The sequence below is a fragment of the Dromiciops gliroides genome, chromosome 2 (assembly GCF_019393635.1).
Source record: "Dromiciops gliroides isolate mDroGli1 chromosome 2, mDroGli1.pri, whole genome shotgun sequence".
Classification (NCBI taxonomy): domain Eukaryota; kingdom Metazoa; phylum Chordata; class Mammalia; order Microbiotheria; family Microbiotheriidae; genus Dromiciops; species Dromiciops gliroides.
Window position 1 is genome coordinate 280,471,824 of NC_057862.1, and position 72,089 is coordinate 280,543,912.

The window sequence follows — 72,089 nt, forward strand, 5'->3', positions numbered from 1 at the left end:
AGGTATGCCAAGGTAAAATAAATATGCCAACCATTCTTCAAACTGCACATCTTTATCACAGAATATGTTTCTCTTTGTAATCATCAATTTCATTCCACTATTTTTCTAGAATCCACACCCGCATCAGTAGAGTGAGGTTGGCATCAATGGCATTTTATATGATGTCCTTACTTTTTTTGCTAACACTGATTCTTCTTCAGAGAAAGAGTGGGTGCCTGAAATCCCCTTTCCAAGTGGAAGCAGCAAATGGGAACAAGATGTTGGGTTTTCTGGGCTTCCTGAACACTCTCCATTGAATGACCAAAGAGGAGTCTTTCCTTTTCCCCCTTTCTCTCTTGAAAGCACCTAGCCCTCACCTACAAATATTCAAGTGTCTGCAAACACAGAAGGGTTACTGGAGGGTGAAATTAAGCAACTTCAAATGTTCCTAATCAAAACACTCTACTTTCACATGACATGAAAACCCTTCAATCACTGGAAAAACCTCACAAGAAGAATGAATTGCAATGTCTCTGATGTGTGCATACAGTGCTCTGAGAGGTGTCCTGGACTGTTAAGAACCTGACCTTCACACTGTTGACCCTTTGTTCTACATGCTGGCTACTGAGAAGTGCCAGTTGAGTAAGTTACCCAAAGGAATGAGAATGAGTAGGAATCTACATTTTGGGTCATTTTATTCAAAAATGTTTACATTGAGTTTCCTCATCAAACATAAGCAGTTTCCTCCTTGTATATATTTGCCCATCATTTGTGCAATATGTTCCACATCAAAATCTGAATTATGAGCATCTTGCCTGAAATGTTAGTTTTCTGCTAAGATAAATAATGGGCTGATAGTTGCTCTGTTCTTCTAAAGTCGTTAACATTGGCATAATTTTGTGACTTGAAAAACATCAGTCACCATTTACTTGGAGAAATAACAAAAGAATAACTGAAAAATCCTTCTTTGTTTGGGGGAGGGAAGAATTAAAACGTCCCCTTAAAATGTATTCTTTGCCATTTTGATGGCTTTCTCTACAAACATTTGATTTCAACTAACATTTCTGAGTCTCCGCTTCTCCAAACTGACCACTTCGAGCCCAAAGATAATGTAACGAGAAGGGGGTGGGGGGGAGACAAAGCTTTATTTTCCGCTCATTTTTAATGACTCTAAATTCAGTTGTTCATGATTTCACAAAGAATAATATGGCCCCTGGAAATTGATCCTCTCTGGGTAAGTATTCATCAGAGCAGTAAATATGGTGGGCTACTTCTCAGGACACTGTGACAGATCTTGTAGCTAGAAAAAACAGAAATGAGACCAATGAGTAAAAGTAGGAAGCTAGTCTCCCTTCTGTTCTCTACTTCCTTCTAACCCCATGAAGCAACCTCCCTAGCACTGGCCTTGAATTGGTGTCTTGGAATCTTTGTCTTCCCCCACCTCTTTTCCTTAATCCAGACACAGTTTATGGTAATTGCCCCAGGCAAAAAAAAAAAAATCCTGGTAATGTCACTAGTATTTCTAATAGCTATTGATATGAAGTAATGGGAAATCAGTACCCAGGAAACAGTCAGAGTAGTCTGTTGTGTCCAATCGATGTTCAATCACCCATGCTAATGGTGAGACCAGTGGGACACAGACAATTCCAAAGGGCAGGCAGATAAACTACTCTTTTTTTTGTGTGTGTGGGGCAATGGGGGTTAAGTGACTTGTCCAGGGTCACACAGCTAGTAAGTGTCAAGTGTCTGAGGCCGGATTTGAACTCAGGTACTCCTGAATCCAGGGCCAGTGCTTTATCCACTGTGCCACCTAGCCGCCCATAAACTACTCTTGGGTCAACAGGGGATTGCCATTCACAATCTGCACTCTTAATGGTGGAGAATCTAGAGCAGGAGAATTGGCCACAAGAGCACCAGTATCTGGGACATTAAGTACATTTCCTTGGGGGATGGGGACAGAGAGAGCAAGAGCTCAGAAATGCCCAGATGAAGATCAAAGGGATCCAGTTCTCCTACTTTCAGCTGCCTCAGCCACTCAAAGCCCTCACGGTAGCCCTGCCTCAGAAGCTGCACTTTATCAATCTTAGAAGGCAAAGGAGGATCAATCTGAGACGGAAGAGATTTTAAACAGGTGGTTTGGGGTAAGCCATTCAAAAAGAAAGGCTCTTGAGAAAACATTTGACTCTCCTTGAAGGTGCCGTATGCTTGGCAGATAGCAGGCCTGCCCTCCACACAAAAATGGCCCTACAAAGCACTTGAACAAATAAAGTGCTGCAAGTAAGGTAGTAAATAGCCAGGCTCAGTTCAGAGAGTCATTGGACCAAAGCTGGAAAGATTTTAAAGATCCTCTAGTCCAATACCATCCCTTTACCAATGAGGAAGGTGAGATTCAGAGGAGGAACTTGTTGGTGGTGGTGGTGGGGGGGCGGTGATGGTCTTTCATTTTTTAAGAGGACCAATGACATCAGGGATGATATCTTGACTTGTGTGTGTGTTTCTTGTATTGCTTGTGCAGCCACACAGCAAATTAACGACACATCCAATACTATAGTCAAAGCCTCTCAGATCCCAGGATTCAGGACTTTTTCCACTGTGTCACTAGCAACAACACAGTATTTCTTTAAACTTCAGGCTCTTCCATACATGGAAATGATGGCTCAATTTAATATATACACATGTATGTGTATACATATATGTATATACACATGTACATACATATGTGTATGTATACATGCATATCTATCGATACATAGATACATAGATAGAGCTAGAGCTATATATGTGTGTGTGTGTGTGTGTGTGTGTGTGTGTGTGTGTACTTCTTTTAGGTAGAAATCCATTGTATAGAATGAGTGAAAATGCAGTTAGGTGCCAGATATTGTGCTAAATTGCTGGGTATACCAAGAAAAAGCAAAAAACAGTTTTTGCATTCAAAAAGCTCAAATTCCAATAAGACAAACTACATGGATCTAAAATAATCAGATATGAGATTCATCCATTCATTCGTTCGTTCATACATAGTGATGGGAGGTAACCCTGAAATGAGTAACCCCACTGGCAGGTGAGGGCCAAGAAAGGCTTCCTGCAGAAAGCTGGATTTGAGCTGAGTTTTGAAGGAAGGTGGGGATTGTAAGGAGTAACAGTGGGAGAAAAAAGGATTCTGGCATGACAGACAGTCAGGGAAAATTCAAGAAGACAGAAAATGGGGTATGCAGCTGGACTGAAAAAGTAAATGGTGGGACTAAAATGTAAAGAAGACTGGAAAAATAGTAAAGGCCATTCCATAAAGAGGTGTAAATGCCATCAGAGGTTATATTTGATTCTAGAGGTAACAGGGAACCACTAAAGTTTAGTGTGTGTGTGGGGGGGGGGGGGGAGGTTTAAGCCAGGAGGTAGAGAATCAGACTTGGTCACACCTATGCTCCAGGAAAATCATTTCAGATATTTGAATTAGAGTGGGGATAGACCAGCAGGAAGACAAATTAGGTTATTTGCAATAGTCTAACTGGTGATAAGGGCAAGGCTATGTGAGTGGAGAAAGGTGATTTATAGAAGAAAATGTGTAAGAAATGTGTGGTAAGGGAGAATGAGAAATTATGAATAACAATGAAGTTTTGAAACCTAGATGACAAGAAGGAGTGGGTTTAGGAAGAAATGTTCTGTTTGGGACATGACTTTGAGATGCCTGCAGAATATTGAGTTCAAAATATCCAAAAGGTAAGGTAAAGCAGAGAGGTGTCATAAGGGCTAGAGCACTGGGTTGGAATTAGGAAGAACTTAATTTGAATCCTTCCCCAAGAGAGGATTTAAACGAATTTATGGCCTTGGGCAAGTCACTTAACTTCTGTGAGCTTAGGTTTCCTAGTTGTCAAGAGGCTCAAATGAGATAATAATTGTAAAGTACTTAGCAAGGTGCCTAGAACAAAGCAATCACTGAGTAAAGGTTAGGTATTATTATTATTATTAGCCCAAGATAGTAGTAAATAGCCAGGCTCAGTTCAGAGAGTCATTGGACCAAAGCTGGAAAGATTTTAAAGATCCTCTAGTCCAATACCATCCCTTTACTAATGAGGAAGGTGAGATTCAGAGGAGGAACTTGTTGTTGGGGGGGGGGGGCGGTGATGGTCTTTCAGATACTAAGTAGAAGAGGCAAGATTTGCACCCAGGACCTCAGACTACAAAATTAGGCTGGAGGCCTGATGTATTTTCAGAGTGCACCTAACTAGATGGAATCCTTTTTAGCCCAAGAACTAGAATTAACAAGTCAATGGCTTCACTAAACCTATCCTTTTTTGTTGTTTGTTTTGTTAATGCCCTTTGTTTTTTACACCTAAGTGATTTCCCAAAGGAACCCTCCCTTATAACAAAGAAAAATAGGTAAACAATTGGCTGTCAGTCTGATGGTATGTGCAATATTTTATGCTGGTAGTCTAAAACCTCTCCCCAGAAAGGAAGGAAAACATGCTTTATTGTAATTCTTCTGGAACCAAAACTGTACACTTCATTCATTGCAATCATAAAGAATGCTCTCTACCTGGGGGCAGATAGGTGACTCAGTGGATAAAGCACTGGCCCTGGATTCAGGAGGACCTGAGTTCAAATTTGGCCTCAGACACTTGACACTTACTGGCTGTGTGACCCTGGGCAAGTCACTTAACTGCCATTGCCCCACAAAAAAAAAAAAAAAAGAATGCCCTCTACTGATTCAACATCTCAGCCTAATTCTGATATTCTGAGTCAAACAATACAACAAAAAATAAGTCATATAAATGTGGGCATGGACAGTCATAATGACAGTCCTCAAATTCAGCAATCCATAGCATTACACACATCTTATTTGACTTTTCTGAGGAGATAAATCTTTGGCTTTCCTCAAACCCTATCTCCAATGATTTTCCAGGCCTCCTTTCCTTGCTATTTCCTGTTTTCCTCCTTCTTCACTTTGTAGTATTCATTGCTCTCATGATATCCTTCAGCTAACTAGATCCCTAGCCCTTTTCCCTCCTTCCACTCCCTTATTGTCCATCTCCATGGGAAACCCACCCATCTTATGCTCCCAATTACCCAAGCCTGAAATTTCATAGTCAAGCCACAGAAATTTGCTCAAATTCTGCCTGCACCAGGAAGTCTTCATGATCTTCCTGGTCTGTGACAAGTTTACCCTTTAGACTTCATATAACCCTTTGTTTGAACGTGTCTAATGTACATATTGTGTGGCATTGAACATTAGTTATTTGTCTTTATCCCCTTACTACACTAGAATATCCATAAGGGCAGGGACTGTCTTACCTAAAACTGTATAGCTTTCCCATTCCTGGCACAGGGTTCTGTATATAATTGGCCCCTAATAAATGTTTATTGTATGAATGAATGAATGAATGAATGAATGAATGAATGAATGAATGAATGAACTTAATTCCACAGCCCCAGAATGACTCCCATTTCTATAAGATTTACGAAATGCTTTTCTTGCAACAATCCTATGAGGCTGCTAGTATGAGTATTATTAAACCCATTTTATAGGTGAAGGAAGCCCAAAAGATATTGAGTGTCATATTCATGGCCACACAATTAGTTTGTAAATGTTGTAGATAGGATTCATAGGCTCATAGGTCTTAGACGATGGATAATGAATGAGGATTCTGCATTATATTTCCAGTTCTATCATCAGTCTGCTTTTGGCAAGTCCTTTCTCTCTATGCCTTGGTTTCCAGACTAGTCAAATGACCGTGGTGAACGAGATGATCTTTACAGCCCCTGTCATCTCTACCAAAACAAATAAACAGAAGCCTGAAAGTATACACCAAACACCAATGGAAAAGGCAAGAAAGCATTCTCAGCCAGCCTTGGAGAGAAGCAAGATGAAGACAGCAGCCTGTGCTCAGAATTGAATGGATTTTGCTCCCCTTCTTTCCCAAGAAGATGCAGGGCATTTGCATTTGAATGAGTATGCATTATGTTATGATAATGTGCACTATATTGTTATTCTTACTAAATGCATGACAAGAATAACAGCAATTGGATTGTATCCTTATGCATTGATTTATATAGATATTTTTAAAGCCAGTTTATATTTCAAATTGGAAGACAACAATCTAGCCAAGAAACCAGATGAGCTTCGTAACTTTAGACTATTTCCTCTTGTCCTTTTAGGGGACTGAAAAAAGCTTTCCAAAATTGAGACTAGAAGATAAATTCGCCTTGTTTACGAGGATCCCAGGCTTCTGTTCATGGTAATCGGCTCTGTTTAAATCCAGCTAATTAAATTAAGCCAAAGCCACCTCACTCTTCACCCACAGGAGGGAACCCATAAATGATGCTGCCTCAGATCCCCACAAATTGCCTTTCCCCAAAGAGGACTTCGAAGGGTGAGAAAGAGCCCCAGTAATTGGCCCTCCCTCAGTGTTTCCTCTCGGGCTCAAACGCTGGAGAAATAATGAGTGCCCAAAGCTTGTGCAGGCAGGGGGAAAGAGGAGAGAACAATGGGCCTGCTCTGCTGTCAGGGCCCTATTACCTATTATCTAAAGAGCAGCATGGTCAAGTAATTGCTCTGTCTATTCTGAACTGGGCCTGGGTCCTGGCTGCAAGGGAGGAGGAGGAGAGGGCAAAAAGAGAGGAAGGTAGTCAGGCAGGTATGGAAGTCAGAGGTCTTGTTAAGAAGCTACCCCCTTCTCGGCCTGATGCCATGCGCTCCAAAAGAAGTTAAATGTCATTGTAAACAAAGGACAGAAATAAGAAAAGGGAAAGCCTTTTTTCTCCTCAAAAAAATACTTTGGAGGGTTTTTTTGTTTTTGTTTTGTTTTGTTTTGTTTTGTTTTGTTTTGTTTTTTCCCAGACCACACCATGGTGGTAGGCATGGAACGAATGCTGCTTTGAGCCCCACAGAATTGGGGCTAGATCATTCTGAATCAAGTCTAAATCAAAAGCCAACCCAATTTGGTGCCTAAAAAGGAAACCTCCCTATGGTCAACAAGCAACAGTTTATATTTTTTTTCTGGATTAAGACAAATCAAACGGGAATTTGTGAAAGAGCACAAAGAAGAATTAGGATAAGAATGTGGTTATCAATAATTTCTCATTTTTATTAATACTTTGAATTTCCTTTTTGTGGGAGAAAAAAATATTATGGATACTTTTGTTTTCATATCACAGTCATATCTAGATATACTGTGTCCCCTCCTCCTTTTACATTCTCCCTTATAGCTCTCTCCCCCAAAACACAATTAAGAAAAAATAGCTAAAGGGGAGGCTAGGTGGCACAGTGGATAGAGCACTGGCCCTGGAGTCAGGAGTACCTGAGTTCAAATCCAGCCTCAGACACTTAACACTTACTAGCTGTGTGACCTTGGGCAAGTCACGTAACCCCAATTGCCTCACTAAAAAAAAAAAAAGAAAAGAAAAAATAGCTAATATAATGACCTAAAGGAAGAAAAGAAATATGAATTATTATCATTTTCCCAGTAGAGCAGTGTTGGCTGACAATAATGTATACATCTTGTGCCCATAGCACCTTCTCCACTGAGATGAAGGAGATATTTCAGTATCTATTTTCTAGGACCAAGACTGGTAACTATCAGAGGTATGCTGGTAAATGTTTAACAAACCGAACCCCAAAAATGTACACATGATAAACTTTTAATCTGAATTATTAATATTTTCTCTATAACATTGTTGTCAGGATAATCAACAAATCAAGTCCTGATTTGGAGCATTTGCTGATTTTTTGGTTTTTTTGGCTGAGCAATTGGGGTTAAGTGACTTGCCCAGGGTCACACAGCTAATAAGTATCAAGTGTCTGAGGCCAGATTTGAACTCAGGTCCTCCTGATTCCAAGGCCGGTGCTTTATCTACTTCGCCACCTAGCTGCCCCCACATTTGCTGATTTTTAAAGTGTAAACACACTGAAAACTTAACAATGGAGAACCCTATTATACCCCTGGTACAATTTAAGCCCAGAGTTATACTTACCCCAAACTCCATTTTTGCAGATGAATTCCAGGGCAAGGCTAAATCTCTCCTTCAGAACTCTAGGGGTATCTCCTGGGGAGTTAGGGGAATGTTTAATGAAGAGGTTCTTAATTTTTTTGTGCAATGAACCCCTTTGGCCTCCCTCTTGCCCAAATTTGGTACACGCTTTCCCACAAGTACAAGCAAAGTTCAAGAGAAAGTGGGTGCAGGCTGAGAAAGTACATGTGACAAAGGAATAACTCAAAGGTCCTGGTTACCAGAAGTTTATTTACTTCTCCCTTTTGTGGGAGATTCAAGAAGTTCCCCTCAAGGATAATGTAGTTTCTTTCCTGGGCTCGTTGTTCGTGCAGTCTGTCCTGGTGCTCTGGTGCAGACAATGCCAGCCATCAGCTGGTCCAGGGATGATGCTAGAACATTGATGGGAAATCCAACATCCTCTGGACCATTTGAAGCTCCCAAGGTATCCTTTGACAAAAAGTGAATTGGGCTGGGGAGGAGACCTAGACCCAGGCCTCTCCTTCCTTTCACTCCACCCAGTTATTTCCTACTCAAGGGTTTATATCTCTTAGGGAGGGTGTAGCTTTGTTTCCTTAGCCTATCCAAATACAATTCTTGTGTAATAGTTCCAAAGACTTTTTAGGGACCTGATCTAAAGTCTATGATTGAGATTGATTATTGATTGATCAAGCATCTTTTCACTAACTCTAAGTGATATAGGGTGAATTGATTGATTTAGATAATCAACACATGCTTATATTCTGTCCCCAGTTTGATATGTGTTGCCCCCAGAAAAGCTACTGGAGTGTGTTTAAAAACATAAAACCTATAGTCCCAAATCATGGATAGTGACCTAAAAAGGTTGTTCTGCCTTATCCATTTCTTATGCCTTCCCCAGTGCTTTGTACCAAAAGTCTCAGGGGGAAAAAAAATATATGCATCACAGTTTGTAATCAAATCTGGTCATCCATATTCTCCCACACTTCCAAACATACACAATTTAGCAAACCAATAACATTTTACAAAGTTTTGATAGTTTCCACCTGTCTTGTTGCTTAAAAAAAAAGCCTTCTCCAATCCAAAAAAATAAAGAAGGAAAAAGAAAAAGAAAATCAAGTCTCCTTTCTTAGAGGAAAAGACTAGTCTCAAAATTCCCTTAGCTGTCCTGTGAATCTCTCCACAACAATTGGGGACCTCGAGTTGAGGGGAAATCAGCACCTCACTCTTCAGTTAAGAAACTAATTTGGCTACATTTTACTTTTCTTTTTTTTTTTCTTTTTTGCAGGGCAATGGGGGTTAAGTGACTTGCCCAGGGTCACACAGCCAGTAAGTATCAAGTGTCTGAGGCCGGATTTGAACTCAGGAACTCCTGAATTCAGGGCCGGTGCTTTATCCACTGCGCCACCCAGCCGCCCCCTTGGCTACATTTTAGTGATAACTTGAATTTCAAGAGCACCTTAAAGAATTCTCATGGAAAAACCCCTATGAGGAAGAAATATATTTCCAGAAAATGATGACTCTTCAACCAAATCAGCCAGTGGTAATATACAATTAAAATGCCAAAGACAGTATATGCAAACTGCAAAGTAAATCATTTTTAGCAAATACAGGTAGTTCTCCCTGTGTAGGGGAAATGCTACCCCCAAATAAAAGAGGGAGAGTGTATATAGCAAAGAAAAACTGTGATATGGAAAAAATCAAAATGTCATCAAACCTCTGTAAACAGCAAGATTAGAGCAACATTCCCCCTTCCACCTCTATCTTCATACATTCTATGTCTGGCATGTTCTCCCTCCTCATCTCCCCTTCTTCAAAATCCTAGCTCCCTTCAAGGGTCAGCTGAAGCTTTACTTCCTACCAGAGTTTTTTTTCTCATTCCTCTATTGTTATTTCTTCCCCCACCTGTAAAATCATTTTTATTTGTATTAACATTTATGCACATTTTGTTTCCTTGAACTCTTTGGGAGTAGGCACTGTCTTGTTATTGTCTTTGCATTTCCAGTACCTGACACAATGTACATCATCAATATTTAAAAACAGCAACAACAAACTCGGTGAAATGAATTGAAAAGCTTTAAGACCTTTAATCTTTTAACCTATAAAGGGACTGATGGTAATAAAGGAAATGACTTGGAAAAGGTATCAGCTGAATTACACATGCCATCATTGCAAACCTTCCTATTTTTTAAACTTTTCTTATTTCTGGCTTTCTTATCCCAATAATGACTGCGCCTATACCCTAGTGGTATTTCTGGGGTAGAGAAAATCAACTCTGCATGCAGGGTAGTTTGCACAACTGTTCAGTTTAAAAGACTTAAAAAAAATCTCAGCACAAACTGACAAGCAAGAATGCGGGGCCGAATGGATGTGTTCAGGTTAAAACTCTGTTTCCCTATCCAAGTCCAAGCCACAGCTGGCTGCAGGGGGAGGGGGCCGAGGAAGGGAGTTCTGGGAGGGGGGGAGGTTGACGCCACTCTCCTGGGGGATGAAGAATGAAAAACAGGGTAATTGGGCTCAGAAGTGATCAAGGACACTGGGTCATACAGACAAGCAAAAGGAAAAGAAGTCCTTTTCCTCCCCTGCAGAAGGAAACTACACACTTCACAAACAAATCTCCCAGCACAACTGGCTTTTTTTCTTCTTTGTGACTTAGGCTCCCTAGAAGCAGCTAATTCCTAAAATGAGCTGGGTTGGAAAAGTATGCTTGCAAATAAATAGAAGAAACACATTCCCTCACAGTGTACCTTCTTTAAGGAGAATTTGCTCGGCTATTCTATTTAGAAGTTGTAGTTAATGACTTTAATGAGACCTTAGCTAGCACAGGCCCTGAATGAGCTACTTTCTGGGCAATGTATTATACTTCAGCCCCACTTCTGGTAAAGTACATGTATTCAGCAACTCCAAACGTCAGCAGGTGAGCCTCCTACTCTCCTTACCCAAGTACAGGAGAAAAAAGAAGGGAGAGCTTGACTTCGGGTAGGAGAGAAGTAGTCACAAGGGATTGGTCTTTGTCTCCCCAGTGCCTAGTCTGGCATGTCAATGTAACAATAAAAGATTGATGTGTTGAATTGGGTGAATTTAGGAGTTAGATGTAAAAATTCCTTTTCTCTACTATTTTAAAAGTGTGGTGGAGGGGTAGCTAGGTGGCACAGTGGATAGAGCACTGTCCCTGGATTCAGGAGGACCTGAATTCAAATCTAGCCTCAGACACTTAACACTTACTAGGTGTGTGACCCTGGGCAAGTCACTTAACCCCAATTGCCTCACCCCCAATAAACAAACAAACAAACAAACAAATAAATAAATAAATAAATAGTGCATTGGAAAGAAAATTAAACTTGGAGTCAAGTGTCCTGGAGTCAGCCCACCTCTCTGACACTCTCTGTACAGTTTTTTATCTTTCTGAACCTCAGTTTCTTCATCTGTAGCTTTATCTACCTCATAGGTTTGTGATGGAAGTATTTAACCCTAAAAGGCAATAGAATTATGAGTCATTATTATGGTTTGCCCATGGAAGGATTAAATATATAATAGGTTCTTGATAAAGGCTAGTTCATTGATTGATTGACCTGAAAATCCAGTTTGGGTGAGAGGACAAAGATGAAAGAAAAACTGACTGGGGTGGAATAGTGACTACATGCTGGAGAGCTGAGGGATGACCTTAGCCATTGGTACAGGAAGCCACCTAACCAAAATTCCCACAAGTCCTCAAGGAAGAGGAAAACAGAGGATAACACCAATCTGTGGGTGTTTGTCTTGGTTATTTCAGTAGATGTTCCTTGAAGGCAAAAGCTTTTTCATTTTATCTTCAGTTACTAGTCTTATGTATGGCAAAAATTTAGTACAAGTTTGTTGAGTTGAATTATTAATACTAATAATTGGTATTTATATAATGCTTTAAACTTTATAAAGTGCTTTAAATAATTTATCTCGTTTGAGCCTCACAACAAACCTAAGAAGTATGTACAACTGGTAGGAATTACCTTGTTTTACTGACTAAGAAAGCAAAGCTCAGGGAGATCATGACTTGCCCATGTGGAATTTGAACCCAGGACTGACTGACTTCAGGTCTTGCAGAGGGAGCAATGTATAGTGGAAAGAATGCTAGATTTGGAGTCAAAGCTTTAAAGCAATGCTTTAGCACATATTAGGTGATAGAGGTGGCTAGGTGGTACAATGAATAGAGTGCTGGACCTGAGGTCAAGAAGTCCAGAATTCAAATCCAGCCTCAGAAACTTACTAGCTCTGTGGCCCTGGGCAACCACTGTTCTGCCTCAGTTCTTTCATCTATAAAACATGAATAATAATAATACCTCCCAGGGTAGTTATAAGTCATAAATATTATAGATAATATTTGTAAAATGCTTTGCAAATCGTAAAGCACTATAATAATGCTAGCTGCTGTTATTTATTTATTCATTCATTTATCTATTTTAATTTATTTTTGCTATTGCTATTATTATCACTATTATTATCATTATTGCTATTGTTATTGCTATTATTATTATTAATTATTATAATGCTTTCTGTATGGCTTTTGGCCAGTTACTTTAACTCCCTGGACCATACTTTCCACACCTGTAAATGAGGGGTTTCTACCTGATGTCCATTCTATCTCCAAATCTATGTTCCTGAGGTGTCCTATGTTATTGATGGAACTTCCCCAGCCTAGTATCACTTCCTTATTTGGCTTTCCTTGATTAATCCTGGGGTGGGGGTGGGGATGGGGGGAGGAATTGGCCTTGGCTCTGAGAGCTAAACCTCTAAAATGGAAGTCCTGTACTGAAAGCGATCAGATTTGACTCATTTTTCCAGGCACCACCCAGGGAACGAAGCACAGGGCGTGGCCAAAGTTATCCACACCAGCCACATCTGCTTGCATTTCATCATTAACATGGGAAAGTTTGACTTTGAACTGACCTTGAAATTCATAAACCCCAGAGAGGAAAAAAAAAGGGGGGGAGATGGGGAGCGGGGAGGAGAATAAGATCTGAGTGAAAGCCGATAAAAGGAAGCAGAAACCAAATCAAGCAGAGGCTCTTGGTACCCCTAGAATTAAAACCAAATGAACTTCCCAAAGGGTACACTTTACCCAAGGCTCCGGGTTCTAACACTACCCTCCTTTAATCACTTCACAGAGAGTAAAGGCCTCTGGTGGCTGTCATCCCCTACCTATCTTCACCTGCTCAACAGGATTTCAAATCTGGGAATTATTGAGGTGGTGTGTTTTTGGTTTGTCATTGGTTGGGTTTTTTTAATAAGAGAAAAACTCACAAATTTGCTTTTCTTTGGGAAAACTCCAGGTCTCCAAAGAATCTGAGTCAGGGGCCACCAGATGCCACAATGACCACGCATCTCACAGCCTCCTGCTGGATCATGAGTCTGGGCTTCCCCACCCCTATTCTCACCCCTGGCCTGGTGTGGAATCATGAGGAAGAAGAAAGATTAGTCTTTCATTACGGATTTCAGGAGTTGCCTCCAAAGAAGGCATCATCAAAGGCAAATGCCCTACTGCTCACCTGCCCAGTGCTTCTGCAAGCTGGGGGCAGCTAGGTGGCATACTGGGTAGAACACAGGGCCTGAAGTTGGGAGGACCTGAGTTCAAATCTCACCTCAGACATTTACTAGCTGTGTGATCCTGGGCAAGTCACAACCCCAATTGCCTTAAACATCTGGGGGCATCTCCAGTCATCCTGATGTATATCTTGCCATTGGACAGATGACTCTGTAGGAGAGAGGGAGGTTGGTGACCTTGCAGAGTCATCTCTCACTTAAATCCAATTCACTGCAAATCATGACATCACCCTGATGTCAAGGTCCTCTTTGAGAATGAAGGACAAACAACAACAAGTTTCTGCAAGAGCTGAAGAAAAGGGAACCAGGACAGAGTTGACACAAAGTTTGTAAAGAGATGAATTTCAGGAAGTTTCATGCCCCCCCCCCAGTTTTGGGATTGGAAAAAATATCAACACTCATTTGTAATATGATCTGAATCCTTAGAGAATTTCCATTAGCCAAGGTGCACATGAGGAAAGAGTAAAAGATTGTTGACTAGGAATCAGAATACTTGATTTCTGGTCTCCAACTCTGCCACTGAGCAGCTAAGTGGCACATTGGATAGAGTGCCAAGCCTGGAGTCAGGAAGACTCATCTTCCTGAGTTCAAATCCAGCTTCAGATACTTTCTAGTTATATGACCCTAGACAAGTCACCTAACCCTGTTTGCCTCAGTTTCCTCATCTGTAAAATGAGCTAGAGAAGGAAATGGCAAAACGCTCCAATTTCTTTGCCAAGAAAACTCCAAATGAGGTCACAAAGAATCAGATACAACTGAAATGACTGAACAGCAATAACTCTGCCAATGACTTACTGTGTGACTATACAAGATCCCTACCCTCTCTGGGCCGTGTTCCCTTCTGTAAAATGAGGGAGTTGGTCTCTAATCTTTCTTGACAGCTCTAACATTGTAGGATTCTATTCACATACTCCAGAAAACTCTGCTAGTAAAGGGTTCTTTCCCCACCAAAAGATGGGAATCTCTCCTACAAAATAAAGGCCCCCTCTTTTAAGAGAGAGTCAGGAAGAGCCTGGACAAAATAAAGAAGAGCTTTTAGGTCTATAAATGACACATGAGCTGGCATCCCTGCTGCCTTCCCTGTTGGCCTGCCTGATTACAGCCCCTTCCACCAAAACGGGAAATCAGCTTGCTACATTTCAACCATCAGAGGCTGAAACGGGAAATCAGCTCAGTTCAGAGAAAGCAGAAGCAGAAGGGGAGTGTTAGCTGACATTCAATTCAATTCAATCCAACAACCATTTATTAAGTGGTTACTATCCATGAACCAGGCAGGGTACTGGGCACCCAGGCACTCTGTTTTGAGTCTCTCTGTGCCAGCCCATAGTCCACCCAAACCTGGCTTCTAAGCTAACAATAACTATTTCCTTTTGCATCATATTTTACAGTTTACAGAGCATGTTCACAACCCTGAGAGAAAGACAGAACATGAATCATCCCCATTTTCCAAATTTGGAAACTGAGTCCAGAGAGGGAATAAGACTCACCCAAGATCACTTGGCAAGTCAATGGCTGAGCTGAGACTAGAACCCTCATTTTTGACTCCTGGGTCAAAAAAAAGGTCCATTTGTGCCATATAGCCCACTATGATATTCTAGTTTCTAGTTTGAAGGTCTCTTCCAACTCTGACATTCCAAGTCCTGTGTTCTGAGGGCCCTTCTAGCCCTGACATTCATGGTTCATGGTCAAAAGCTCATTCCTACTTTAGAGTATAAATCTGTCTAGCGGAATTCTTTTAATTTAAGTTGCTATGAAATAAATTCTAGCAGTAGCACTACACACATGTTTATAAATTTTATAATGTTACATTAAATAGTTTAATTTTCTAAGTGTATTTCATAATATAATTAAATTATATTTAATTTCTAATTACAATATAATTTCTAATATATTTTATATTTTTATTTTATAAATTTATTTAAAATATATAAATATTTTAGCGTGTGTGCTCCATGCATCTAGAGATGGGAATTTTCTCCATGTTTTTATCAGTTTACCTTTTCAACAACTGCCCCTCCTGTTTTTGTGCTGGACCTTCACATATTCCACAGAACTGATCTTTCATCCATGAGAATCCACCCCAGTCTATGATCCACAGAGCATTTGCCAGGGGCCAATACAAGTTATATCAAGGGAAACAGGACTAGTGATGTTATGACTAAAGGGTAATGTGTGCGCGTTCTGTTGACAGCCATTTAAGAAGCCTCAATAGATAGCAGGTCAATACATTGACCCAACACCATTAAGGTCATTGAAGTCACCAAAAAATACAATCACTTGCCTCTGGGCCCTTCTGCTTACACAGGGAGTCTGCATCTGGATGGGCATCATTCTACATCTCAGTTGCTCCAAACAGAGGTAATCTGACATGAGGGCAACACTCTGAATTTCCCATCTGGCCATTGTTCTCTCTCTGCTACTCACTGAAGATGCAGATGCTGCCACTGAGCTGACATTCAGCATGAGCTGGGCCTGCATGTGAGCTAATAAAAAGAGAATTTTTGTCTCTACTCACATCCTTCTTGCACACTCCAACTCTAACCATTTTGCAGAGACCATCAGCATCTGCTCCCTTAACTACCTGCTGCCTGAAGTGGTCTCATCCATCCACTAGGAGCACAGGACTTCATAAAAGCCATTTGGTACAGAAAAAAAGAGGCCTGGATTTGGAGTCAAAAGACAAACCTGGGTTCAAATCCTACCTCTGCCATTTACTTAAGTCATTTAAATTCTGTGGGGCTCAGATTCTTCATCTGTGAAATGAAGGCATTAGACTAGATGATCTATAAGGTTCCTTCCTGCTATAAAATCTGTGACACTTTGATGAGGCAAAGTGGCGTAGGAGATGAAGAGCTGACCTCAGCAAAAGGCTGACAAATACTGACTGTGTGACTAGGGACAAGTCATTTACCCTCTCCATACTCTACTAAGGCTATAATTGCAGAACAGGGTATTTAGCAAGCAGAATAGCTAAGCAAAAATCATATGGTCAGGTTTTTTTTTTTCCTCTGCAGTACGCAAGAACTCCAAGTGGATGAGGAATTTCTGGTTCATCCTAGAAGTCTGGTTCCCCACATATTTTATTAAAGGGCCAATTACCATAATCACTTTGGTCTCTATAACGGAAATGACAGTATGTGCCTCATGAACCAAAGGTTGGGAAAGAACTCAGAGAGCCCCCTCCCCACCACTAACCATGGCCCCTAATTTCAGTAATTACATTGCTATAACTGCCCTCCTCCTAGCCCCGGGTTCCACAGCCCCCAGTGTCTGAAATGGATTCCAGGGTTCCTGCAAACCCAGGCTCATAGCAGATCCAGCCCGCTGCAGGGGCTCTCTTCCCTTCAGCCCGGCCCTGTGGTTGGAAGGAATGTTCAAAGCAATAAAGTGAGGCAGTGGACATGGGGAGATGATTTTGAAAGGGGGCTTTGCCAGCTTCTCATTTCTGAGAGCTCTCAAAAATTATCCCTCTTTGGTCCATCCCTGCCTCATACTGATTTTCAATTTCATATGGTTTTTCTTTTCACATGTTTTCTCGAAAGTGATATAACCAGGAACAGCTCCTCAGCCGAAGACTAAAGGGAGCTGCCCATTCTCCCAGAGGATGATCACCAGCCAGCGGATCCCTGGGGTGTTGTGAGCCAGACTCTTCCTTAGCCCTGGTATTCTCTCCCAGCCTTGCTCTACTTTCACATTACTCAAGAGCTGTGCTTCAATAGAGATGTGTACTCCCTCACCATCTCCTCCTCACCTCAATTGGTAGCTTCACAAGTAATAAAATGGGCCCAAAATCATTACCTGCCTCTGGGATAACAGTAATGATATTAACATTTATACAACACTTTAAGGCCTGCACACATTTGATCCTCATAAAAATCCTGTGAAGGAGGTATTGTTATTATAGATGAGGAAACTGAAGGAGGGAGGGAGGAAGGGAAGGAGTAAAAGAAGGAAGGAAGGAAGGAAGGAAGGAAGGAAGGAAGGAAGGAAGGAAGGAAGGAAGGAAGGAAGGGAGGAAGGGAGGGAGGAAGGGAAGGAGGAAGGGAAGGAAGGAAGGAAGGAAGGAAGGAAGGAAGGAAGGAAGGAAGGAAGGAAGGAAGGAAGGAAGGAAGGGAGGGAGAGAGGGAGGGAGGGAGGGAGGGAGGGAGGAAGGGAAGGAGTAAAGGAAGGAAGGAAGGGAGGGAGGGAGGGAAGAAAGAAGGAAGGAAGGGAGGGAGGAAAGAAATCAAGCATTTATTAATGTGCCAGGCATTGTGCTGGATACTTTACAAATAATATCTCATCTGGTCATCACAACAACTCTGGAAGATAAATTCTATTATATTATTCATATTTTACAGGTGAAGAAACTGAGGCAAACAGAGATTAAGTGATTTGGAATGTGGAGTGAGGGAAAATGAGGAGGCAAAAGTAACACTAAGTCTGGGTACCTGGAGGATGGTGATATGTACCCTCAACAGTGATTAGAAAGTTTGAAAAGTGATGGGATTGGGGTGTGGGGAAAAGATAATGAGCTGTGTTTTGCATACGTTGAGTAGCTTATAGGATATCCAGTTCAAGATGTCCAAAAGGCAGTTGATGATAAGGGACTGGACCTCAGAGAGAGTAGGGATAAATGTATAGAATTGTAAATCACTTGCAGAGAAAGGATCATCAAACCCATGGGAGCTAAAGAGATCACTAAGTGAGATAATAAAGAATTAAATGAAGGGACAGCTAGGTGGCACAGTGGATAAAGCACTAGCCCTGGATTCAGGAGGACCTGAGTTCAAATCTGGCCTCAGACACTTGACACTTACTAGTTGTGTGACCCTGGGCAAGTCACTTAACCGTCATTACCCTGCCAAAAAAAAAAGAAAGAAAGAAGAATTAAATGAGAAGAGGGCCCAGGAAGGAACCCTAAGGACACCCACAGTTAGTGGATATGGCATGAAGTTTCTGAAAATGAAAATGAGTAGAATGAAATGAAAAGAGGCCCCAGGAGAAAGGAAACTGAGGAAGATTGGTCAAAAAAAAAGGAAAACCAAGAGAGAACAGCGTCACAAAAACCTAAAAAAGAGAGAGTATCCAGGAGGAGATGGTAATCAACAGTGTTGAAGATTACATAAAGGATAGAAGAAAGATTGAGAAAAAGGCACTAGATAACTTTGAAGAGATCCAAATTACAAAGGGTTTAGAAAAGATTGAGAGAAAAGAAACGTCATTGGAATTGATGGAAGTTGATAGAATTGTGAATTGGTCCAGAAATTCTGGAAAGCAATTTAGAATCATGCCCCAAAAGTCAATAAACATGGACATATAGGACCCACTAGCAGGCCTCCAGAAAGATTTAAAAAAGCAAAAGACTCATATATAGAAAACTATTTATAGCACTTCCCTTTGTAATACCAAAGAACTAGAAATGAAGTGAGTGTCCATTGATCAGAGAATGGCTGAACAAATTATAATCCACAAATACTATGGTGCTCTAAGAAATGACAAAAGGGATGGATTTAGAGAAACTTTGGGAGACTTGTATGAACTGATACAAAGTGAAATAAGCAGAACCAGGAGAATAATTTATATGATAACAACACTGTAAAACAGAACAAACTTGAAAGACTTAGGAATTTTGGGGAGGTGGGGGCAGGGATTTTTTGAGGTCACAACATTTTTTATTTTTTTATTTTTGGGAGGGGTGGGTCAATGAGGGTTAAGTGCCTTGCCCAAGGTCACACAGGTAGTAAGTGTCTGAGGCTGGATTTGAACTCAGGTCCTCCTGAATCCAGGGCTGGTGCTTTATCCACTGTGCCACCTAGCTGCCCCCAACTTAGGAATTCTTATCAGTGAAATGACCAACCATGATTCCAGAGGACTAATGGTGAAACATGCTATTCATCTCCTGACAAAGAGATAATGAATTCAACATACAGAATGAAAAATTTTTGGACATGTGGGAATTTGCATATTTGTTACCAAATTTTGTGTTTCTTTTTTCAATTCAGGGTGGGAAAGAAAATAAATGCTTGCTAATTGGTAAAAGAAGTAAATTAATATAAAAGTGGCATTTTTAAAAGAAAAGGAGAAGCTTTCTCAATTTAGGAACTTAGTAATGAAGGAGAGGAGATATATAGGATGATGACTAGTGAGGGTAATCAAATCAGGGGAAGTTGTTTTAATAACTGGGGAGACATATGCATGTTTGAAGACACCAGGGAAGTAGAGTATGTATGATAGTGAGGACAATCTGTTGAAGAACTCAGAAGGGGATAGGATCAAGGATGCACAGAAAGGAATTTCTATTGGCAAGGAGAAGGCTCACCTCTTCATCTGAGACTGAAGGAAAGGAAGTGATAGAGGGGAGTGATGTCTGAATGATGTAATATGAAGAGAAGGGGAGAAGAGTGAAGGTGAATGACTGACTTCTGTAAGCCTCAGTTCCTCATCTGTAAAGTGATGGGGTTGGACTAGATGGACTCTAAGATCCCTTCCATCTCTATCTATGATCCTATAAACAAACAAAAAAGCCCCACGAAATACAAGAACAAATTAGCAAATTTTAAAAGCACAAGATGCTGGAGTTAACTCCTCCCTCCCCCAGTCAACCACTGAGAAGGACCAAACAGTGGTGATATTGTGGGTAAGTTAGAACCATGAGAAGATCTATGTGATTTTGCAATAAGAATCTAATCTTTTTGGGGGGAGGCAGGAGGCAATTGGGGTTAAATGACTTGCCTGGGATCACACAGCTAGTAAGTGTCAAGTGTCTGAGACTGGATTTGAACTCAGGTCCTCCTGACTCCAGGGCCAGTGCTCTATCCACTGTACCACCTAGCTGCCCCAAGAATCTAATCTTTAAAAAAAAACATGTGAATCATAGAACATCAGAGCAGGAAGAGCCCTTAGAAATCACAGAATTGGGGCAGCTAGATGGCGCAGTGGATAGACCACTGCCTCTGGAGTCAGGAGTACCTGAGTTCAAATCCGGCCTCAGACACTTAACACTTACTAGCTGTGTGACCCTGGGCAAGTCACTTAACCCCAATTGCCTCGCTAAAAAAGAAAAAAAATTAAATTAAAAAAAATTTTAAAACCCTAAAAACTAAACTAGAAATCACAGAATTTCAGAGTTTTATTTTAAAAAGCTTTAGAAACAATAGAATCTAAGTCTTACATCAGCAAGAAAATATTCTTGAATTTTTCTAGGAATCAAAGTTATCCTTATTAGCTTCTATTTTACAGGCTCTATTCTCTTTCTTTTTTGGATAGTTCTAATTGTTTTTAGTCTGCTCTTCCCAAACTCTACAGTACCTCTCCCTTGTCTATCTAAATCTTCTTTACTTTATAGATGAACAACAGAGCCTGGAGAGAAGGAGTAACTTGGTTGAGGTCAGATAGCTATGCAGTGATAGAGTTAAGACTAGAAAGACCCTTGCCCCTCACCACCCTTCTGGGAGGCCCCTTTAAGGTGTCAGGTGGCACATGCTGCCTTCTGTCCCCTGTGTTAGGGAGGAAGTCATGGCGAGGTCAAAAGACCAATAGATTTAGAATTAGGGGACATGGATTCCAATCCTCACTCTGCCTCTCAGCAAAGTCACTTGAACTTTCTGGGCCTCAGTTTCCTCATCTGTAAAATGAGGAAGGTAGACTAAATAACTTAAATATCCTCCTATCTCTAAAACTATGAGCCCCTCATTTGAAAGTGAGGAAATTAAGAAGTTAAGTACCTTGTCCAATGTAACACAAGTTGTTAGTCTTCTCACTCCCAATCTAGCAATCTTTTCATTGCCCACTACAATCGGGAAACTACAACTCTAATACGATCGAGTCATCCATTCTAAGGTTACTGGATTAATGCGGTATCTTGCCCAGGACAATAGGGAGCTAATATTTTTCTAAGGTCAGCTTTATGAAAGTGATTCTTAGCCCAAAAGAGATCCAACCTACATGTAGCTTTCAGGCACCTATGAGAGGTCAATGGAAGGAATGAATCAATTGACCATCTACTGCTGGTTATACAAAAGACCAAACATGAATGTCAAAGCCACCTTATTGTTGTTAACCACAACTAGCTCCTTGGTTTTCTAAACCAGAAGTGTCAAACACACAGACCAGGAATGTGTGACCCACAACATTCCCCAGAACAACCCAAATTGGATAAAATGTAATTGGGAACTTTTAAACAAACTAAATAAAAAATACAACAAATGTAGATAAGATTATATTTTAAAACCAAGTCAATACACATCCCTCCAGGATCCTTATGTATGGCTTAGTGGCCTCTGTTTCTATTTGACACCAATTCTCTAAACAACCTGAGGTATAGAAGGCATAAGGCTATTACTCTTTGCCCTTCTCTCCCTTCAAAATGCACCGTCAAAAATCCTTGATACATTGGATGGGATGCACTCCAGTGGACTGCAAATTAGGATGGGCAATCAGGAGACCCAGGAAAACATCAGAATTTCAACAACAAAAAAATCTCCCCAATGAAATCAGCAGTCAGTCGGCACAAATCAAACCTTCTCCTAAGTCTTCTTGTGTGTGTGTGTGTGTGTGTGTGTGTGTGTGTGTGTGTGTGTGTGTGTGTTCTGTTAGCCCCTAACTTTTCCTCCCAACTCTTCAGCTAGAAGGAAAATTTCTGACAGTTATTGGCAGGGCCTAAAGCACAGAATTCAAGGGAGAGATAGCAAAGAATGGAAAGCCAATTTTTTTTCTTTCCCAAGAAAGAAAAAAATTGCCTTTGACAGCTGTCCGTAAAACAGGGAACGTTGTGGTGTAATATAAACTCGAGTGCACCAGGCTCCCAGCGAAAACCCAGAAATGAGCTTGTTAGAAGAGTCTGTATCCCGGCTGTTTCCCTTGACAGCTTTCTGTACCCTAATACGCTCAACAAATTGGCAACCTGTCCTTCTGTATTTGCATCAGGATTCCCTTAAGGGAAATATCTCTATTATTCTGTTTGGGATAAAGGAGGCAGTTTGATATGACAGGTAGGGCAAGTGTTTCTTTAATAACGCATGTGAGTAGGAAGAAAGAAACAGGCTATTGTGAGTGGCTTGACAAATAGGTAGATTTGCTCCCCTTGAGTATAACCAGGGCAAGCTACTAGATAAATCACCCTTGTTATTTTGATTTAACTGCTTCGTGCCTGAGAAGGTCTTTCCCACCCTCTTCCCTTCACTACTGAGCTGGTCACAGAGAGACGGATTTACAAACTGCTTCCCTGGCTTGGGACACAGGCAACTTGATTACACTGTAGGTTTATTACCAGCTGTGGTTTTTCAAGCATCAACATCGATATGTGGAGATTGTGATCAATGCCACAGCATCCTGCCCAGCTGACCCTTTCGCACACATGCTGACCCTCCGCAGGCGTACCCAAATTCCCGGCCCTACTGAGCCCTTCTGCGTCTCTGGATTTTAAGAAAAATAAACATGTATTCAATACAAATCACATCCATCTACTACATTTCTCCAAATCACTTATCTGTTTACTCCCAGGTCTCCTTTCACAAATTCATCAGCATGAACTTGGATATTTATACTGGTCTTCATAGTAGGAGCGGTTTTCATATTCAATTTTCTTTCCAAATTCCAGGCCTCTCTTCAGGTCTCCATCTGTCTCTCCCCTCACCCATTTCCCTAGCCCAAAGACTTGTCTGACTTCTATACCGATTCCTCACTCCTACACACACACACACACACACACACACACACACACACACACACACACACACTCCTCTGGGTTACAGGTACAGAGGATCCCACCGGCTAGGGAAATTGCCTTGGTTCTGCCTTCTTTTCTCCTATTTCTGCCATGTTGAGCCCCACCAAACCCTGTTACCCAGCTCCTTACAAGCATCCTCCAAAGTTCAACCACTCCTCCCTAAATAAAGCCTCTTCCTTGTCCCCCCAACCTTAAATGTCCCCAAAACACTAGATGATAATAATGAACCTTTACACAGGTGCAGGGTTCAACTTGATTGGCACAGGACAGGGAATGAAAGAAAGAAAGGAAGACAGATTTCAAATCATGAAAGTCCTTGGATGACAGAAGAATCCCACACAATGGAATTAAACAGATACAAGCAATATTTAATAAGAGTAATAACTTATAATTATCATAATTCAGATTTAGAAAACATTTTAAGAGTAAAAGGAAGGGAGAAGGGAATAAGCATGTATACAGTGCCTACTATGCACCAGACACTATGCAAAGCTCTTTATAAGTGTAATTATAGTGCTTTCTTCCCATCTGTGCTGAGAGATAAGCAGTATATATCCTTCCTATTTTATGTGTGAGGAAACTGCAGTTCAGAGAATTAATTCAAGGTCACACAGCTACAAAATAGCAGAGCCAAGACACAAGCCTATATCTTTTCGTTTGTAACTAATTTTTTTCTATTAAAAAGTATTTCTTTTCCCTGTTAGCCATCTCCCCCAACACACATATTGAAGAATAACAAAAAGAAAAACAAAACCTTTACAACAAATAGGGTTAGTCAAACAAAAACAAAAAAATTCTGTTTGCCACATCCAAAAACGTCTGTTACCTCTCTGTCAGGAGCTCAGTGCATGTTTCTTCCTTATTCTTTTGGACTCATTGCACTAATCAGAGTTCTAAAGTCTTTCCAAATTGTTTTTCTCCATAAAGTTATTGTAATTGCATAAATTGTTCTCTCAGTTCTGCTTCCTTTGCTATGTGTCAGTTCATGAAGGGCTTCCCAGTTTCCTCTGAAATGGTCCATTTCATCATTTCTTATGGCACAATAATATTCCATTTTATTCATTTAACACAATTAGCTCAGTCATTCTCCAACAGGACCCTCACTTAGTTTCCAGTTTTAGCCACCACAAAAAGAGCTGCTATAAACATTTTTGTACATAGATATACTTGTTTTTCCTTTTCTTTGGGAGTATATAGCCCTAGTAGTGATGCAGTAGATCAAAGTACTAGGCACAGTTTGGTAAATTTCTGGGCATAATTCCAAATTGCTTTCCAGGGTGGCTGAACCAATCCATAGGTCCACCAATAGTGCACTGGTGTACACCACTTCCAAGAGTCTCTCCCATATTTGTCATTTTCCCTCTTCCAATTTGATAGATGTGAGATAGGAACCTGAAAGTTGTTTTAATGTGCAGTTCTTCTGTATATTGTACATATGGACACTAGGGAATGCAGTGCTGTACCTGGAGTCATAAAGATCTGATTTCAAATTCCTCCTCTAAAACTTACTAGCTGTGTGACCCTGGGCAAGTCAGTCTGCCTCCGTTTCCTTGTCTGTAAAGTGGATATAAATAATAGCACCTACCTCTCAGAGTTATTGTGAGGATAAAAGGAGAATATAGTTATAACATGCTCTATAAACCTTAAAGTGCTAAATAAATGATAGATATTATTTTTCTAATTATTAGGGATATGGAACATTTTTTTTCATATTATTGTTTATTTTTTTCCCTTGAAAACTTGAACTTTTTCCTTTGAAAACTGACTATTCATTTCCCTTGACCATTTTTCTTTTGAGGAATGTGGTCTTATAAATTTTAAACAGTTATATATATATCTTGTATATGAGAGTTTTTTCAGTAAAAATTGTTGCAAAGATTTTCCCCATGTACTTGTTTCCTTTCTAATTTTAACATTAGATTTGTTTGTGCGAAAAAACTTAATTTATATATAACCATTTTAGAACTGTCCATTTTATCTTGTTTAATCCTCTTCATCACTTGTTTCATCATGAACTCTTCCCTTATCTATCTGTAAATCAAAAAGGTAATTTCTTCCTTGCCCCTCTAATTTGTTTATGATGTTATCTATTATATCTACATCATGTGTCCATTTGGAGCTCATCTTGTTATATGTTGTTAGGTACTGCTCTAAATGTAATTTCTGCCAGACTGTTGTCCAGTTTTCCTAGCAGTTTTTGTCAAATGGTAAGTCTTTCCTCCGGGAAATGGGTTGAGTTTATCAAATGTTTTGCCACTGTGTTTGTTGTGTATCTAATCTGCTCCACTGATCAACATCTCTTTTTTTGACCAATATCAACTTGCTTTCATAATTACTGTTTTGAAGTGCAGTTTTAAATCAGGTACTGCTATGCCCCCTTCCTTCCCACTTTTAAAAAAATTATTATCCTTTGAGGTTCTTAACATTTTGTTGCCCCATGTGAATATTGTTATTTTTCTAGTTTTCTAAATCATTATTTTGAAAGTTTGAATGATATGATACCGAATAAGTAAATTAATTTAAATATTGTCAACATTATTATATTGGCTCAACCTACTCATAAAGCAATTAATACTGCTCCAATTGTTTTGGTCTTGTTTTATTTCTATAGAGAATAGTTTATACTTATATTCATATATTTCTTGGATGAGTCTTAGAAGATATGGTCCAGTGATGTTATAGCTCCTGTAGTTATTTTGTATAGAATTTCTCTTTCTACCTCTTCTTTTTGTTTGTTTGTTTTTGTTTTGTTTTTTGGTGAAGCAATTGGGGTTAAGTGACTTGCCCAAGGTCACACAGCTAGTGTTAAGTGTCTGAAGCTGGATTTGAATTCAGGTACTCCTGACTCCAGGGCCAGTGCTCTATTCATTGTGCCACCTAGCTGCCCCTATCTACCTCTTCTTGATGAGTTTTGATGGCCATATGTAGATCTCATACAAGTGGTCATCTAGACTCAACTTGAAGATTTCTAGTGAGGGTGAACCCAGGACCTAGTGAGGTAACCCATTCCACTCTTGGAATGCTGATTTATGCTGATTATCTTCCAACTTTACTGGCATTAATACAATTTTATTTTACTCTTTAAGGTTTTCTATGTACACTATCATATCATCTTGTTTTCTCTTTGCTTGTGCTTATTATTATTGGTGCTTTAGAACATTTTAATATGGCTACCAAAAACATATTTCTTCCTTTGAAAACTACATGTTTATGTCCTTCAACTTTTATCAGTTGGGAAATGGCTCTTATTCTTATAAATTTGAATCAGATTCTTACTATTCTTGAAGAAGACCTCTAGCTCAGATTTTTTGCTTTCAGATTCAGTGCTTTTTCTACCATATGACAGACTCAAAATTAAAGCTTCAAATTCTCCCAAATAAAGGGGGTCAGCCTCTTCAAGGATAAAGGCACTTTCACCAGTCCTTTCTTTCCCCAGATTCTCCAGAGTCCTCTATTACTCACAGCTATACAAGAACATGGCAGTCCATGAATAATAAATCAGTAAATATGATGCCTGACTATGGAGTATATTGTTATATCCTTGTTATATTATTATTAAGTTTATAGGAATTAACCCATATTGCCCTGCAAAAAAAAAAGGCGCATAGGAAGATATTAAGCAAAAGTAATAGGAAAAAAGACAGTAACAGAAAAAGAAAATATTTCAGGGGGGATTTTGTTTCCTGGCCACAATAATGCAGTCACTACAACCTTTCTGTGCTTCTCCATGCAGCAACAAAGGAACAGATGAGTCTCTAATTCCAACATTCCAACACTATCTTTTTTGAGTTATCTCTGAATTATAGGATCAAAGGATTTATATTTGAAAAAGACCTCAGAAGTCATCTGGTCACAAAATAACAGAATCTTGGACTTGGAAGGACCTCTGATGCCATCTAATACCTAGAAAAGAAACCCTCTGTAAAATCACCAAGTAGCCATCCAGACTCAGATTGAAGACTTCCGGGGAAGGTGAACCCATGACCTACTGAGGAAATCCATTCCACTCTCAGAGGGCTGTAATTATTAAGAATTGTTTCCCTTACATTAAATCCAAATCTGCGTTTCTGCAACTTATACCCATTTCTCCTAAGCAGAACAAAGCTAATTTTTCTCACACACAATACCTCTTTTAATTATTTTTTTGTTTGTTTTTTGGCAGGGCAATGAGGGTTAAGTGACTTGCTCAAAGTCACACAGCTAGAAAGTGTCAAGTGTCTGAGGCCAGATTTGAACTCAGGTCCTCCTAAATCCAGGGCTGGTGCCTTATCCACTGTGCCACCTAGCTGCCCCCTCCTCTTTTGATTCTTGAAGACGGTTAACATGTCTCCCTCTAACCAAAGTTTTCTCTTAACCAGAATATCCCCCATCCTTGAACTAATCCTTTTATAGTGTGATCTCAAAATCCTCGACTTCTTGGTTACCATCTTTTTGTCTTCACTGAAAATGTAGTTTCCACAGTTTTGCTCACTAGGGATCAGATGGAGCAATGTCTTTCAGCAAGAAGCTTTGTGTAGGTGTACATCCATAAAGGGAGAAAAGTGCCTTTCCAATGGAGTTCTACAGTCTGTGGCTTCATCCAATTAGAAGGATTGCTGAATTGACCAGGTACTTCCCTATATAAGAAACATGATTAATGTATTGAATGAGTCAATACTACCAAAATGCTTATCCCTGACCTGGCATATGTTATCTTCTCCTATTAGAATATAAGCCTCCAAAGAGCAGGAACTGTCTGATTACTTGCATCTATATCCCCACCACTCCATATAGTACCTGAAGCCTAATAGGCACTTAGTAAATGCTTTTCAATTCCATTTTATTTCATACACTTTGACCTAGTGATTTCAACACTGGGCCTATGCCCCAAGAACATAAAAGATAGAAATGAGTTCATTATATACTAAAATGTTCATAGCAATACTTTTTTATGTTAGCAATAAATTGGAAACAAAGTAGATGTCCATCTATTGGGGAATGATCAAAAATAGTCTCCAAAACCTGTAGTTTTCATTCAGTAAGAAAAGAAGACCTACCCCTTCCAGGTCTTATATAATCTTATGAAATGAAGAATTCATATGAATTAATTTGTATAAACTGATATAGAATGAAATAAGCTGGCCCAAGAGCAATACACATAATGGTCCTAACATTTTATTGTATTTTATTGGGGGGAGGGCAGGGCAATGAGGGTTAAGTGACTTGCCCAGAGTCACACAGCTAGTAAGTGTCAAGTGTCTGAGGTCAGATTTGAACTCAGGTCCTCCTGACCCCAGGGCCAGTGCTTTATCCACTGCACCACCTAGCTGTCCCCTGGTCCTAACATTTTAAATGAAAACATCTAAACTAAAAGAAAGCTGAATTCTGAGCAACTGAAAAATAAATATCAGTCCTGAAAAACAGGTAATGAACCATACCTTCTTCTTGTCAACAGAGAAGTAATGTACTACTTGTGCAGAAAGTTGTATATCTTGTCATACCCAGGCATTTTATGGGGTGTCTTGTTTAACTCTTACTTTGTTACAGGGAAGATTCAACTTCAAGTGGAAGGAGCTAGGTGGACCCATTTACTGAGATGATTGTAATATAAAACTAAAGGCATCAATAAAATCTATTTTAAAATGTAATTTTTAATGTAGTTCCCCCAAGTTTCTTGCAGTAAGTTTCTCTGTTGAAGATCTGATATTCAAGATTCATAAAGAGCTGATTCAAATTTATAATACTGTCATTACCCAGTAAATAAATAGTCAAAGTATATCAACAGGCAGCTTTCAAACAAAGGAATCCAAGATATGAACAACCACATGAAAAAATGCTCTAAACCAATAATAGAGAACTGTACATTAAAGCAACTCTGAGGTTCTGAGTCCCACCCATCAGATTGGCAAAGATAATAAAAAGGAATATGGCAAATATTGGAGGGGTTGTGGGAAAACAGGCACATTAATGTATTGTTAGTGTAGCTGTGAATTAATCCAGTTATTCAGGAAAGCAACCGGCAACTATGCCCAAAAGTTCCTAAACTATGCATACCCTTTCATCCAACTATGCTACTAGTCTGATACCCCAAAGATCAAAGAAAGAAGGAAAGCACCTATGTACAAAAATATTAATAGAAGCTTTTTATGGTAGCCCCAAACTGGAAACCAGGGTATATCCTCTTCTAGAGGAATGAATTAACAAATTGTAGTATATGAAATATGGTAATGAAATATTATTATGCCTTGAGAAGTAATAAAATGGACAGTTTCAGAAGAAACTGAAAGGATTTCTATGAATTGATGCAGGGCAAAGTGAGGAAAATTAGGGAAACAATTGATACACTGACAACATTACAGTGAGAAATAACTTTGGAAAACTTCAGAACTTTGATCCCGGCAATGATAAACCACACATTTAGAAGATAGAAGATTAATCATAGCACCCACCAGAAAAGACTTAAAATGTGGAATGAGACATACCTTCTTTTGGGGCATCACCATTGTGGGAATTTGCTTTTTTGAACTCTACTTATTATGAAGATTTTGTTTTTTCTGTTGTTTTTACTGTTGTTGGTGGGGGGAGGGTAGTTGTAAATGCTTATAAATATGAATGAATGAATGAATGAAGTCACAAACAATGTATCTTCCCCAAAAAACCCCAATGTATCTACCAGAACATAATATTCCATATGTGGCAGAGCCAGGCACAGCACAGAGAACCTATCACCTCCCTAGTCCCAGACATTATGCCTATCAACACAATCTAAGATAACATTGTGGGAGTTGGCTATCACATTATACTGTTGACTCATAGTCCACTAAAAACCCCATATCTTTGCCCCATAAATTATTATCTAGCCATACTTCCCCTTTTGTACATTTGTAAAGTTCATTTTATAACTAAATTTTAGTCAAATTCAATTAAAATATATTTTAAATTTCACAAAGCCCTCATTTTATATACGAGTAAACTGAGTTTCAGAGAAGTTCATTGAATGGTCACCCTCATAGGATCATCAGCTGCTGAATTATTTGGTTCGCACAGTTAGAGGTGCAGTCATAATAGAGAAAGGAGAGCTTCAGCACAGGAGACTAAAGTTAGAAATCTGATGATATTTTTCAGTTGTTTCAATTGTTTCCTACTCTTTGTGATCCTATTTGGGGTTTTCCTGGCAGAAATACTGGAATAGTTTGCCATCTCCTTCTCCAGCTCATTTTTACAGATGTGGAAACTAAAGCAAATAGGGTTAAGTGACATACCCAGGCTCACACAGCTAGTAAGTGTCTGAGACTGGATTTGAACTCAGGTCTTCAAGATTCCAGGCCTAGTGCTCTATCCACTCAACCACTCTTCCACTTGACACAATTTGACCAGCGTCCTACTCTAAAACTAGCCACTCCTTCAGCTTTACTCTCTGGAACAGACTTCTACTCCATAGAAAACAAACTTATTTTTATCTTATATTGTTTCTTTTCTCATTTCCTCTATCTGTTTTCACTCATCAAAACCTGGCTCCTTCCTTGTGACACAGTTTCCCTCACCACCATTTGCAGAACTGGTTACACTTTCATTTATACCCCCATTCACTGTTCCTGGAGGAGTAGGAATATTCTCCACCGCCCCCCCCCATTTACACTTCCAGGTTCTCCCTTTACCACTATTACCCAGAAACCTCACCTCCTTTGAAGTTCATTCAATTCATATTTATCACCCAATAAAGGATCTGGGAGCTATTATCTACCAACTTCCAGGAAATTCAACTTTTCTGAGTTTAGTGTTCAGTTTCTAACTCACAGTCTCTCTCTCTCTCTCTCTCTCTCTCTCTCTCTCTCTCTCTCTCTCTCTCTCTCTTTCTCCCTCCCTCCCTCCCTCCCTCTTCCCCAACTCCTCTACTGTGGGACTTCAATATATTTACTGGTATTTCCTCAAACATACTAACCTACAAATTCCTCCACTTTACTCCTTTCCCATGACCTACTCTTTTACTCCTCTTCAATTACACACAGAGATGGTCATACTTTTGACATTGCCTTCACCCACAAAGGTTCCACTTATATGTTCATAAACTCTGAAATTCCTCACATAGTTGTAGTCAGATCAAGAGTATTTTGTGAAAAAAAAATAGTATTTTGTGGGGTGGAAGAGAATGTCATTGTAAATAACTAAGTTGAGGAACTGTGAGGTTGGGGTATTTGAGGGAATATCAATATATATATACCAAGAGCACAATGGAAGGGATAGGTAGGTTTAGAGTGGGACTTTGATAGGATTGAGTTGAAGAGGATGGGAATAAATGTTCATCACCAAGAGACTGAGAACAGGCTTTGGCCAAAGGTAAGTAGGGGGTTCAGAATCACTGGAGTGAGGAGGGAATGAAAGGGTAGGAATATGTTAGTCATTGAGAAATGAGTACAGGTAAGCTATCATTGTCCATAGAGGTCTAAACTGCGAGTGAAGTGGTGCCAGGGTGTCAAACAGCTGTGTATAAAGTAAGTGCTAGGTCAAGATGGTACCAGAGGGTGTTTGGGTGGGAGCAAAGCAACTGTTATGGAATTATAGGTGGCCAAAAAGAATACCTAGAAAACAATAGAATTTCTGCTCAGAAAAAAATTTGTTAGCAATCAGAAAAAAATGTATAAGGGTGAAGTGTTTTCATTCTAATGGGAGTAAATATCATCAGGTGTCATAGAGGGAGTCAAATAATATGGAGGGCCTAGGAGTGATTTTTGTTATATTTTGATGACCTTAAAATAAGAAAGGAAAATGAAGCAGGGAGAGATATACCAGGGAAGAAAAGGGAGAAAAGAGGAGTCACTTATTTCATGTAACTGAGGAACCAAGCAGAAGACTATACAAATGAGAAAGAGGGAAGGGGAACAGACATCACTTGAATCACTTTCTTTTTGTTTGTTTGTTTAGGGTTTGTTTTGTTTTGTTTTTTCCTGGTGGGGCAATGAGGGTTAAGTGACTTGTCCAGGGTCACATAGCTAGTAAGCGTCAAGTGTCTGAGACTGGATTTGAACTCAGGTCCTCCTGAATCCAGGGCTGGTGCTTTATCCACTGTTCCACCTAGCTGCCCCTGAACTTCACTGTCATTTGAACTGGAGGAGAATAAGAGGAAGAGTACATCCAGGGGGTCTTTAGCAGCAGAAATCCTAAGTTCAGAGAGGGGAACATGAAGAGGAAGATAAGAAAGGATGCAAATAGATATAAAGAGCTAGGAAATCTGAATTCAAATCTTGCCTCACATACTTACTAGCTGTGTGACTCTGGACAAATCATTTAATCTGTTTCCCTCAGTTTCCTCATCTGTAGAATAGGAATAATAATAGCACATAACTCTCAACATTATTGTGAGGATAAAATGAGATAATATTTACAAAGTACTATATGTAATACTACTTAAAGTACTATATAATACTAGTTCATCATCATTAGTTTATTATTATTATTATTCACCTCAATAGGGAAAACAGAGAGACAAGAAAGGAGGAGAACAAGAGGGATGATACTTCCAGGGTTTCATAAGTAAAACAAATACATAAATTCAGAAAGGAGAACATGAGAAGGAGTTTCAAAGGAAGAAAATATATGGTAAAAACCTGTTATAAAGATGTGAATAAGGGAAGGAGAAGAGAGACAGGGGAGTTGAAATATTTTATATCAAGAATAAAGCATTGGTGCTAAGCATACTTCTGTTCTATACCCCCCCTTCTTCCATATAATGAGGAGACAGAACAAAAAAGAAGGGGAAAAAAGTATAAAAGAAGAGGATGGAAGTAAATGTTAAAAAATATATATAAAGTTTTGGACAAACAAGTCCAATGTAGCTAAGCAGTTAACTACTTGACTGGAAACAATTAACATTTTTGCAGCCAATTTCTCTGATAAAGATCTTATTTCCAAGATACATAAAACAGATTTAAATTCATAAGAATAAAAGCCATTCCCCAATTTATAAATGTTCAAAGGGATTTCTCAAGCAAAAAAATCTAAACATTCTATAGCTATATGAAAAAATGCTACAACTCACTAATATTTGGAGAAATGTAAATGTAAGCATATCTGAGGTTTCGCCTCAAATAATCATACTTGGCATAGTTGACAAAAAAGAAAATTACAAATGCTGAGGGAGCTGTGGAATAACAGGTACATTGATTGGAGTAGTTGTGGATTCTGAAAAGAAATTTGGAACTGTGTGCAAAATGTCACTAAAATGTGCATGTCTTTTGATCCGGTGACTGCTACTGTGCCTGAACTCCCAAGAATAAAGAAAGAGGAAAAGATCTTATGAGTAAAAATATCTATAACAACTCTCTTCATGGTGGCAAAGAAATGAAAATTAAAGGGAGGTTCATCAACTTTCTTTTGACTTTTCTTTGAAACACTGTACAAATTAGAGAATACACATGCAATGGAAAAAAAATCTTGTGTTGTAAGTAATGAAGAAACGGTTTTAGTGAAATCTGTAAACACATAGATGGACTAATGTGGAGTTGTGTGAGCAGAACCAGGAAAACAATTTATACACTAAGATCAACACTTTAAAAATGAACCACTATAAAGACTTTGAGAATTCTGATCAACAAAATGATCAATCATGATTCAGGAAGACTGATAAGGAAGAATACTACACACCTCCAGCCAAAGAGATGAGGGACTAATATGCAGAATGAGACACACGTATTTGCATATGTCTAATGGAGGAATTTGTTTTCCTCAACTAGGCTGGCTGTATTTTTCTTCTTTTTTTTTTTTTCTCCATCAGTGGGAGTGGGGTTAGGAAGGAAAGTATAAGGGATTAAAAAAAATAAATGCTTGTTAATTTTTTAAAACAAATCTAAAAAATAAAAAAATCATGAGAGTGAGCTTGAAGGAATCCCAAGAGCCACCCCAAAGTTTAAGATTCTGAGATACAAAGTTCATGCAAGGTTTTGAAATCATCCTACCATTGATGCAAATGAGCAAGGAGTCACCTTTAAGAGTGACTTTCAGGACCCAGTCCAATGGTACCTAAAACAAGGATTCATTTCACAGCATTTCAAAAGGCACTTGGTGGGACCAACATTATGTAGGAACTGAGCTAAATCAAAGTCCACTCTCTCCAGGAACCAAGGTGGTAAAGGGAAGGGATGCAGAAACAAATAAGCATTTATATAGCACCTACTATGTGCCAGGGACTGTGCTAAGTGCTTTACAAATGCCTCATTTGGTCATTCCAACAATCCTGTGAGGTAGAGGCTATTGTTATTCCCATTTTGCTGTTGAGTGAATTGAGGCAAACAGAGATTAAATGATTTGCCAGCTAGTAAGTGTCTGAATCCAGTTTTGAATTCACGTCTTTCTGACTCAAGGCCCTGTGCTCTATCCATTATACCACCTAGCTGCCGGAAGAGTATGCAGCTAAAGCATTGGCGTGAAATATTCCTAATTCTATTCTTCCTATATCTTCAAAGTAAACATTCCTTTGTAAAAGCTGATTGGTGTGGTTTTTTTGTTGTTGGTTTTTTTGGGGTTTTTTGGCAAGGCAATGAGGGTTAAATGACTTGCCCAGGGTCCCATAGCCAGTAAGTGTCAAGTATCTGAGGCTAGTTTTGAACTCAGGTACTCCTGAATCCAGGGCCAGTGCCTTATCCACTGTGCCACCTCGCTGCCCCCAGTAATTGGTGTTTAATGGTTAAATAGGGTGCTAGTCACTGACACCTAACAGTGAGGAACAAAAGAAGTCGGGGCTTGAGTCAATGGCAATAGAAAAACATACCCCAAACCTCTAAGGAGCTCCCCTAGAGCCTCAAGTGGGAGATGGAGCAGGTCTCAGTCTAGGAGAGTATGTTTGCCAGAGGCCAGAGCAAATCTGCTACACTAGTAAAGCAAGTCCTTGGACAACAGACCTTTCAAATCTATCCTCTAAGCTTTCCTAACCTTATAGGGATGGCCAAAATTCCATTGTGTTATATTGACTCCTTTTACATAACTTTCGATAACTCAAGATCAGTGTGGAATGCTCCAGATTAATCACAGGAGACTGGACGTTGGGCACAGAGCTGCCAAAGCCATTTATTTCCCTTCCCACCCTACCCCAAGTAGAATCTAAACATCTTGAGGATGAGGATTGTTTCATCTTTTTTGTCTTCATATCACTGTTACCTAGAAAGAACATGGCAAGACAGATAAAGAACTGGACTCGAAATCAGGAAAACCTGAGTTCAAATCCTACCTCTAACATATACTGGTTGTGTGAACCCATGCACATTATTTTACCTCTCAGCTGCTTTTTGTCATTTCAGTCGTGTCTGACTCTTCATGACCCCATTTAGGGTTTTCTAGGCAAAGATACTGGCAGTTTGTCTTTCGACTTTCTATCTACAATGCTGGTGCATAGTAGGTGCTTAAAAGATATTTATTGACTCACTAACAGTGGGTCATTGGCAGAACAGGCATCTACCTAAGCACAGGTATCTCAACTCCAGATCTAGCACCATGCTGCCAGACCAGATGTATTTCTACCTCCCACATCTAGTTGGGTTTGCTTCTCTTACCAACTGAAAAGGCCAAAGACAACATTTCAGTAGGTTGTATGAACAAACTCAAACAATCCCAACACTGCCAAAGCAGCTGGATTTTATGGATGGTGTAGACCCAGGCCAGGACATAGGAGCCAATTGTTCAGAGGGCCAGGCCAGAGGCCAAAAGGGTTAAACCTGGCCTGACCTTCAATCCCCCTTTATTTTCTAAAGGAAGTTTGTTAAAAAACAGCAATGTTCTTGTTGGAGGGTAGAGGGATGGAAAGAGCTACAGAGAATCAGAGAGACAGAGGTTGGCCATGCCACTGTCTTTCTCAGTCCCTCCACAAGCCATAACTATGTTTGAACAGACGTTGTCAAAGTGTGGATTATGTAAATAAGTATTTAGGGACTTTTTAAAACACAGATTATTCACCCAATTAACTCTAATGGCCCCTTGGAGCTGTGAGAGGCTATTGTGTAAACACGAGGTGCTGAGGGGTTCTTAACCGGAGGATTTCCTCATAGACTACATTTACAAGTCCACAGTAAAAACTCCCTCTGGGCTCCAACTTGGCAGATAAGTTCATTGCTCGGGAGGGAATTCTTTTCCAAAATTCTGAAAAGGAGAAAAAAGGAAAAAAAGAAAAAAAAAAGATATGGTTCCTTTTTTTTTTTTAAACCAGGGAGCTGGGTACATAAAGATGTAAAATATAACGTTTTTATTTGCAATAAAATGTATATTACATGACATATAACATCTGTGGCCTCTGGCATCCTTTCTTTTCCCCTGCCATTGGGAGAAATCACAGATTTTCTCCAACAGCCACTTACAATCAAATATTCTAAATGTTTCCTGTTGGATACAAAGCTGTGGGGCCTGTGCCCGGTGCAAGACCCAAACCCCAGAGTCTGCTGACTTCCCGGAACTATTGGGAGCAACCTCTGGAAATTTCAGTTCTGCATTAGGCAAAAGCCCCCCAGACTAAGAGGCAAGGAATACTGGCCTGGTACTGGAACATTGAAAATGCTGCCAGCCACTCAGAACCACTTTTGGAAAATGTCTTCTGGGCATCTCCAATGAGCAAGCACTGAGTCCAAAACAAAGTCAACTCCCACTGCTATATTCCAAAGGGGAGAATATTTTGAAGAAGTAGTGCCTCATATTGGTGAAACTAGTCCCTGGTCATCTAGGGAGAGGAATACATTCTCACAGAAGAAGATAAAGTCAGCTACCAGGCCACCAACCCAGACAATTTTATCAACTAATCAGTAAAACCAAAAAAACTTCACACACAGCTAACTAAATGACTTTTTTTTACCATCTTGGTCTCAAAATTGCAGGCTTGTACAACACTTTCATAGGATCACAGATTTAGAACTGGATGGGACCTTTGAACTTAATTAGTCCAAACCCTCATTTTTACAGATGAGAAAAGTGGGAGCCAGAGAAGTTAAAGGATTTCTCCAAGGTCATACATACTAGTAGTAAGTCGAACACTTTGGATTTAAACCCAGGTTCTCTGATATCATAGCTATTGTTCTTTCCACTGTGGTATATTTCTGTATCTCTGACATAGAAGTTTGTGAATCAGTCTTTATCCTAGTTAAATTCAATGTAAAGAAGATTATATATAATCAGTTACTTGGACAGTAGTTCAGAGAAGGATGAAAACAAGGTGCTCTAATTCATAAACTTGGATAATTTCCTAAAAGTAGTAAAGCTTGAGATGAAAGGATAAAACAACAAAAATTACTGGATGTAGAGAAGAGGTATTGCAGAGAAGAATGAAGAAAGGGACAGATAAAATGAATTAAATCATTGAAATAGGAATGAACGAAGAATGTGCAAAAAGTGAGAAGGGGTAACCCATCCTGGCAGAAGTTTTACAAGAAATTTATTCCAGGATATTTCTTCCCATGAATTGATGCATAATAGCCACTGTGGAAGAGACAGTTATTTGGTGGGCAATACTTTCAAAAGGAATAGGGAAGGGGGGCAGGGTAGGTGGTAACAGAGATTTAAAATATCTGGTACTATTGTGTCAGGTTCTAATCCCAACTCCACCATTGACTCATTGTGCAACCCTAGACAAGACATTTCTCTGCAATAGAGATGAAGATCTGTAGTCTTGGACTAGATAATCTCTAAGATTCCCTTCAAGGTCTTAGATTCCATGGGTTTATGATTCTATATCCCAGGATCATCAGCAACACCTTCACATATTCAATTCAGCTCTATGACTACTGACAACAGTTAGTTTCATGGAAAAGAAGAAAGGAGTATTTCATCATTTGGCTGATGTTATTGGGGGTGGTGGTGGTATTGGTGGTGGTGTTTCCTTTGTTTTTGAAGAAGACTAATGACATCACAGGTGATGTCTTGACTTGTTTATGAATTTGATTTAAGTGAGGCAGTTATGCAAAGTCATCAGCCTCTAGGAGGAGAATGAATGTGATAATCTGATTATCTTGGAAACTAAGAATATATTTCACATATATTTGAAACGAGGGATTCATTTGGTGGCTTGTTTTGGCAACTAACCCCAATAAAACCTTACATTTATACTGCAAGGCCAATGAAACAAGATTAAGCCAATGTTTAAATGGTATTAAAAATTGATATTCCATAGAAATACAAAGTGAAACAACTCCGAAATAGACTGCACAACCCCCAAATGCCCTCTATCTTATCAAATTGGCAGGTTATAAAAAGGGGTAAAATTAAAGGCTAGCATCAGGGAGGATGGGGGTGGGGGGAGAGGCATGTACCTTGATTTGTTTGGAAATTAATGTAGCACTACTATAAGCGATAACCTTTGGGGGCAGCTAGGTGGTACAGTGGATAAAGCACTGGCCCTGGATTCAGGAGGACCTGAGTTCAAATGTGACCTCAGACACTTGACACTTACTAGCCGTGTGACCCTGGGCAAGTCACTTAAACCTCATTGCCCTGCAAAAAGAGAGAGAGAGAGAGAGAGAGAGAGAGAGAGAGAGACTTTAGTTTATGGGCAGGTGCAAAAGTATCTGTGTTATAAAATATTCCTGGCAACACTATTTGCAATAGCAAAACAAAAATAAACTTGTGCCCAGTAATTGAGGAATGATTGAAAAATTGTGATCTATGAATTTGAATAATATTCTGCCATAAGAAATGGCACATATTTTAAAAAAACAAAGAAATATGGTAAAACTTATATCAAGTGATTCAGAATAGAAGAAAGTTGAAATAAAAGACACATTTACTATAACTAAGGGTCACAATAACCACAATATAAGTCTAGTAAATACACAGAAAAATTCAGAAAGGGTCATGGAAACACTCAGGGTAATTGTGTTACTACCTTTGTTTAAGTTAATACGCTTAAATGGATCTGTGATCTCACCTCTTTCCCATCTATCACTTTCTCCCCTGCCTTCCTCTCCTCCTTTACTCATTTCTTATGAAGAGGTGACTCTTCTCCTTGCCAAGGCAATCTTCTCTACACATTCAAGTGATCCCATTTCATAGCATCTTCTCCAGCAAATTGTGTTCACTAACCATAGGTGTTTCATGGGACTTTGTCTTGAACCCTCTTCTCTTCTCCCTCTCTGCTATTTTACTGGGTTATCTCATCAACTCCCATGGATTAAATTATTATCCCTGTGCCAGTGATTCTCAGATCTATTTATCCAACCCAAACGTCTCTCCTGATAATCTGGTCTCTCATCTCCAACTGCTTTTTAGTCATCTTGAACAGGATGTGCCATAGACATCTTAATTACATTTTGGATCCATTGAGTTTGAGATAGCCATAGGACAATTCAAAATATCCAATAGGCAGTTGGGAATATGGGACTAGGGTCTTCCAACTAGGACTGGATGTATAGATAAGAATCATTTACATAGAAACGATCATTAAATACAAGGCAGGTGAGGGGGGAGAGAAAGGGGCCCAGGGCAGAATCTTGGGGATGCCCACAATTAGGGATGGTGAAAGGGATAATGATCCAGCAGAGGAAACTGAAAAAGAGTTGACAGAAAGCAGGAAAAGAACCAAGAGGGAGTGTCACAAAAGCCCAGCAAGAACAAAATATCCAACAATAAAAGGCACCAGGGGACAAGGACAATCCTACCATTAAGCCGGTAATAACCCTCTAATTTCATTGGCAACAGGGGGGAAAGGATAATCCTGTTACAATGCTGGTGTTGGGGAACAAGGGCAACATTAACAGCTCCTTGACAAGTAGTGAGTTCCCTGTTACTTGAGGTCTGCAAAACAGAGGCTTATCAGATATGTTATAAAGAGGATTCCTATTTAGGTATAGGTTAGAGTAGATGATCTCTAAAGTCCCTTCCCCCTCTGATATTCTGTTATTCTCCCCAGAATCATACTGGTAGCTGAGGACAAAAATAATACCCACATTGTAGGATTTCTGTGACTGTGAAAAAAAAGTAACCTTCGGTGGTTTCTGGGTAGTTTCCCCATATGTACAATGATGGGGTTAGAACTGATCATTTCCAAGGTGCCTTCCAACTCCGTCATTCTGTTTCTGGACCTATAAATTCTTTATTCATCACTAAGCAAAATGGAGGCCACAATTTGACCTAGCATGTCCCAGGATCTTTAGACCACCAAGGCCCTTTATCACAGGGTTTTACAAAACTGACACTGGCCATTCAAACCTCCACACATGGCCTTTCCCAGCTCTCCTTTGTCTCCTCCATGGCTTTTGTTCATTACATGAGTTCTGGAATACACACAACACTAGATGCACCAACAAAGCAGAGAGAAGAGAGTGGGAATCTAAAGGTGGTGAGAACAGAAGGGAGAATTTACCAGATCGGGATAAATATGGGCAAATTATCACCCTATAAACATAAAAGGAGATACAATCCAAGCAAAAGAAAATGTGCTCAAGCTCCTAAGGCAAGTACATGGGAAGCATGTCTCACAGAGAAAAATTGTCAGACAAAATGCACTGAGAGAGTACTTTGGAGACAAGGTTAAAGGATGCATCCTCCAATCAGTAGGAACTGTATGAAAAGAAAGATCTGAGTCATTTGAGAGATGATAGATAGAGATGGTACCTTCAAATGAATATTCCTGTTCTTCCTGCTTATTATTGGGGTTGGGTTGGGTTGGGTTGGGTTGAAAGACAGATTTTCCCCAATTATTTTGGCAGAGAGAATCACATAAGTTGGTTAACAAGCATGTGCATTTATCACGTACCCAATCCTGTCTCCCTTATAGGGAGATAAGAGGAAAAGGCATGGCTCCCTTTTTGGGAAGTTTACAATGTAATTGGGGAGACATCCACCTAACTAAGATCTGAACCTGGCTTTTTGTTTGTTTGTTTGTTTTTGTTTTTGCAGGGCAATGGGGGTTAAGTGACTTGCCCAGGGTCACACAGCTAGGAAGTGTCAAGTGTCTGAGGTCGGATTTGAACTCAGGTCCTCCTGAATCCAGGGCCAGTGCTTTATCCACTGCGCCACCTAGCTGCCCCGAACCTGGCTTTTAAACAGAAAATGAAAACTATATCACACATGTGGATGTTCAAGCATGTGCATGAACACACATGCACGCTCACACACACACACACACACACACACACACACACTAGCCTCACTATACTGTCCTGTGTATAAGTACCTGAAGCCAACTTTTAGCTCTGAGACCACTTCAGACAGATGCAAATTATGGGAAACTAACAGTCTAAACAGCATAGTGGATAGGAGATGGCCATCTTAAAAGGGTCAGAAACCAGGGAAATCAAAAAGGAAAAGGAAGAAAACCAAGGAAAGAAAGGACAGAAGAGAAGAAGATCACAGGGAAAAGGCATTGGGAGCTTAAGATTTAGAGTTGGAAGTAACATTAGAGATTATCTGGTCCAGGGCTTCTTAAACTTTTTCCACTCACAACTCCTTTTCACCAGATAAATTTTTACATGACCCCAGGTGTATAGGTATACATAAAATAGGTATATATAACTTTTGGGGGCAGCTAGATGGCCCTGGAGTCAGAAGGACCTGAGTCCAAATCTCATCTCAGACATTTACTAGGTGTGTGACCCTGGGCAAGTCACTTAAACCCAATTGCCTTAAAACATCCAGGGCCATCTCCAGTTGTCTTGATGTATATCTTTCCACTGAACCCAGAGGGCTCTGGAGGAGAGAGTGAGGTTGATGACCTTGCACAGCTCTCCCTCACTTAAATCCAATTCACTGCAAGTCATGGCATCACCCTGATGTCATGGTCCTCTTTGAGAACAAAAGACAAACAACAATATAACCTTTTACTGTTGCCAAATTTTTCATGACCCCCACATTCAGTTACATGACCCCATATGGAGTCACAACCCACAGTTTAAGAAGCTTTGATCTAGTCCAATCCCTTAGTTTTATAAATAAGGAAACTGAGTCCCAAAGTGATAGAGTAACTTGCCCAAGGTCACACAAGTAGTAAGTGGCAGAGTTGGAATGTAAATTCAGTCTTTTTATTCCATATCCAGCACTTTTTCTGCTGCATCAAAGACATAGAATGTTACGTCATCAGAAAAAAAAGAAATGTGAAAAAATTCAGAGAAACTTGGGAAGACTTAAATGACTGATATCAAGTGAAATAAGCAAAACCAGGAGAACCATTCACATGTTAATCACAATGATGTCAATAAAATATTGAAAGACTTCAGAAGTCTTATTAATGCAGTGACCTTCATGACTTCAAAGGACTGAAGAGAGGTGGTAGACCAGAGGTACAGGATAAGATATACACTATCGGACATAGTCAATATATCGATTTGTTTTCCTCAACTATACTATGTTATGAGGGAGGATTCTGTTGGTGACAAGATGAAGTGTGTGTGTGTGTGTGTGTGTATACACATATATGTATATGTATATATGATATATAAGCTTATCATTAGCTTATTATTAGCTCCCATTAGAATGTGAGAGAGTAGGAATTTTCATTCTTTGTACTTGTATCTTCAGAACCTAGCATAATGCCTGGTATATAGAAGGTACTTAATGACCACTCATTGATGATTAATTGGATGATAGCAATACAAAGCACTGATAAAGAATTTTAAACACAATAATGTTACATCAGAATAGAGGAGATGGAACACTCATGAATACTTTCCCCAAGCTGCTCTCAATTAGGGGAAAGATTGTAGTAGAGAGAAAATGATACTTCTACATTATCTAAACATTAAAACAGTACCACTCTGAACCTTTAGAAAGAAGCTACTTCCATCATCATAGTAAAAAGATTTAAGACATTTTCAGTTGGCTAACTCCACCAGCCTCCATGTCTAATTATCAGCAACTAAAATCAACCCCATTTCATAAGTGAGGAAAATGAGATTTCATTTTCATAAAGGCAACAGTGGAGCATGATTCAGTATTAGGGATGAAAAATAAAAGAATTAGGGAAGAAAATGTCATAAGGTTTGAGCTAACTGACTGAATTCATGAAAACTTGTCATTGCACTGTGGAATCCATACCACATATAGGTCTAGCCCTGTGCTTCTGGGGAGGAAAAGGGCATTCCCTATAGAGAGAGGCTTAATGCAACCATGCTTAGTCTAGAAAGCACAAGATGGGTGGCTACCAGTGTGAGGAACAAAAGGATCCAGTTTAGTTCAGCCTTGATTTATTGAATTTGTGCTCAATTTATATTTCGGCAGAAAAAGACTAGATCTAGCCCTACCCACCCACCCTATTCCCCCACCAAGTTTGCAATACACCTAGGGAAACAATACAGAATAATCACAATAGGTAATATTGGTGCCACTTTAACATTTAAAAAGTGCTTTATTTTAATTGAAACAATAAATAATGTAGCAAGATAGAAAATAAATCCATACAAATCAGGTTTTTAAAAATATTATCCACAAAATCCAGGAAGAATTGGAAAAAGAAGTCAAAATAATGTCAGAATGTAAAAAAACATTTGGAAGCCACCTAACAAGACAGACACATATATTAATTTAATTACAAAAACACTTTGCCGATATAAAAACAAGCCTAAATAATTAGAGAGATATTCACTGCTCATGGTTGGACAATGTCAATGTAATAAAAATGAGATTGATGAACTTCAATACATAAGAGAAATAGAAAAAAAAAACTTTCAACATATTACATGTGCCAATGGCAATACTAAAGGAATCCTTATACACTCTTTTAAAATTCCATGAATAAGGGGCAGCTAGGTGGTGCAGTGGATAGAGCACCAGCCCTGGATTCAGGAGGACCTGAGTTCAAATCTGGCCTCAGACACTTGACATATACTAGCTGTGAGACCCCAGGCAAGTCACTTAACCTGAATTGCCTCACCACCACCCCCCCAAAAAAATTCCATGAATACAATAATCAACCCCTACACTATACTCAACAGACTTTGAAAATGGGGACATTAAGTTATATCTGAGGACTTTAAATAAAGAGAATAAACTTTTAAAAAATGAGAATGCTACTTGATTTATTTATTCATAGTTAGATACCAATCAAATTACTAAAGAATTGCTTTATAGAGCTTTCTCAAGGGAAGGAAAGTGGGAAGGCAGATCTAAAATGAAAAAGTTGTTCAATAAAACAGATTAGAGGGGCAGCTAGGTGGTGCAGTAGATAGAGCACCGGCCCTGCAGTCAGGAGGACCTGAGTTCAAATCCAGCCTCAAACACTTAACACTTACTAGCTGTGTGACCCTGGGCAAGTCACTTAACCCCGATTGCCCCAGACATCCAGAGCCATCTCCAATTGTCCTGATGTATATCTTGCCACTGGACCCTGATGCTTTGGAGGAGAGAGTGAGGCTGATGACTTTGCACAGCCCTCCCTCATTTAAATCCAATGCACTGCAAGTCATGACAGCACCCCAGTGTCATGGTCCTCTTTGAGAATGAAGGACAAAAACAACAAAAATAACAGCAAGGTAGAATTTGAAGTCTTCCTGACTGCAAATCTAGTGCTCTATCCACTTAACACCATAGTACTTCTTAATGAAGATTCTTTTTCTCACTATGAAGACAGAAAAGGCCATTTTATTTGGTGTTTATTAAGTTCAGAATAAAAACAAATACATTTACATTTCTACTTCTTTTGCTCTTTGTATGTAGAAATGCTCATATTTGTTGGTATTTGTCAAGTTCAGAATAATAAAAAATGAAGATGTATTTTATTTTGGGGGCTTTTTTTAGTGAGGTAATTGAGGTTAAATGACTTGCCTAGGGTCACACAGCTAGTAAGTGTTAAGTGTCTGAGGCCAGATTTGAACTCAGGTACTCCTGACTCCAGGGCCTGCGCTCTATCCACTGCACCACCTAGCTGCCCCAAAGATGTATTTTATAGAATGCTGACTTAATGAGTGAAATCTAGTTCTCACTTCCTGAGAGATCGAATCAGAGGTGGTAGCATAGGGTTACCTATGTATCTGCATGAGCTTTGTATGTAGAATGGTGTTTCCCCAAAGGGACTGAGAGTTATGGGAGGGCAGGAGATGGAGTTCCTCCTCGTGTCTCCCCCACAACACCAACATAGGTTCAGAGACATGGTAGATGCTCACTAAGTGTCAAGCTGAATTGAATTAAGCGGCCTGCTGAGTATACATCAAGATCATTTATCCATGAAGACACCTGGCACCGTGAGACACATCAGTCAGTACTACTAAAAGCTACTTCTGATGATTCATTTCATACTAATTCTCACTGTCTAATTTCAAATGGAATCCCTTTTCCTCCAAAATTCAGTTCAAGAACTATCTTCTCCATGAAGCCTTTGCCAATTTCCCTCCCCACAGTTGCTAGGGCCCTCACTCCCAAAATTACCTTGGATTTGTTTTACTTGTGCACATTTTCTCCACCCCTCCCCAACCAGAATGTAAGCTCCTTAACTGAAGGGTTATTCCACCTTTGTCTCTGTACAATGCCTGACACATGGGGCAGCTAGGTGGCACAGTGGATAAGGCACTGGCCCTGGATTCAGAAGGACCTGAGTTCAAATCCAGCCTCAGACACTTAACATTTACTAGCTGTGTGACCCTGGGCAAGTCACTTAACCCCAATTGCCTCACCAAAACAAACAAACAAACAATGCCTGACACATAAGCTTGTGGATTGATGGATCAGTTGGTTGGGGGACTCCTGAAGCGCTCTGACTGTGAAGATGGTTTCCTGACACCCACATCAGCCAAACCCAGGCAATATTTTGCCACTTCACACTGTTAGGAGAACTTTCACTATTCTCTTCCTGGAAAGGTACTAAGTTCCTCCTGTGGGTGTAGCCCTCCTGCTCCTCCCTACCTTTTGCACCTTCTGGCACATGACCTGACCCCATTTCTCCAAACCCACCCAGAATGCAATACCAGGTGTGAGCTCTTTTGAGATTCAGCCTGATTTATGCCCTGGCATTAACCTATTGCAACAGACTGTCAGATTAATTTATAGAGTCACAAAATCTCAACATTGAAAACGTAACCTCCACCTGAGGCATGAAATTCAAGGTGACTTTCCCTTCTCTGTTATCATGGAGAAGAACATCAATACAGAGAATTCTAAAGAGAAGATAATATAAAAACCACTTAAACACAACAACTCCTGGACATGGTCAATATGTGTGTTTGCTTTGCTTGGTTGTGTTTATTTGTTACAAGGGAGATTTTTGTTTGTTGGGGGATGGAGGGGATATTTTTTTGTTTGTTTTTTGGAGAGCAAAGAATCAAGTTTGAGAGGAGGGCTTATTATGGATGAGGAAGTGGTCCTGACAGAGGAGAAGCAGAGGATCTACTAGATTAAAGCTCTTTGAGCTTTCTAATCTAGTGGAGGCATATTATTCACATTTTTGTGTCCCATGTAGCCTTGAACTCTCAGACTTAGTCAACATTTATTGAATTGAATTGAACTGAACTGAAGGGAAGAGAAGGATGTCGTGGTGTGTGAAAAATGAGAGATGATTTTATTTTCAGTTGTTCAGAGTCACCCTGGCTTTGGTCTTACCATAAGGATTGGTTTGACAAACCCAGGACAAAACAACAACAGAATGGGAAGGATGTGATTTCATCAGCTTGGAGTGTGGCATGGGATTTTGGTGTGGAAACTCCCTCTATTAACAGAGATTGCCACACATTTATTAAGACTTAACAAACCTAAAGCACAGGGGCAACTAGGTTGCTTAATGGATAAAGTACTGGGCCTGGAAGCAGGAAGACCTGAGTTCAAATCTGACCTCAGACACTTATCTGTGTGACCCTGGGCCAATCACTTAATCCTGTTGCTCTTGGTTTCCTCATCTGGAAAATGAGTTGGAGAAGGAAATGACAAACTACTCCAATATCTTTGCTAAGAAAACCCCAAATGGGATCATGAAGAGTGAGTCATGACTGAAACAACTCAACAAGAAGCCCTAAACTAAAACATGGGTCTGACCATGTCATTTCCCTACTGCAGAAACTTTTATGGTATTTTATGCAAGTAAAGCTATGACCTCATGGATGAGTCCTCCTATAAAGTCTTCCCTTTGGCATTTAAAGGCCTTCACAGTCTGGATCCCACTTATTTCTAGACCAAGGGTTCTTTTTTTTTTTTTTTAATGTTGTGGATCTTTTTGACAGTATGGTGAGGTCAATGGACCTCTCCTCTAGAATAATATTTTTAAATACATAAAATAAGATACATAGAATTACCAACAAAACTAATTATATTGAAATATAGTTGTCAAAATATTTTTAAAAATCTGCAAAACAGCAGCAGGTCTAAGCAGGTCTACACTACAGTAATGTTGAAGCAGTGATGAATATAAATAATATTTCATAATATCTACAACAACTGTAGTGCAATAGAAAAATAATCTGTGATTTCTATTGGCAACAAAGTCAGAAGTACCGGTTTATTATCCACATGAATAATTGAAGAAAATGCTCAGTTTCAGTGAAAGGTTATTGAAAATAAAGATGTAATATTTTTTCCCATCCAAGTTGACAGATCTTCTGAAAATTGATCTGTGGACTTCCGGTCAATAGACTCCAGGTTAAGAACCCCTGCTTTGGGGGGCAGGTAAGTGATGCAGTAAATAAAGCACTGGCTCTGGATTCAGGAGGACCCGAGTTCAAATCTGGCCTCAGACACTTGACATTTACTAGTTGTGTGACCCTGGGCAAGTCACTTAACTCTCATTGTCCCACAGAAGAAGAAGAAGAAGAAGAGCCCCTGCCTTGATCTGATTTCATGTTATTCTCCCTAACACACTCTGTATTCAAGGCAAACTAGCCTACACACTATCCATTGTCTGTAACATTTTATGTCTGGTCCAGGCTCTCTACTTATGTATGAGCTGGCCCTCATCCGTGGAATGTTCTCCTTCTTCACCGAGACCTCTCCAAATACCTATTCAACCGCCACCTGCTTCACTAGGCCCTTCCTGATGGCTCCAGGTTTTAGAGTTTGACCCAGATTCCTGAAATTATTTTGAATATGTTTCATGTAGAAGGAGCATGGTATAACAGAAGCCCCATAATCAAGGTGTGCCTCTGATACAAACTTAGCTATGTGACCATGGGCAAGTCATTTAACTCCTTAGTGCCCCCAGGTAACTCTGAGACCATAAGAAGCAGAAAAGGGCTGGGATGAAGGAAGTTTCTCACCAGAAATAACCTAGAATAAATAAATCACTGGTCCAATTTTTATTTAATAGTATTTTTTTTCCAATTACATACAAAGACAATTTTTGACATTTTTAAAATAAGATTTTGAGTTCCAAATTCTTCTCCCTCTTCTCCCTCCTCTCCTCCCCTCCCCAAGAGGCAAGCAATCGTTTATAAGTTATGGTTCAATTTTTTAAAATCCAAAACGTTTAGTAAATATTTAGAGGTGTTCGTGTTGCTTCCCTCCCTTCCCCCATTAGAATATAAGTTTCTTGAGAGCAAAGATTATTTTATTTTTTATTTGGTAATATTATCCTTTGTATCCTCAGCACTTAGCAAATAGTAGGAACTTAATGAATGGAATAGAATGTAATGGAACTGAATTAACAGATAAATCCTAGAGATTGGTTGAGATACCCAGACTCCCAGAGATAATAATTATGAAAGGCTGAATTTGAACACAGATGTTTCTGACTTAAAGCTGACACACAAGGGATGACACCAAATTTTCAACTTAGTGAAAAGTTTCTATGAGGAAAAAGTGACCTGTTTCCTAAGGAAACACTTTGCCTCAGGGTCATGAACAAATTTCTCCTTGACAGAAGCAGAGAGAACTTGTTTAGAGGAGACAAGGAAAGAAAAGGCTGCAATATTTGCCCAAATGGAAATGGTTCCAATACCTACCACAGAGGGATGTGAGGAAGATTAATGACATCAGGTTTGAAGAGATCTTTTGAAATTAAAGAGGTTGCTGAGCAAGTACCAGTGTCCTGAATTCCAGAGATGTCAGGGAGAATTTGATCATAAAAAATCAAGGAACCTAGGGTTGTTCCCACTTCCCAATGGGACATCAGGGAAATTTTGAGAAAAGTAATTCTGAGTATCATAAGCCACAATTCCTCCTTTCTCCAGAACTGGAATTCTCCTGGCAAAGGCAAGAAAAAAAGAAAAGGGGCCATTAGCACCACTAGAACTCCAAAACCAAACCTCTGTCAATTGGCTCTTATACTAGGCCTTGGGTAAGACAGCAGCTCTGTCAGCAGACTGAAATTCATTCCTTTTTTTCCTCTCCAGCTATTGGGAATCAACAAATTTTACCAATGTCAAACTTCTTGTCTACCCCTTCTCTCTCTGTCTCTGTGTGTACATGTGTCTGTCTGTCTGTCTCACACACACAAATTTCTCACACACATACATACACACATGTACACACACACATACAAGAAAAGGTTTTTCTACTTCCAAAATGTTATTCCATATTGCTATTTCCATACCTTATGACAAACATTGTCTCTCATTTATAATCAGAAACTCCTCTATCACTGACCCAGCCAAGTCAAATTATTATATTTAATTTCTTTTATAAGGACAGAACAGAATTTATTCACTGGGTTTATTTTATGCAAGCAATTCCTTTTCCCATATATGGCAGGGTGCACTGTTGGCCGGAGTAAGTTGTGTTTTCCTTATTAAGAAATATACAAAATCAGAAAACAGTGCGTGTTCACTGCTGTATGCTCCCTGATCTCAAATGTCAAGTATTGGCAGATGCCCAGCCAAACAGCGTCCCTATCCAAGGGCTAGAGGGGCTACATATCACCTAAAAACTTTGGATGCCAGGCAGGCGCTGTGGGTCAACCCATAACCCTTGAAACAATGGCTTTTTCTTAAATGGCTGAGTAGTTGGATCATAGCTTTAGTGTTAGAGGGAACTTTAGAGATTATCTAGTCCAAATGCCTCATTTTACGAAAAGGAAACTGAAGTTTTGGAGATGTCATGTGACTTGCACAAGGTCACAGAGGTAGTAAGTGGTAAAGCCAAGATCTGAACCCATGTTCTCTGTCTCTAAATTCAATGCTCTTGCCATTGATCCATGATGTCTCTTGTTTGCACTTGTCTCTTGGGCCCACAGACAGAGTAAACAGACTGGATGAGCAGTACTAGAAATCAGTGACTTCACAGGACCATTCTTTTGTTTTTGTTTTTTTTGTTGTTTTTTTTTAAGTGAGACAATTGGGGTTAAGTGACTTGCCCAGGGTCACACAGCTAGTAAGTGTTAAGTGTCTGAGGCTGGATTTGAACTCAGGTCCTCCTGACTCCAGGGCTGGTGCTCTATCTACTGTGCCACCTAGCTGCCCCAGGACCATTCTTTTCTCTTTGCTTTAAAGACAAGGGCACATCTATCAGTAGGCAATGTATCCTAAAATGGCATGTGCCAATTTGAAACTTTATAGATGGCCATGCCATCCTGCCAAAGTGAGTAACAATTCCATCTTTGCCCTAATAGATTTCCCTTATTAGTAATACTTAGCTCAGAGTATTATATCCATTATTCAAGAGCCCACCACATACCCAGACCAGTACTAAGCACTGGGAGCAAAACAAGAGAAGAAGAAATGGTCTTGCACTCAGGAAGCTTAGAGTTTCACTAGGGACATGAGGCTTACAAAAAGCAAATTGGAGTTTCATAGCAGACAACACAAAAAAGCCAGAAGCAATTGGGTCCTTTGTAGGCTCCCTTGTGTATTTATCATGTCTGATTTGGGATTGCAGTACCTTGTAACCCCTATCTTGTCTCCTCTCCTAGACTTTAAATGTAGGGAAGACTTAGGAAGGACATGAGAGATGCCTTTAAATATTTGGAGGGCTGTCACATAGAAGAGAAGACAAAACTAAAAGCAAGGATGGAAATTACAAAAAGTGAAATTTAGTCTAGATATCAGGGGAAAATCATCCTAACCACAGTTAGCCAAACATAAGGAGTACTACTTCCAAAGGTGGTAGGTTTCTCCTTCACTGAAGATTTTTTTTTTGTTTTGCAGGGCAATGGGGGTTAAGTGACTTGCCCAGGGTCACACAGCTAGTATGTGTCAAGTGTCTGAGGCTAGATTTGAACTCAGGTCCTCCTGACTCCAGGGCCAGTGCTTTATCCATTATGCCACCTAGCTGCCCCTCACTGCAGATATTTGATCAAAGGCTAGATGCCCATTTATCAGATCCATCAATGGTGCGGGGGGGGGGAGGGGGGGCAGATTCTTGTTAAGCCATGGGCTGGATCCCTTCCAACAAGATTTTGTGATTCTTATAACTCTTGAGGGCAAAGATTGCCTCTTGACTGACTTGGAGGTCTTTGAAGATGACTCTGACTTCACTGACAGAAGCTTGCTTCACTCCTGATATTCTCCATCTTCACTCCAAAATGAGGCAGTCCAGCTTTTCAAGATTTCCAGTCAAAGACTGTGGAAATTCAGAACAGACAAGGACCTTCAAGATCATCTGGTTCAATCCCTTCATTTTATAGATGGGAAAACTTCAGCCCTGAAAGGGAAAGGGGGGGGGTCCATCCAAGGCCACACACTAGGCTAGTGCCAGAGCTAGGATTAGATCTGAGGTCTCCTGACTCCCACTACTCCAAAGCTTACCATGGCCAGTCTAATACCACCCTTGCCCACCTGAACTTTTCAGTTGGTGATCTTACCAATAGACCTCCAATAGAATCAAGTTTCCAATGAAAACATCAAAAAAGAAAGTTCTGGCCAAATACAATAAATGGTCCTGAGCATATAAGGTACACTAAATATGTGAGGCACCATGGTTTGGTTTGGCGTCAAAAAGCCCAGATCCACATCCTTGCTCTGGCATTTATTTCCTTGAGTAGATCACTTAAATCTCCCTGTGCCTCTGTTTCACCTGTAAAATGTGGGGATTGAATGACATGATCTCTAAGGTTCCTTTCAGCTCTAAATCTATGATCCTTGATTTCTTTTTTTCTTTCTGACATTTTTTTCAACTAACAAACATTTAATTTTCTCACCCCACCTCCAAATCATTATGAGAGACATCATAATAGGGAGCAGCTAGGTGGTACAGTGGATAAAGCACCAGCCCTGGATTCAGGAGAACCTGAGCTCAAATCCAGCCTCAGACACTTGACTAGCTGTGTGACCCTGGGCTTAACACTCATTGCCCTGCAAAAAAAAAGATAGAGAGACATCATATTAGTATAAGAAGAGCATAGTGAATGAACTTGGAGTCAGGAGAAGCTGGATTAAAGTTCTTTCTCTGATACATACTTGCTTTGTGATCATGCACAAATCACTTAACCTCTTAATTCCCTGCCCAGGTGATCCTAAAAGACTATAAAACACAGGCAGATTGATGATCTGCATTGGCAGAATGAGTAGTCACACAATGTACCCTACAGTGATGACATCTTGGGTCCATACCCTCAGAAAGTATACAATATGTCACTAACGAGTAGTGTAGCTCCAATCCCAAAATAAATATTTTGAACACTTAGCAAGTCATTGTGTTAGGCACTAGAAACACAAAGATGAAACAACAACAACAAAAACAACAACACCTTCCCTCAAGGAGCTTACATTCTATTTGAAAAATATAATATGTAAGTAAATAAATATACGTGGTAATTTGAGGAGGAAATAAATACTAATAACTAAAGGCATCAGATGCCCTTTAGAGGAACTCCAAAGGAGGCTAGGGATTCCAAAAGGTAGAATTAAGAAGAGAATATATTCTAGACCAAAAGTGGAGATCAATTGTACTAAACCACCCACATGCCTCAACTCAGGCCAGAAGCATTTAAATTTGTGAGTTAGCTGGAAGTGGTTAAAGTTGATGCTTTTAGTCATGGAACCTACAAAAACTAAGTGGTCCTCCCAAAGATTGAACCAAGGACCTTAGCCTTAGTGTGCCATATTTTGAGTTCCTGGGAAAGCCAACAATTGACCAAATCTCTGGTGGGTCCAGATGAAATGCTAGTGCTTATGCTCTCAATTAAATACCAGGACCAAAGAATTAACTAAAGTCTGATGATTCAGTGTCATTTGAGTGAACATGGCTAGTAATGATACATGAGAAAAGCAACTAGATTCACCATTCTATTCCTTGCCAAATTCTGCAGCCAATTCAAGATTATCTGGTGATGGGGGACAGAGAAAGAAACTCAGCGAAGTTGGCAGAGATCCTTTCAGTGTCCTTTAATAAAATAGTTTACATAGGACTGAGGCATGAAAAACTTTAAATCTCATTCCAAATCTCCAGTTGGGCCCCAGTTATAGACACTCTCCCGTGGGTGGGGAGCATACAGCATCTGGGTCTCCCTTGAATGATCAAGAACTTTTTCTGCCAGAAGGATATTGATTCTGTCACTTGGCCTGCTGACTGCTGGTCAATGGCCCAGTATTCTTCACCCAACAAGACTGTTTCCGATTGAATCTCCAGCAATCCAAGAAAAAGCCAAACTTGGTAGGGAGAGGAATTAAAGTATTGTTATTCCCTCCACATCACTCCTAGCCATACTGTTTCCAAGAGAATGAAGCCCATGAAGAACATGGAATGGAAGCTTTGATGCATTGACTGATGGAATGACCAACTTATTATGTATGTTGTAATGTAACCACATTCTGATTACAGCACCTTTCCTGTTATTAAGGAGCTTGGAGAACCTCAGACAGACTTTGGCTTCTCTCCTTAGGGCATGAACATCAGCCAGAGTTAGAAAGTAAGTATTCCTCTCTCATTTCACAGATAAAAATACTGAGGTACAGAGATTGGAATACTGTTATTCAAAAAATGAGATAGTATTAGAAGAAGAAAAACCCAATTTCTGCTTAGAGTTGTATTATCTACTTCTGTGAAAGAAACCATCAAACAAGACTCATGGAATCTATGTGGATATGAAAACATTCACGCTGATCACTAGACAAGAGTTTTATAATTACATTCAGGCAGTCATGGTAGTGAAGATTATGTCAGATATAGTAAATATATTGGTTTCTTTTATTAAACTGCTTTTCTCCTCTTTCTTTTTTAACTTTTGTTATAAGGTGATCCACCTCACCTTCCTCCTCCAGTGGATAGAGTGCTAGACATGGAGTCAGGAAGACCCGAGATCAAATTCTGCCTCAAATACTGTGTAACCCCAGACAAGTCACTTAACCTCTGTGTGCCAGTTTGCCCATCTGTAAAATAAAGATAATAATAGAACCTGTGTCTCAGGTTTCTTATGAGCATAAAACTAAAGAAAGTGCTTTGTAGACCTTAAAAGCTATATAAGTGTTAGCTTTTTAAAAAATTATCAGTACAAGAGCCCTTCAAGTAATGGCATCCTCAGCATCCACAGATATTATCTAGGAAAGCAACTTTTTATGAAAAAAGGGTCAACCATTCCCACCAACAGCCACCCACAGGGCAGGCAAGTCAGCCTGGATAAAGCAGCAAGATTCCCTGAAGGAGAAATAGGAGATAGCATGTACTGGTGAAGTCAAACCACCACCACTTTGACCACCCATGCCCTTTCAGACCTAGAAGGATGCAGCCCAGGACCCTGAACCCAAGGAGCCTTTGGAATAGCAATGCTTCCAGGCCAGTACCCACAGTCATCAAGCAGGAACCTCAGAAGCACCCGTGGAGATGCAGCCTGGCAACTGTTCCTGCAGGTGCTAACAGGCACAGCTCCTGAAGACCCAGAGAAGAAAGTTCTTATCACCAAAGTCCTTTACTGTCACATAGTTCTACCTTAGAGACTGATATGATTTTATGAGTGGAAATGGTTATAAAGAAAAGAAATTTCCATACACTTGGCTGTCGTAACCTAAGGTCCTTGGAATCTTTCCATCTTTCTTGCAACTGAAATCTTCCATATGTGTTGTCTACTCCATGTGAGCTCCCTGAGAGCAGGGATTATTTTGCTTCTCTGTTTGTTCCCTTAACACTTAGCACAGCTTTGCACATGCTAAGCACTTAAATGCTAGTTCTTCCTTCCTTCCTTCCTTCCTTCCTTCCTTCCTTCCTTCCTTCCTTCCTTCCTTCCTTCCTTCCTTCCTTCCTTCCTTCCTTTCTTGTTTCTTGTTCCCTCCTTTCTTTCCTTTCTTCTTTTCTTTTCTTCCTTTCATCTTTCCTTTTTCTTTCTTTTCTTTTCTTCCTTCCTTCACTTCCTTCTCTTTGAATCCCTGGTTTCCTTCAGAACTTAGCTCTAGCATTAACACTTATATAAAGTCTTTCCTGATCCCTCACACACACACACACACACACACACACATCTTCCATCTCCTCATATATGTCTTCTCCCATAGAATATAAGCTTCTTAAGAGCAAGGACAGTTTCATTTTTGTTTTTATATCACAGTCATTTCTAAGCAGTAAATAGTAGGTGCTTAATAAGTACTTTCTGACTCGTTGATTGTTAAGGGAGAGAGATCATTGAAAATCATTGTGATAAAAGAACAGAAGGTGCTCATTTGTATGAGTCAAAATCAGGAGATGTGCATCTGGACTTGACCCTGCTACTTACTGCATCACAATGAACCAGTCACTTCCCCTCTGGACACTTCAATTTTCTCATCTAGAAAATGGGGGAAATAATGCTTGCTTTACCTGCTTACATGTGAGCAAGTTGATTATAAAACTCAAAGTGCTTTAGAAATATGAGCTATAGACAGGGGTGCCTTTATTAATGTTTAACAACCAGCTTCCGGGGGGGAAGGGGATATATGCATAGCACACTTTAAATTTAATCCTCGGGCAGCTAGGTGGCACAGTGGATAGAGCACTGGTCCTGGATTCAGGAGGACCCGGGTTCAAATCCAGACTCAGACACTTGACACTCACTAGCTGTGTGACCCTGGGCAAGTCACTTAACCCCAATCACCTTACCCACCCCCCAAAAATAAAGAATTTTTTCACTAAAAAAAAAACAAAAAAAATTTAATCCTCATTATTAACATTTTCTTCTTCACTTTTTAAAATCTCAACAATAAACAAAGCAACACCACACATCCTCATTTTCAGCATTTGCCTATTTTCAAGCTGTAAATGCTCACACTGAAAATTTCACAATTAGCAGCATGGCAGCACCGTGTAGTAGGAAAAACCCTAAAATGGAAGACCAAAGACCTAGATTCAAGTGAACGATGGGAGCCATTGTTCAGGTTATATTTCTCCAGGGCAGAATAGAACAAATTGTAGTGACCTATCTCTAACATCCCTGCAATCTACAAGCAATAACTCAGTGAAAACAAGAAAGGCAACCTAACTGCCCACAGTGGGATTTCTTAATCTCCAATCTGTCACTTAAACCTACACCATTTTTTTGGCTTTCCCTGTGTTCTAGCCCCAGAAAAAGGCCTTTGTTCACAATACAACTTTTTTTTAAATAATAAACATTTTTATTTATAGTTTTGAGTTCCAAATTTTATCCCTCCTTCCCTCCCTCCCATCTCCCTTCCCTGGGGCAGTAAGCAATCAGATGTGGGTTATACATGTGCAATTATGTAAAACATTACCATATTAGTCATTTTGTACAAGAAAACTTGAGCAAAAGAAAAAAAGGAAAGCAAGTGAGAAATAGCATGGTTCAGTCTGTGTTCCATCAATATCAGTTCTTTTTTTGGAGGTAGATAGTATGCTTCAGCAATAGTCCTTTGGGATTGTCTTGTATTGCTTAGAATAGTTGTCATTCACAGGTCTTCATCAAACAATGTTGCTGTTTCTGTGCACAATGTTCTCTTGGTTCTGCTCATTTTACCACAACAGAACCTTAATATATACCTCTGAATTGAATTGAATGTCCAGCTGTTAGAACAGTTGTATGCCGAGAAGAAGGTCAAAGAAGATAAAGAAAAACCTATTCTGGCCTAGGAATGATGGTACAGGGAGAGAGGAAGCTCCCTGAAAACTAGTGGGGAAAATTGTCCATCCTTTTCCTGAGGAAGAAAAAGGAAGACACATGTATAAGGCTAGTCAAACTGACCACTACTAGTCTCTTCAGACCTTAATGGGGATAACCTAGGACCCTAACCCCAAGAGCCTTGAGAATATCAGTTGCCCTGAGACTATCTGCCCTACTTCAAGCCTGGGCCTCACAGCTCTCAGTTTTGGAAGCACCTCCTGGGGAAATGTGGCCTGGCCTCTGCTTCTGTGGTTTCTGCTGCCACAGCTTCTGAAGACCCAAACAAGACAGTTCTCACCAACAAAATCTTTGGCATAGCCAAGTTGTTTAGCATTAGAAACTGATATCACTTCCAGACCTCAGACTACATTATAAAACAGAAATCATTAAAAACAATTGGTATTGGTTAAAAAAAATGGAGAGGCTGGGGCAGCTAGATGGCACAGTGGATAGAGCACCGGCCCTGGAGTCAAGAGTACCTGAGTTCAAATCCGACCTCAGACACTTAACATTTACTAGCTGTGTGACCCTGGGCAAGTCACTTAACCCCAATTGCTTCACTAAAAAAAAAAAAATGGAGAGGTAGATGAATGATATTGACTAAGGAAGGGAGAATCAGAAACAAGGGAACTCAGTAACGCAGTGTACAATTAACAAGAAAATAGAAATCATTTAGGAAAGAACTGCCTATTTGACAAAAACTGCTATGAAAGATGGAAAGGAATCTGGCAGAAATTAGGCTTACACTAATACTTCACTCATTACCCACACTCTACAATACATTCCAAATGGAATCTTAACAACCTTAATGTTAAAGAAGATACTATAAAAAAATTAGAAGAGAAGTATATCATATACCTACCACAGCTGTAAATAGGGGATGTATTCTTAATCAAACAGGAGACAGAGGCATTTACAAAAAGTAAAACAATTTTTAAAAAAAGATAACTTTGATTATATGAAACTGGGTAGTTTTGCATAAACATTAATGCATCTAGTATAAGAAGGTAAATGATCAAAGGTGGGGGGAAATAAGAGGCGGGGAATGTACCTGATAAATGTTTGGTGCCCAAAACATATAAATCAATAACATATATACACATATGACCAAATATATATGCACATATATACATATATAACCAAAAGTCAATATCCAATAAGTGAACAAAGGATATGAATAAAAACTCTCAAAAAATTACAAACTATTAACAACATTATGTTTGTTTGTCTTTTTTTTTGAGAGACAATGAGGGTTAAGTGACTTGCCCAGGGTCACACAGCTAGTAAGTGTCATGTGTCTGAGGCTGGATTTGAACTCAGGTCCTCCTGAATCCAGGGCCAGTGTTTTATCCACTGTGCAATCTAGCTGCCCTATTAACAACATTATGAAAGAATATTCCAAATCACTCATAATAAGGGAATTGCAAACCAAAACAACCCTGTTGTTTCACCTAATACTTTGTAAATGACAAAAAAAAATAGAAATTGTGTTGGAGGGGAGTGTGGAAAGAGGCACACTATTGCTTTGTTAATGGATTTTTTTAAAAAATCAGTACAGTGATTTTTGGAAAGCAATTTGGAATCATGCAAATAAAGTAACTAAAATGTCCATATTCTCTGACCCAGAGATTCTGTTACTGGGCTTATACTCCAAGTAGGCAACTGATAAGAAGAAAGTTTCAATATAAACCAAAATACTTATTGCAGCACTTTTTGTGATAGCAAAGAATAAGAAACAAGATAGATGCTCATCAAGTAGGGAATGACTAAACAAATTATGGTAAAAAGAATATAATGGACTATTACTATGCTGCAAGAAATGATGTGTGTGATAAATACAGAAAAGCTTGAAAGATCTATATAAACTGATGCAGAGTAAAGTAAGCAGAGCCAAGAAAACAACAGGCCCCATGACTACGACAATGTAAGCAGAAAGAACAACTTCACATTCAAAAAAGGAAATGTTGCAAAATCATAAAGAATGAGCATTGGGGCAGCTAGGTGTTGCAGTGGATAAGGTACTGGCCCTGGATTCAGGAGGACCTGAGTTCAAATCCGGCCTCAGACACTTGACACTTACTAGCTGTGTGACCCTGGGCAAGTCACTTAACCCTCATTGTCCTGAAAAACAAACAAAAAAAAGAATAAGCATTACTTAAAAGATATGAGAAGGGGGCAGCTAGGTGGCACAGTGGATAAAGCACTGGCCTTGGATTTAGGAGGACCTAAGTTCAAATCCAGCCTCAGATACTTGACACTTAACTAGCTGTGTGACCTTGGGCAAGTCACTTAATCCTCATTGCCCTGCAAAAACAAAAACAAAGATATGAGAAGGCAAAACTCCTTTGCAGAGGTGGGAAGTCAACAAGTGTTGACATATTTTCAGGCTTTTTCAATCTATTAATCAGTCAAGCTGATTGTTTTTCTTTTCCCTTTCTTTTTGTCTTTAAAAATACTATTTGTTATACAGTTTCACTCTGGGTGAGGAGGGGAAGAATCCTGGAGGAAATTGTGGTGATATTAAAAAAAGACATCAAGAAATACTTATTTGTAAAAATTGATAGGGGGCAGCTAGATGACACTCACTAGCTGTGTGACCCTGGGGAAGTCACTTAACCCCCATTGCCTGCAAAAAAAAAAAAAGAAAGAAAAAAAAATTGATAGGATTTTATTAGTAGAAATGATGCTTTGCTAATGCGTCCTAAAGATCATAGGACTTTCCCACCTGATTTTCAGCCCAAACTTCTTATACATGATGTCTCTTTCATTAGAATGAGAGCTTCTTGAGAACAGGGAGTCTATTTTGTTCCTCAGTGCTTATCACAGTTCTTGGCATGAATAAATGACTTTTCATTCATTCATTCCTTCATTCCTTTCTTTGCCTCCTATACACCACACTTTCATCCTTCAGAGCCATTTATTGATTGACCAACTATGGGAAGATCACATTAAGGGGGTAAGAAAGCACAGCTGGTCATCAGCATGATTGTGGCCCTGATGGTTAGAGTTTTTCTATTTGACGTCCCACTTCACCACTCCCCTGGCTTTGCTGAAGGACCTGAGGTGGAAAGAAGAAAATCTAGAAAGAGAAAGGAAAGGGGAAAGAATCCTAAGTGGATGGAAGAAAAAGAAGGGCAAACAGACAAGTTTCACCCTAGATTATCTGATGAAAATAGACAATATACTCAATATTTGCTGAAGGCCTATCATACAGTAGACATCGTGAATGATAATAGTAGCTCACACTTATAAAGCACTTTAATGTTTGGAAATACTTTCCATACGTTATTTTACTTGATCCTCACAACACCAAGGTAGGAGTTATTATTATCCCCATTTTACAGATGAGGAAAATGAGACTTCAAGAAGTAACTCCCCCAGAATCACACATACTTTAACTTCCACTACCAGGGCTCCTGAGCCAGCACACACTCTTCCTCTCATCATCACTAATGTGAGAGGATGGCCCCTCTCTGGGCGTGGACATGGAGGTCTCTTAACCCAGGAACTACTGCCACTTTGAAGGCACTAACTGCTCAGTTTCTATATCACCAAATGATAAGAAGTATGGAAAGAGTCTCCCCTGGCCCTCTGATCATCAGCTGAGCATCAGGACATCAAGCATTTTACCTCCAAGACAAGGCCCAGGATTTGAGAGACCAGGTATGACCAGGATCATTACCTTTGTGTGGGATATCATCTGTGTGTACCTCACACCACCACCACCACCACCATCCAGAGAAGAAAAGGAACTGGCTCGAGTGTGAGTTTAGTCAGGACAGGAAGGACCTGATGATCAGGTATTTACCAACAAACTCCCTGATTCCACTCTCAGTGGTTTCAAGAAAGAACAGATTGCTTCTGCTTTCCATCATCATAGGAGCCTAGAAAGTGGAGGCTTCAGTCAACTAGTAATTCCTCTGCCTTAAGACTAGCAGATTTTCACCTCTTTCTCTCTATACCAATCAACTAGAGTTTCTGAGTTGGCTAAGGCAGGAACAAAGCCTACCCCTGCTGCAGTGAGGTGGCACAGTGGAAAGAGCAAGTCAGCATGACTTGAGTTCAAATCCAGCCTCCAGCCACTTTCTAGCTGTGTGACCGACCCTCAACAAGTCTTTTAACCTTTGTCTGCCTCAGGTTCCTCACCTATGAAATAGGCACCTACCTCTCAGGGTTGTTGAGAGGATCAACTGAAATACTATTTGTAAAGCACTTAGATGCTTCATAAAGACAGTGTCTGGAACATAGTAGGTGCCTAATGAATGCTTGTTTTTTTCTCCCCCCCCTTCATTAACAAACTTCCCTTCATGGTCAATCAACAAGCATTAATTAAATGCTAACTATTTTAGAACAAGAATCACTTCTTGGCCTTTTGACTAAGATCAAATGTAGTATCAAGACAACTAGGTGGTACAGTGGATAGAGTGCCAGCCCTAAGGTCAGGAGGACCTGAGTTCAAATCTGACCTCAGACACTTACTAGCTGTGTGACCCAGGGAAAGTCACTTAACTCTCTTTGCCTCAGTTCCTCATCTGTAAAATGAGCTGGAAAAGGAATGGCAAACCATTCTAGTATCTTTGCTAAGAAAACCCCAAAGGCACCAATCACCTCCTGAAAGAGATCCTAAAATGAAAACTCCCAGGAATATTACAGCCAAATTCCAGAGCTCCCAGGGCCAAGGAGAAAATATTGCAAACAGCCAGAAAGAAATGTGGAACCACAGTCAGGATGACACAAGATTTAGCAGCTTCTACATTAAAGGATCAGAGGACTTGGAATATGATATTCCCAAGGGCAAAGGAACTGGAACCACAACCAAAAATCACCTACCCAGCAAAAATGAGTATAATCCTTCAGGGGGAAAAGTGGGAATTCAATGAAAGAGGGGACTTTCAGGCATTCTTGATGAAAAGACCTGAGCTAGATAGAAAATTTGACTTTCAAATATAAGACTCAAGAGAAGCATAAAAAGGTAAACAGGAAAAAAGAAACCATAAGGGTTTTTCAAAGGTTAAACTATTTGCATTCCTACATGGGAAGATAATATTTGTAACTCATAAGAACTTTTTCATTATTAGGGCAGTTGGATGGAGTATAGATAGACAAAGGGCACAGGTGTGCATTAAATATGAAGGGATGACATCTAAAAAAAATAAAATTGAGGGATGAGAGAAGAATGCAGTGGGAGAAAGGGAAAGGGAGAGCTGGAATGGGATAAATGATCTCACATAAAAGAAGCAAGAAGGAGCTTATACAGTGAAGGGGAAGATGGGGGAGGTGAAAGAGAGTGAGTGAACCTTACTCTCATCAGGATTGGCTGAAGTAGGGAATAATATGCACACTAAATTGGGTGTAGAAATCTATCTTATCCTGCAGGAAAGTAGGAGGGAAAAGGAATGGGGGGAGGGGTAATGGAAGGGAAAATTGGGTAAGGGGGTAGTCAGAGGCAAGACACTTTTGAGGAGAGACAAGGTAAAAGGAGATAGGAAATAAAATAAATGGAGTGGGGAGGGAATGGGATGGAAAGAAGTACAGTTAGCAATAGTAACTGTGAAAAAATTTTGAAGCAAGTTTATCTGATAAAGGCCTCATTTCTCAAAAATATAGAGAAGTGAGTCAAATTTATTAAAATAAGAGTCATTCCTCAATTGATAAATGATCAAAAGATATGAACAGTTTTCAGATGAAATAATCAAAGCTATTTATAGCCATATGAAAAAAAATGTTCTCACTATTGATTGGAAAGATGCAAGTCAAAACAATTCTGGGGTACTACTTTATACCTATTAGATTGGTTAATAGGGCAGAAGAGGAAAATGACAAATATTATAGGGCACGTGGGGAAAATGAGACATTAATGCACTGTTGGTGGAGTTGTGAACTGATTCAAACATTCTAAAGAGCAATTTGGAACTGTGCCCAAAGTACTATAAAACTACGCATACTCCAAAACCTAGCAATACCACTACTAGGTCTGTATCCAAAAAGAGATAAAAAACAAAAAGTTAAAGGACCTATATGTAAAAAAAATATTTATAGCAGCTGTTTTCTGGTGGCAAACAATTGAATATTGAAGGAATGTCTATCAATTGGGAAATGGCTGAACAAATTGTATGTGTGATTATGATGGTGCTCTCAGAAAAACTTGGAAAGACTTTCATGAGTTGGTGCAAAGTGAAATGTACTATGTACAAAGTAACAGCAATATTGTAAGATGATCAGCTGTGAACGACTTAGCTATTCTCAGCAATACAATGATCCAAGACAACTCTGAAGGACTTATGAAAAATTCTATTCATCCCCAGAGAAAGAACTGATGGTATCTGAATACAGATTGAAGCATAATTTTTTAACTTTATTTTTCTTGAGGTTTTTGGTCTGTTTTCTTTCACAACATGAATTATATGGAAATGTTTTGCATGACTACACATGTATAACTTATATTGAATTGCTTGCCTTCTTTAAAAGGAAGTAGGGGAAGGAAGGAAGAGAATTTGGAACACAAAGTTTTTTAAATGGATGTTAAAATTGTTTTAATATGTAATTGGGGAAAATAAAATGCTGAATATGAAAAAAAGAAAAGAAGAAAGCCCCAATGGGGTCACGGAGAGTTGAGAACAACAACCAATTTTAGAATGTAAGCTCATGGCAAGCGAGATGTTTCATTCTTTGTACTTACATCCCCACTACCTAGCACAGTTGCCTGCCACATAGTAGATAGTTAATAAATACTTTTAATTGAGTAATCGATTGATATGCCAGGTATTAGGGATATAAGTACAATGAAACAATTCCTACTGAAAGAAGCTTAAAGTCTAATGGAGAAGATAATGAGTACATATAAACCTAGATACAAGATAAGTATAAAGAGAATCAATATGAAATAGCTCAATACAAGGTAATTTGGCAGAAGGGCTCTGGCAGTTGGGGGTATCAAGAAAGGCTTCAAGTAGAAGGCAATTCTTGAGCTATGTCTTGAAGGGAAAAGGGGAGATTCTATGAGGCCCAGGTAAGGAGGGAATGCTATTGCAAGCATGGGGCAAAGATAGGAGATGACGTGTCCTGTGAGAGGAACAGCAAGGAGACTCATCTGTGTGTTTCATGAAGATGGGCAAGATGGAATTCCAAGCAAGAAGAACAGAGGGAGGTCAGTTTGGCTGGATCAAAGAGTGTAGGACAAGCACCGGCCCTGGAGTCAGGAGTACCTGATTTCAAATCCAGCCTCAGACACTTAACACTTTCTAGCTGTGTGACCCTGGGCAAGTCACTTAACCCCAATTGCCTCACTAAAAACAACAACAACAACAACAACAACAAATAGTGTAGGACAGGGAGTGGTGACCAGTAAAGCTAGTTTGGGGCAGATTATAAAGTGTTTGAAAAGATTAACATGGGAATCCATATTTTACCCTAGAGGCAATAAGGAGCCACTAACATTTATTGAGTAGGGGAAAGACATGGTCAGATCTGTGCTTAAGGAAATCACTTTGGCAGCAGTGTGTAGGATGGACTGGAGTGGGGAGAGACTTAAGGCCAGGAAACCAATTAAGAGGCTATTAAAATAAACTAAATGAGAAATAAAGGGAGTCTGAAAAAATGTGACTAACAAGAAGGGGGTGGATGAAAAAGACATTATGGAAATAGAAACAGCAAAGATTTGACTGCATACACAGGACAACAAAGAATGAGGAATAGAGAATAATACATGGATTATGAGCCTAGGAAACTGGTGGTGCCTTCAACAGATAAAGTAAAGTTTGGAATAGAATAGGGTTTGGAGAGGGAAGAAATTGAGCTCGGTTTTGGACATACTGAGTCTGAGATATTGCCGGGGCTTCCAGTTTTAAATGTCCACTCTACACTTGGTGTTATAGGCAGAGAGACAATTTGGATATAAAGATTTATGAACCATTTCCAAAAACATGTTAGTTAAACTCATGGGAGCTGATGTGGTTGCCATAACCCCCTTCCCCTCAAATTCTTTCCATCTTCTTTCTTCCATGGAAACCTAGCCCCCTCCAGAAGATCCAATATGTCTGATCACCATCTCTAATATTGAGCGCTCTGCCTCTCATGCCCCCTAAAACAATGCACAAGGAGAAACAAGACTATTCCTTGTTCCTTATTGCCAATTTCAGAGTTCCTCTGCTCTTATCACTTATAAATCACTCCTCTTTTGAGGTTCATTCCATCTGTCTACATTACAATTCCTTGTCAGATTTGTCTGCCTGCCTTTGGGTCACTTCCCCTCATTTCTGTATTCAGATCAATATCTGGATCACAGTCTTCTTTTCTACACTAACATCAGCATATATGCTGCTTGAGCACCATCAATACTCTCAGTTTCCATGATCTTCATTCTACCTCAACCACCACAGAGATGGTCATAGATCTCACCATTATCTATAAGGCTGCTACCTTCACAGTCTTGAATTCTGAAATGCCTCTCTTTTGTCCCAATTTCCCATCCTTCCATCTCTAGCTCTGCCTCATTTCTTCTGGATCTATTTTTCATCACTGTGATCACTCTTCCTTGTTCTCCCAGTACATAATCCTATTCAGGTCCCATTTTCCTTCCTTTACAGCCTTGACCCTATGGTCAATAAGTTCAATTCTACACTGTCCTCTGCCATTGAATCTCTCATATATTCATATGTGTGTGTTTATACATGTGCATGTATATATACATATGTATTACATATGTATGTTGTTGTTGAGTCATTTCTGACTCCCATTTTTGTGCCCCATTTTGGGGTTTTCTTGGAAGATACTGGAATGTTTTGCCATTTTCTTCTCCAGATCATTTTACAGATGAGAAACTGAGGCAAAACAGAGTTAAGTGACTTGCTTAGGGTCACACAGCTAGTAGAGGTCTGAGGCCAGATTTGAACTCATGAAGATGAGTCTTCCTGGTTCTAAGCCCAGTGCTCTAACCACTACATCACCTAGCTGCCCCATATTAGATAACATTATATAATTATATATTGTATTAATTAGAATATAATTAAATATTATTATAATATATTATAATTGTGATTGTAGAATATGTATAAACCACACCAGCAAATTATTAATACATAATTAATAAAATATTATTCTGATATATTAAAATAACTGAATATATTCTATTAATTATATACTATGTTTGCTATATCTATAATTATAGCCTGCCAGTTCCTTTCCCATGCCTTGCCATCCCTGGCTTAATGCCACCATCTATCTTCTCTACTCCCATCCTTATGCTGCTAAATTCATGCACTGGGAGAAGTCACATCACAGTGCTGATTAGATACACTACTGCTGGTCCAAACCTCCTCTTCTCTGAACCAGCTCCCTATTCTCTCTCCCTCTCTACAGAGGACAGTGCCTCATAATTTACTGATGAAATCGAGGCTATGCATCATGAGTTTCCTCCTCTTCCCCATTCCACGCTTCAAACCCCTTCTCCATCATCACCTATTTGTCTCCTCTTTCTTTCTAGTCTCCAAGGAAGAAGTGGCCCTTCTTCTTGCAAAGGTCAACCCTGTCTACTGGTGTTCTTGAAGTCATGTCTCCAGAAGCTTGCCTCCTTGATCACTCCCCTTCCCCCATCATCTTTAATCTTTTGTTATCTACTGACCCCTTCCCAGCTGCCTAAAAACATGCCATGGTCTCCTCAACCTAAAAAAATTAAATCTTCATGTGATCTTATTTTTCCCTTAACCTATCATCCTATCTCTTCTCCCTTTTAAGACTATACTCATAGAAAAAGAATACCTATATAAACTTCCTTACTGCTTCATCATTTCTCAACCATCTTGCCATTTTATCTCTTGCCCTGAATTCTATGCCACTGAAATGAAAAAATTTCTAAATCCAATGGATTTTTCTTAGTCCTCATGCTATCTGACCTCTCTACAGCTTTTGATGCTGTCATCCACCAGTTCTCTCATTTAATCTACTGTCCATTGACTTTTATGACATTTCTTTCTCCTACTTTTCTATTATTGTCTGAGCACTCCTTTTCTCTTTTTTAGATAATAAATATTTTTATTTACAGTTTTGAGTTCCAAATTGTATGCTTCCTTCCTCTCTCCCCTCCCTGAGGCAGGAAACAATCAAATATAGGTTATACATGTGCAATTATGCAAAACGATAGCATATTAGTCTTTTTGTGTAAGAAAACCTGAATTAAAAAAACTAAAAACTAAAAAACAGCATGCTTCAGTCTGTGTTCAATCAATATCAGTTCTTTCTTTGGAGGTGGATAGTATGCTTCATCATTAATCCTTTGGGATTGTCTTGGATCATTGTATTGCTGAAAATAGTTAAGTATTCATAGTTCTTCATCAAACAATATAGCTGTATCTGTGCACAATGTTCTCTTGGTTCTGCTCACTTCACTATACATCAGTTCATACAAGTTTTTCCAGGCCTTTCTCAAATCATCCTACTTGTCATTTCTTACAGAACAATAATATTCCATCACCATCATATACCACAGCTTGTTTAGCCATGCCCCAACTGAAGGGCATTCCTTTGATTTCCAATTCTTAGCCACCACAAAAAGAACTGCTAGAAATATTTTTTGTACAAATACATCTTTTCCTTCTTTTTGGGATGTTTTCGGGTATTACTGGATCAAGGGATATGTACAGTTCTATAGCCCTTTGGGCATAGTTCCAAATTTGAGCACTCCACTTCAGTCTCATTTGCTGAATCATAATCCATCCTCCACCTCTTAAGAGTAAATATTCCCCTGAGTCTCTGTCCTGGACCCCCTTCTCCCTCTTCACTTTCTTTCTTGATGACCTCATCAGCTCACAGTTCAATTATCATCTAAATGCTTCCCATATCTATAGATCTACTCTCTCTTTCCTAAACTCCAATCCTATATTGATAACTTCCCTTTCAACATCTCCATTTGGGTGCCCCACAATCTTCTCAAACTCAGCAAAATAGAATTCTTTCTTTCCCCCTAAACCCATCCCTCCTCCAAACTTCCCTGGTGCTTTTGGAGCACCTTCATCCTTCCAGTCACCCAGATTCACAACCTCAAGATCATCCTTGACTCTTTCCTTTCTCTCCCCCCTTTCCAAAGCCAATGAACTACCAGGCATTAGTAACACTACTTCCAGAACACATCTTAATCACCTGGCCTCTTATAATAGCCTCACTTGCTTCCACTCCTTCTTCCAGTCCATTCTCCACACAGCTGCCGAAATAAGATTCCAAAGGCGGATGTGCCCATGACATTCCCTTGTTCAAAAATGTTCCATGGCTCTCTCTAATAAAGAATGTGTGGGATTGCATCACCTCCAGGAGAAAACACAAAGTCCTCAGGCACAACCTCTTCACTTTGGACCCAGTTCTCCTTTCCAGTTTTATATCACATTATTCCACTTCACACATTCCATATTCCAGCCAAATTATTAGCTGTTCTCCCAACTCAGCATTATGCCCATCCCATTTCCATGACTCCAAGCCTAGAAGGCATTTGCTCATCTTGCTTCCTGTCACTTCCATCACCACCTCTTACATGAAGTTTTTCCTAATCCCCCTAATTATTAATTTTCTATCTGGCCTCAAAGTGTCCTGTATTTACTTATCAGTATACATGTTGTATATTCCTTGTAAACTAGGAGTTCCTCAAGGACTAGGACTCCTTTATTTTTGTGCTTTTTATGAGCACAGCAGAAAGTATATAATAAATGTCCATGGAATTTGATGGAGCCGCATCCTTGTGCTCAGGAGTTCTTAGTGTAGTAGGAAAGCTAAGACAGGTACAGAATGTGAAATTATAAGGAGCAGCACAAAGTTTGATGTTGTTTCAGAGAAAGAAAAGAGAACTTAAAGGTGACAGGAACAAAGAAAGCTTCAGAATAAAGGTGACATTTGAAAGAATTTTCATTGACCTCCTCTAGGGTAGGAAAATCATTTGTTCACAATCAGGGTAATGTTTTTTTTTTTCCCTCTATATAAAACACTATGTAAATGTCACATTTAGCAATGGTGAATTCTGTTATTTTATTATTATGATGATGACCTACCCACCAATCAGGAGAGCTTATTCCTGAGCAGAGTCACAAAACTTAGTGAATTTACTGGAGGAGGAACAGGAAAGTGGAGGGGAATTATTCTTATTATACTGTCTCCCTTTATTCACTCACCAAACATTTATTAAGCATCCACTCTATGACAGACACTGTGCTAGACACTAGGAGAGAGAGAGAGAGAGAGAGAGAGAGAGAGAGAGAGAGAGAGAGAGAGAGAGAGAGAGAGAGAGAGAGAGAAAGAGAGAGAGAGAGGAGAGAGAGAGAGAGAGAGAGAGAGAGAGAGAGAGAGAGAGAGAGAGAGAGAGGGAGGGAGAGGGGAGAAAGAAAGGAAGGAAGGAAGGAAGGAAGGAAGGAAGGAAGGAAGGAAGGAAGGAAGGAAGGAAGGAAGGAAGGAAGGAAGGAAGGAAGGAAGGAAGGAAAGAAGGAAGGAAGGAAGGAAAAGAAATGTTGAGGAGGTGGGAAAGGCTGAGAGTACCAAGTAGGCAGAAGAACATTCTAGATTAAGATCTGGGACATTAGAAGTCATCTAGCCTGGGGCAGCTAAGTGTGGATAAAGCACTGGTCCTGGATTCAGGAGGACCTGAGTTCAAATCCGGTCTCAGACACTTGACACTTACTAGCTGTGTGACCCTGGGCAAGTCACTTAACCCTCATTGCCTTGCCAAAGGAAAAAAAAAGTCATCTAGCCCAACCCCCATCTGAGAAAACTGAGTACCTGAGAGGAATAACAGCATTATAGGATCAGAAAGGCCATATAAAATAACCCCTTCATTTTTGGGTAGGTAAACTGAGGCCCAGAGAGGTGAAATGTTTTGCTGAGCTTTAAACCCAGGTTCTCTGATCCAATATAATCATTCCATTGTACCATGAGGGGCAGAGATTTTCTCAAAGTCACATAGTCAGAGCTGTGACTTAAACCTAAATTCTCTGACTCCAAATTCCCTATTCTTTCTCCTATATCACACTGTATGATATTTCTACCTAACTACTTAACCACACTGCCCCTTATCCTTGAAACCCCCCAACCTTGGTAAGCCTTCCCTGAACTTACCCAGGATTATAAAGGCAGAGATTTACAGTTAAAGGGGATCTCTGGGGATACCGAGTTCAAAGCTCTTATTTTACAGATAAGGAAACTAAGATACAAAGTAGTTAAATGACTTTCCCAGGGTCACACAGCCAGCAAGTATCTATGGTGGGATTTAAACCCAGGCCCTTGGCTCTATCCACTACATATTTCCTTCCCAAGATTTGAAGCAGCAGTCTCCGACCCTACATTTTCTTACGCCATCATTATCTGTTTCTGTGTGTGAATCTCCTCAGGCTAACCATAACAAGGACTTCTGGCACAACTCCATAAATACTTTTGAACTGAATTCCATCTTGTGCAGTTCCTCTTAACATACTATCTCCTCCCGCCTCAACTCCACTTTTTGGATCTTGAGTCAAGAGCTCAAGTCCTTTCTGTAAATCAGCCACAGTGTTGTAGCCTCCTAATCTCAAAGAACTTGAATTCACAATATAAAATATCTCTCTAATATCAAACCTTCAACATCACACTTGCCTCCTGAATATCCAGTTCTTCAGTTTGAATGAAACTGGGTTCTGCTAAGCTGCCCCTCCATGATGGAGCAGCAAAATATTTCCATTAATGCTAGCGATCTCTCTTGCCAAAGGGTAACCTAGGACCCGGTTCTTAGTATATGGCTATCTACTCTAGTTTAACCCCACTAGGTGGAGGAATTCAGTGAAAGGAATGTTTGCTTCTATTTCCTCACCTCTTAAATGATACAAAAATCATTGAGATTCAAATATTTTCAGGAATTGAGCTCTGGACTAGGGAAATGACTATTCCTTTCATTTGGAGGGAGAGAACCGCACACTTCAGGGCAATTGGCCATCCCCTGGCATCTGTGCGGAACCCAGCGTCTCCAATGTCTGACGTTTCTTGCACATCCACAGTTTCACATTTCCTCAGATTCCCACCCCTCCCCTTCCCTGGTTCTTTTTTTCTTCCCCATTCTTTAGGATTGATTGTTCCCCAAATCCTGCTGGGTGGCATCCAGAGAGATGAGGCTTAGAAGAGAATAGCAAACCATAAGGGATTACCACTGCCATCTCTCAGAGGAAGTGGGGTCCCTGGGGTCTGTCCTTCCCTCAAACAGGCTAATGCCCTGAGCTCCCTTACCCCAAACACAGCTATCTCTAGCTGTGTGAAAGGCCATCCCAGGACACTCAGGAATGCACAGATGACCCCATCACATATTAAGTGCCAAAAACCTCTAGGCCGAGGAGAAAGTTTATAATTCAGGGCTCCGGTGGCCCCGTGGCAAAGTGACAACTACAGCTGTCCAGTTTCCCACTTGCCATAGTTATATGAAATGTCAACAGTTTCAGTGAAATGTAAATTGTGGGTTTCAGTGTTAATGCCAAAAATCAGGTTGGCTGCCAGAACCTCCAACTGGAATTTAGAATCTGACACCCTTGTGTGCAAACCACCACAATCACTCAATTACCCAGCAGGGCCACTCAGCCAAGAGTATCCTCCAAGTCCTTGTAAGGATAGAGCAAATAAATGCTGATGCTAATGAGGGAGAAGACCAAAACCACCCCATAATTCAAAAAGAAGATCCAAAATCACAAAAAGGAGAGAGAAATAAATGCAAATAGGCCCAGAAATCTCAGTTCAGACCCACCTCTTCCCATTGGTCCAAGCCAAGCCAAGCCAATTCAGCAAACCCTTATTAAGCACCTACTACATGCAAAGCCCTAGTGGTGCAGGATATACAAAACTGAAAAGCAACCCAGACTCTAGGAAAATTATAATCCAATAAAGTAGATAGAGAGCTGGATTTGGAATCAGAAGACCTGGGTTCAAACCCCAATTGTATGACTTACTACCTAATGAGCCCTTGGATAAGTCACTTAATCTCTCTAGGACTCAGTTAGTCATTTGTAAAATGAACAGAGTGGAGAGGGAAGGTTTCTTCTTGGTCGAAATCAATGATTCTACTACCCTATGAAG